Source organism: Vigna umbellata, chromosome 5 (assembly GCF_029865625.1).
Source record: "Vigna umbellata cultivar VRB3 chromosome 5, Vumbellata_1.0, whole genome shotgun sequence".
In the NCBI taxonomy this organism is placed as follows: Eukaryota; Viridiplantae; Streptophyta; class Magnoliopsida; order Fabales; family Fabaceae; genus Vigna; species Vigna umbellata.
The window spans coordinates 61,461,031-61,524,112 of record NC_142169.1 but is presented as its reverse complement, the minus strand read 5'-3'; the positions used below and the strand labels follow the sequence as shown (position 1 = coordinate 61,524,112).

The 63,082-nt window shown below is 30.1% G+C and overlaps 8 protein-coding genes across 18 annotated transcripts; 2 read left to right on the top strand and 6 right to left on the bottom strand.

Moving 5' to 3' along the window:
• Positions 1-5,711: 5,711 nt before the first annotated feature.
• LOC124845289 (putative WRKY transcription factor 46) lies at positions 5,712-7,992 on the top strand. Its single transcript, XM_047322360.2, has 3 exons — positions 5,712-6,263; positions 6,367-6,495; positions 7,010-7,992. The coding sequence occupies exons 1-3, from the start codon at positions 5,947-5,949 to the stop codon at positions 7,677-7,679; spliced, it is 1,116 nt and encodes a 371-aa protein (XP_047178316.1). The 5' UTR covers positions 5,712-5,946; the 3' UTR covers positions 7,680-7,992.
• A 414-nt stretch (positions 7,993-8,406) lies between these two features.
• LOC124845290 (NADPH HC-toxin reductase 1-like) lies at positions 8,407-10,762 on the bottom strand. Of its 2 annotated transcripts, none has more exons than XM_047322361.2 (5): positions 10,562-10,762; positions 10,311-10,480; positions 9,954-10,175; positions 8,953-9,338; positions 8,407-8,697 (listed from the first exon to the last, which is right to left on the bottom strand). In XM_047322361.2, exons 1-5 carry the CDS (start codon positions 10,674-10,676, stop codon positions 8,562-8,564), a joined length of 1,029 nt encoding a protein of 342 aa, XP_047178317.2. In that variant the 5' UTR covers positions 10,677-10,762; the 3' UTR covers positions 8,407-8,561. The 2 variants fall into 2 exon arrangements, with proteins under 2 accessions (XP_047178317.2, XP_047178319.2); XM_047322363.2 differs by having other exon boundaries at positions 9,954-10,172; positions 10,562-10,760.
• Positions 10,763-13,079: 2,317 nt separating this feature from the next.
• Positions 13,080-19,645, bottom strand: LOC124845293 (uncharacterized). Of its 7 annotated transcripts, none has more exons than XR_015786951.1 (7): positions 18,905-19,645; positions 18,515-18,728; positions 17,934-18,111; positions 17,756-17,796; positions 13,852-13,920; positions 13,593-13,664; positions 13,080-13,381 (listed from the first exon to the last, which is right to left on the bottom strand). XR_015786951.1 is itself a non-coding variant. In XM_088116596.1 (5 exons), the coding sequence occupies exons 1-4, from the start codon at positions 19,069-19,071 to the stop codon at positions 13,617-13,619; spliced, it is 336 nt and encodes a 111-aa protein (XP_087972722.1). In that variant the 5' UTR covers positions 19,072-19,642; the 3' UTR covers positions 13,080-13,381; positions 13,593-13,616. The 7 variants fall into 7 exon arrangements, 2 of the variants coding, with proteins under 2 accessions (XP_087972722.1, XP_087972721.1); XR_015786949.1 differs by having other exon boundaries at positions 13,852-13,931; positions 18,905-19,644; XR_015786950.1 differs by lacking the exon at positions 17,934-18,111 and having other exon boundaries at positions 18,905-19,640.
• LOC124845292 (putative UPF0481 protein At3g02645) lies at positions 15,117-17,155 on the top strand. The gene is made up of 2 exons (XM_047322366.2): positions 15,117-15,170; positions 15,724-17,155. The coding sequence occupies exons 1-2, from the start codon at positions 15,117-15,119 to the stop codon at positions 16,237-16,239; spliced, it is 570 nt and encodes a 189-aa protein (XP_047178322.1). The 3' UTR covers positions 16,240-17,155.
• Positions 19,646-21,830: 2,185 nt separating the features above from the next.
• LOC124845291 (NADPH HC-toxin reductase 1-like) lies at positions 21,831-24,308 on the bottom strand. 2 transcript variants are annotated; one of them, XM_047322364.2, is made up of 5 exons: positions 24,032-24,308; positions 23,779-23,948; positions 23,420-23,641; positions 22,521-22,906; positions 21,831-22,262 (listed from the first exon to the last, which is right to left on the bottom strand). In XM_047322364.2, the coding sequence occupies exons 1-5, from the start codon at positions 24,144-24,146 to the stop codon at positions 22,127-22,129; spliced, it is 1,029 nt and encodes a 342-aa protein (XP_047178320.2). In that variant the 5' UTR covers positions 24,147-24,308; the 3' UTR covers positions 21,831-22,126. The 2 variants fall into 2 exon arrangements, with proteins under 2 accessions (XP_047178320.2, XP_047178321.2); XM_047322365.2 differs by having other exon boundaries at positions 23,420-23,638; positions 24,032-24,307.
• Positions 24,309-30,171: 5,863 nt separating this feature from the next.
• Positions 30,172-32,298, bottom strand: LOC148198778 (NADPH HC-toxin reductase 1-like). 2 transcript variants are annotated; one of them, XM_088115052.1, is made up of 5 exons: positions 31,918-32,298; positions 31,665-31,834; positions 31,317-31,533; positions 30,731-31,116; positions 30,172-30,471 (listed from the first exon to the last, which is right to left on the bottom strand). In XM_088115052.1, exons 2-5 carry the CDS (start codon positions 31,793-31,795, stop codon positions 30,336-30,338), a joined length of 870 nt encoding a protein of 289 aa, XP_087971178.1. In that variant the 5' UTR covers positions 31,796-31,834; positions 31,918-32,298; the 3' UTR covers positions 30,172-30,335. The 2 variants fall into 2 exon arrangements, with proteins under 2 accessions (XP_087971178.1, XP_087971177.1); XM_088115051.1 differs by having other exon boundaries at positions 31,317-31,538; positions 31,918-32,296.
• Positions 32,299-37,783: 5,485 nt separating this feature from the next.
• Positions 37,784-39,888, bottom strand: LOC124839549 (NADPH HC-toxin reductase 1-like). Its single transcript, XM_047315396.2, has 5 exons — positions 39,691-39,888; positions 39,444-39,613; positions 39,108-39,317; positions 38,413-38,792; positions 37,784-38,152 (listed from the first exon to the last, which is right to left on the bottom strand). The coding sequence occupies exons 1-5, from the start codon at positions 39,803-39,805 to the stop codon at positions 38,017-38,019; spliced, it is 1,011 nt and encodes a 336-aa protein (XP_047171352.2). The 5' UTR covers positions 39,806-39,888; the 3' UTR covers positions 37,784-38,016.
• A 4,001-nt stretch (positions 39,889-43,889) lies between these two features.
• On the bottom strand, positions 43,890-46,835 carry LOC124839548 (NADPH HC-toxin reductase 1-like). 2 transcript variants are annotated; one of them, XM_088114772.1, is made up of 6 exons: positions 46,601-46,835; positions 46,220-46,386; positions 45,932-46,135; positions 45,375-45,455; positions 45,076-45,293; positions 43,890-44,191 (listed from the first exon to the last, which is right to left on the bottom strand). In XM_088114772.1, exons 1-6 carry the CDS (start codon positions 46,701-46,703, stop codon positions 44,056-44,058), a joined length of 909 nt encoding a protein of 302 aa, XP_087970898.1. In that variant the 5' UTR covers positions 46,704-46,835; the 3' UTR covers positions 43,890-44,055. The 2 variants fall into 2 exon arrangements, with proteins under 2 accessions (XP_087970898.1, XP_047171351.2); XM_047315395.2 differs by having other exon boundaries at positions 45,076-45,455; positions 46,601-46,830.
• Between the last annotated feature and the right edge of the window lie 16,247 nt (positions 46,836-63,082).

The following is a 63,082-nucleotide window of genomic DNA, read 5'->3' as shown; positions in this document are numbered from 1 at the left end:
TTCAATGGATTATGCCATTGAATATAGTGAATTTCCCGATGTACTAGAAGGGCACTTGATGCTAACTGTTATTGCAAGATCAACAATGGAACTTGAGTTTGTCACTCTTGAGATGACTGATAGTAAGGCTGAGTGGTTGAAAAACTTCTTAGCAAACATTCCACTAGGAATGAAACCAACCCATCGATGTCAATACACTGTGATTGCCAATCGGCAATAGTTATAGCTAAAAGCAAAATTACAATGGAAAGAATAGACATATTCAATTGATACACAATTTGGTGAAGCAGTTGCTAAAGAGTGAAACTAATCTAGCAGATCCTCTGACAAAAATCTTGGGAAGAAATATGATATTAGAAACATCGAGGGGAATGAGACTTAAGCCACTGACAAACAAACAAGTGATGGTAACCCAACCTTTGTGATTGAAGATCCCATGAATAAGGTTCATATGGGTAAAAACAAGTCACTTGTTAGTTCTGATAGCACTAAATTGATTTTAATCAATTATGTTCATTCCTATGGTGTGTGTGAAAGTGCTAGAGACTGCATTATTGAGAGGCTAAACTTTGTTATTAAAATTCTACGTGGTGAAAGAATTTTAGCTTAAACAAAGTTTTTAATGATTTTCATATCCCTTATGGGTGGTGTGTGATTTGCAGCATACACTTGATGAAATCACCTATATGAGTGTCGAGTGGGGCCGCTTGCATGAGATCTTGGCATGATCTCTAGAACACTTATGAATACCGGGCACGCGCATGGCCTAGTAAGCGCAACACAGCGATAACAACAAGGATTGTGGGGGGTTTATTGTGATTGATAAACCTCTAACACACGTCAAGTGTGTTTGGTTCATATAACTTGCTATACCAACTACACTGTGTGATAAGTTTCTAAATCTAAGACTGGTTCATATAGCTTGCTATACCGATGCATTACATCCTTTGAGACCCAAAATAAAAGTTTCTTATGTTTTTTCTTTTGACGGTCAAAACGCCAATAACGTTCAAATTCATTTTCTTAAATGTTCCAATGGAAAATATTTAATGGTTTTTATTGTCTTTTATTGCTTTTATTCTTCCATAGCTCTATAAATAGAGAGCTCTTTCTCCATTCCAAAACATCCTAAGTCAGTCTTCTTTCCTTCTCCTTTCTTCTTTTCCTCTTCTAAAATTATTCTGGGTTTATTTTATACCTTTTTTAGAGATCTTGCTAGTTTTGAGATTCTTATAGATGTTCTGGGAAGTTCTTGTTGAGAGACTTGCGCAATACACCGCGGATAAGTCCTCAGTGAATCTACACGCCTCAATAAATATTGTCCGTGATTATGTCAGCTTTTATACAACAAATGATTCACACCAATAACAAAATATTTCTAAAGATAAAAAAAAAAACAACTCATATACATATAAATATAAAAAAAAAAAAACAAAACTTATCCAACCCCAAAAAGGAGTATTAGACTTCATAAAATTAACAATGTCTCGATGAATATGAAAAAAAAACGTAAATATAAATAACTTTAAACTTTTGTAAGTAAAATTTAAAATAAAATTTTATTTTAAATAATGTAATTACTTTTATAAAATTATAAATTTTAATTTTCTAAAAATTGTTTATCTGAATAATATGGATTATCCTAAAACATTTTTTCAAATATATTATTTTCTAGATTTTTTATCACAACATCATTTTATATTTCTATTAGTAGCTCATAATTTACAATTTGCATATTTTAACATCATCAAATAATATTTAGACATGTGATGCGTTTATCACGGACTCTTGTGAGAATACTATATATATATATATATATATATATATATATATATATATATATATATATATAAACTTGTAGTTTTCATGACATGTTAAATCTAAATTAAAAAATAAATTTGTATAGATGTTTTTGTTATCGATATTAATAAGATTAATTGAAATATTCAAGTTTAACTTATTTTATCACATACTGAATTTTTGTGATGTTAGATACTTTTTTCTTTTGAAATATTTTTTGGATAGTCTTCTAAGGTAAAGAAAGTTATTATGTTTTTCTTTATAGAATCTTAAGATATTCAATCTTTATTATCTTTATGTAAAGGTGACATACTCACTTGATTTTAGGTTTTATGTAGAGATTATAGTTGATTGAAAATATGTTTTGATTGAATGTTGTTAAATTTTGTTTGATGAATAATTATTTAAAATGTTATGAATTAGATATATTAATTTATAGACTAGATTATTATGTAACTTAATTATAAAGTTTTTTTATTGAGTTTTGAATTATTTCTTATGATATTATGTAAAATTGATAGGAGCATAAATAATAATATTTTGAGTTAAACAACCAAGGTTAAATTAATGAGTAAAAGATGATTCAAATTGATTATTTGAATTCTTTAGTAGTAGTGTTATTGAAATGTTTTTGAAAATTAGTTTTGATTTTGTTATTAAGATTGAATTATGTGATATTTTTCTGAAGTGAACGATTTTCGCTCAAACAAAAATATAATATAGAAAATAGAATTAAAAATAACCTTGTTTTTTATTTTATTTTTACTAAAGTGAAGATTTCTTTATTCAAACAAAAATAACACTACAATTCAATCAAGTTTCTATCCAATTTTCATTTAAGAAAACATATTTTTGCTAATACACAAATATTTCCACTCAAACTAAAAAATAAATTTCTTTCTTCTTTTAATGTTTGCAAATTAAATATTAATTGTTATATATGATTTATTTATAATTTTATTTAAATGAGTTATATTATATTATAATACTTATTGAGATTTATGAAGAAATTGAGGTTTTACATTTTTTAAAATATGAAACAAATTAAATTATATATTTTTAATTAACTTGACCTACAAAAGTAGATCATGTTGGACCATACTTCCATCGTAAAAGTTCTAACACTATATTTAATAAACCAAGTATAACTAACACTTAACTTACATTCTCATTCTATTAATTTTTCATATATTACTTTTTCTTGTCTTTCTCAAATTATTTCTTTTAAGTGTTTGAGTTATATGTATTGTAAATATAAATACTTTTATGCCATCAATCAGAAATTTTTACACACACACACACACACACACATATATATATATATATATATATATATATATATATATATATATATAATCTTTTCATGTATGCATATTTGTTTTCTAATTTTACTCTTTAACTATTATTTTGTCATTTTCACCAAACTTAATTAACCTTTAGCTATTAGAAATTTACGGCATCATAACTCCATATATGATAGATATTTGAAATAAATTCAAGTATGCAACATTTAAAAAATATTTTTTATCTAATTTTTTCTTAAAAAAATAAGACAATTTCAGTATATTTAATACTGAAAACAAATTATTCAAATTCAACAACATTATTTTTGGCGTCTTACGATACGTCATGTTTGTGTTTTCTAAACAACCACCCGGGTAAATTTAGCTGCATTTTAACGAAAAAATAATATTAACAAAAAGGTTATTTTATTATTAATTAATTAATACGTAGAAACTTATTCAAGTGTATGAGATCAAGTGTTTATTTTAACTTATTCAATTAACTATTTTTTTTATTATTCGTGTGTTACTTTTAAATTACTAAAAATATTCCAATACTTAAAGTTAGTTAATTATTAAAGGGTCGAATAATTAATACAATAATAAATATTTTGCAAAAATTATAATAATTTTTGTATTTATAGGCTTCTTCGTGAATTGATAATTAAGTTGACTTAATCACAATAATCTTTAACTTCGTATTCAAGTTTAAAGATTAAATCCATATACAATCATATTATAGGATAAGTTATATACATATTAATATTTTAATAAATAAGTGTAATTTAATTGAAAATATATAAACTAAAGTTGTAAAACTTAAAGTAAATAATTATCTTAAGTACACACCAATTAATTATGCAAGAAAAAAAGAGAGTCAAATTTGGTTATTAAAATAATTGAAAGTTGTTTAATTTTGATATAAATGAATTAGAGAAATCCATACGTGTCTTTTATTAAAGGTTTAAATTCTCCTGTTAATTTTCATTTTGTTTTAAAATTTTAATTAAGTATTTAGATTTTGATTGATCTCAATTAAATCTCATTTTTTTAAATGTGACGCAACTTGAGTATTATAGCAACAAGGTTAATTTATGTAATGTTGGGATAAGTGTGAGATGAAATATTTTAATTTAGTCTGTATTTGTTATTTTATCTTAATTTAGTTTTAATTTATTTTAAAATATTATAATTTCATTTATATTTAAAGATTAAATTTAACTTTTATATAAATATTATGATATTTTTAACAATATTGAATTTATTTAATTTTATATTTTATATTAACTTATTTTAGATTTACTTTTAAATATTTATATATCAATCATCTCTATACAAATGTTAGACATTTTTCAAAAATAAAATTTTTATAGATTCAAATGTAAATTTTAAAATAGTTTTATAAAAATTTAAAATAAATATATGTAAAATTTTAAAACAAAATATAAATAAAATTTAATTTAAAATATAAATTTTACATGACATTTTATTATCATCACTCATGACACTTTCTCACTGTTGTATATAATAGGACCGTAATTTAATAGATGACAATTTAAAAAAAAATAACAAAATAAAAAAATCACTAACTCATACATGATACATGAATTAATGCGATACGTTATTACTAACGAAACAACTAAATCATATCATAATTTAAAAAATAATGACCTAATTAAATATTTCAAAGAAATATGAAAAGAAACAAAATGTTTAAACTTTTATCAAACGATAAACAAACTCATCCTAAATTGAAGAGACGAAAACAGCTGAAATTTCCTTGAAAGAAAACACAGAATGACGGTCAGCTACCCAAGGAAGGGCAATTAATGGGAAGGAATGAGACTCACGTTAGAGCATTAACATCATACGCAGTGTGATGCACATTACATCACGATAACAACATCCATCCCTTTCTGTCGTTTCGTCCTGTTCAACATCCACAACACTGGTCCCTTCCTTTCACCCTCACCATCACCTTCGGTAGCTCCTACCAAAAGATTAAACTACTTTTTACTCATTTTTTTGTTTGCAATTTAAGATTGACTCCGAGTTTTAACACTAAAAATGACAAAGACGAGCATGGATAAACTTATTGTCTTTAACATTTTGGACATCAATTTAATTTTATGTCTCTATTGAATTCATGTCTTATTAATAATGTCTGTCTCCTAACTGTCTTCCTCCAAAGACGTATCTATTCTTAACATGTTATAACATCCTGTGTAATTGTTTCTGAGTTCTCGGTTTTTCTATGTTTTTTATCCCCTGATGGAAAGTGTAAGAACTTTATGAGGAGTAAAGTAAGATGTGTTCAAAATAAGAGAAAAGTGCTTGGAAGGTAAGAGATTGAACTGGAAATGACGAGGTGGAATAGAAGAATCTTCGGACTTGTTTCCATAGGGAGGAAAGAACGCGTGAGGATCTCTTGACCCACACAAGGGGTTTGAAAGAGTCAGCACATGAAATAAAAAAGATCACTCTCAAAGACTCCAACAAATCTATGCACACACTAAACTCTCCACTATCATGGACCCACGTTGTGGAAAACTCGTTCGGTTTAGCCAGTCAAAAGTATCTCCTTCCGTTCAAATTTTTCACTCTTATATATCCCTCTTCGTCTCACCTTCCAAACCAAGTCTTGTGTATATTTCACACTCACTTTAAGTCTTACTTTGCTGCCTTATATCTCCTCACTTTAGCATCCCCTTCATTTGGCACAACATCACTACTTCATTCTGCCTTGGATATTCTCCTTAATATGATCAAATCCCTCAACTGAGGAATTCAAGGCCTTAGTGCAACCAAGTAGGAGAGTAATTCCCTATCTGTTGTTTTGTTCTTGTTAGTTGATTTACACCAAATGGAACAGAGCCCCAAAAGAAAACACTCTAGCCTCATCCATGAACTTATCCAAGGTAAGGAGCTAGCAAAGCAGCTCGGTAACCTTCTGGTTTCTTCTTCTCCATCGTCCCATGAAGCCAATGAATTGTTGGTTGATAAAATTCTCTCCTCCTATGAGAAAGCACTCACCATGCTGAACTGGGGGTCCATTGTAGGAGAGGCCAAAACCACCGGTGCCACCATGATGGATTCCCATTGTTCTTTTACGAATGGAGGGAGTCCCAAAAGTGAGGTTGTGGACCGTGAATTAGATCACAAAGCTGTCCTCAAGAAAAGGTAATATCACGAGCTACCAAGTTCTTGTTTCTGTGAATTCTGTCAATTGTTGAGACTGGTTTTCTGATTTCAATATGGAACCCTTTGAATTTTTGGCGTGCAGAAAGACCATGCCTAGATGGACGGAGCAAGTGAAGATTTGCTCAAGAACAGGACTCGAGGGGTCTTTGGATGATGGATATAGCTGGAGGAAATACGGGCAGAAGGATATTCTTGGAGCCAAGTTTCCAAGGTCAGTTAGAAGCTCTCTTCTCATTTAACTTTCATTGTTATAAATTAAACAAGTTTGATTAAATGTATGCATGTATTCAATTTTTTCCTGGTTACAGAAAAATCAGTGGTTAATTATTCCAATCTGTAGACTAATTCAAATGAACTTAAATTCGTCCCTTGTGTAAAAGGTGTTGAGTTGTATTAATGGGGTTAATTATGGAGTTGTGTGGCACTCTTATCAAATGGGACAACTTGTTGTAGAGTGCCATGCTGGTTTTGGGTTTGGCTGCTCATGTACCCCATTCATTATTAAATGCTATGACATGCAAATTGCAAGCGAATTTATAATGATAGACAAGAACAGAACATTAAGGCCTTTTTTCTCATTATTTTTTGACAGACTGTACTATAAACTTGAATGCAAATAAAAAGGATCATAAAAGAATACACGTTACTTTGCCAATCTGTAAAGAAAAAGAAGAAACTATTTTATAGTTTTGCCAAAAACTGACAACTTGTGGTTTGCATTGCAGAGGATATTACAGATGCACACATAGAAATGTTCAAGGGTGTCTGGCAACTAAACAAGTTCAAAGGTCAGATGAAGACCCGACAACAATTGAGGTGACCTACAGAGGAAGACATACGTGCACGCAAGCTAAGTATTTGAACAAGGCATTCCCATCAAACATAAAGAAGGGTTTGGGGGAAAATCAGTTCCACAATGATGAAACCAATCAACCAATTAAAGAGAAAATACAAGAAACCCCAGTGGGGATTTTCGCCTTTGAAACTGAGCATAGAGTCAAAACCGAGGAATTGGAAATCAAGGAAGATATCTTTCCATGGTTTTCATTTCCTTCTCAATCAAATGGATCAGAAAACGAGGACGTGTTACTCGAGTCTACTTTTGAAAACCATTTCACCGAAAGCTTTTCTCCTGCATTCATATCACCAGCCACTTCAGAATCAAACCCTTTCTGTTTGTCAGCGTGCTACTTGAACAGCACTGAACTGTTATGTCAACAGATTCAAACCTCAGAGTCTGATATCACTGAGACATTTTCGGCCCCAACTTCAGTAACCAACTCCCCAATCCTGGATTTGGACATTTTGCTTCATAAAGGGGATTTTGACACGGATTTCCCTTTCAACAACCCTGACTTTTTCTCTTCATTCGAACTTCCCTGCACTTCCACTTAGATAGTTAAAGAGTGGGTACCAACTAAGAACAGCGTAGCCAATGCCATAGTCTGTTCTGGATTAACTTGTGAGTCTTAGATCCTGGCTATGGAAGGGTATCATGGGTCATGTTGATAAACGAAGACAATGAAACCTCCTTGTCATGCAAGTTTAGTAGAGTTTTCCTGTATGTAATTTAAGTTTTTACCTAGGGTTAGTGCGTAAATAATTTGTAGCTGTTGTGTACTTGTGCATTTTGTTACTTGTAATTGGTTCCGGTGTTTCTTTGGGCTCTCAAGAATTGAGTTTCTGAAATGAATGAGTTCTCATATTAGCTGCTGTCTATAATTATGGTCAATGTTCAATTTCATCACCAAACAAGAGAAAAAGATTGTGATCAATTTGGCCCAAGGATTCCGATGCCTGGCAGTAAGGGAATTCAATCAATCATTACTGTCTGGTGAAGATTGGAGGGCGTACGTTTTTGTTTGTAAATTTGACGTAAAATATAGATTTAAAATATAGATTTAAAATTCAAACAATCTGATCTTCATATGACAGTTTCAATTCATGACTAACTTCTCCGCATCTAAGGCTCATAATATAGACAGTACACAACTTTCTTGTTGGGAAGAACCCTTCTTAGTTATTTCTTTCTGAAAATCGCAGAGAACCAGTTTTAATAGCTAGTAGTTTTGTTAACCAAGACAACTTCTTATACTATTCCATATGAAATTTAGACAATACATTACATCCAAATCCCTTTCAACTTCGTAACTCTCATAATCCAATAATACGCTTTTTTAGTTGATCTGAAACTCAGATTAATTTTTAATAAAAAAGAAAAATGAAACAGTAATAAGAGACGCAGATGTCTGGTATTTTCTGTATTACAAGCAGATACTAGAGTTCACCCATCCTTCTTGCACATTTGATACAATCATCCAATATCATCTTCGCATCATATTTGAAAACAAATCCTTTGTCACACAGCTTTGTTGAGGTCCACTTGATATGCTTCCTCTGCCCATTTTCATCTCTGAAATGTAATTCTCAGATGAAAACTCTAAACAACTAAAAGGAAGAAAACTTGTGTTTTCCAAGACTATACAATCAAGTACAAATTTGATCTTAATCATCCTTAAAGTTATTCCATGGAAAATGTCCTTTTTTAGCATCTCTGTTCATAAAAGATTCTACAATTTAGGCCTTTGAGTTAGTTCCTTCATAAACAAACACAAAAAGACCGAGAAATAGTAAATCTAGCAATAATAAAGAACAGCCAACCACTTACTCTTGTTTCACATTGAATTCTGGATAATAACGAGCGTAATGGTTAGCCATCTCTTGTAAAGAAATGTAAGAACTGGCACACAAGAATCTTCCACTGATGGAGGTGCTTTCCATGCAGAAAATATGAGCTTCACAGACATCATCAATGTGTGCAAGAGGAATTTTACCCAGTAATCCCTCTAGGAACTTGAGTGCTGTGTAGGCGATTTCATTTTGCACGATCTGTGCAATACAAACTACCCTGCTACCGAGTGTGGAAGATACGAGGGTGTCACCTCCCACTAGTCCGCAAGGGAGAGTTACTACCTCCAATTTTCTTCCACCATTTTCATCATTCCCATAGCTCAACAGATGTTTCTCAGACAGCGTTTTTGAATAAGCATAGTCCTTTAAATATAAGACCAATACAATAAAGTCAACATTTGTATATTTGCAACTCTGTTCATGTTTGATTCTTGTAAAGTGAACGGTAGTAATAAATAATCTCAATCATGTAAGAAAATCAACTGATAAAATTCCCAAGATTGATCTGTAGTACGAGACTTTATATCAATAATGATTTTCCTCGTTTATGACTAAAATTATTAATCACTCACCTTACTTTACAGTTAGCTGAATCCTCTAAATGATTATGTTGTGAATTTGGGGTGGCTTCTATCCTAACACCTGAGGTAAATTTATCTTTCATGCAAACTATTGCCTACTGTTACTAACTCCTTATATCTTTTTTTATGGAAAGACATCCTTCTACTTTTTTCAATTCATTTGTATCATGTATTTTTTTAAAGGAAATACAGTATCAATGAAATATAAATCCAGTTCCCAGTTAAGAAATTGAAACCACTCTATCTCATAACCTTAGGCAATGAGTTTATATAATATCATCCGCTTAATTTCCTTATATCCCAACTGAGAAAAAAAAGTGCAAATGAGAGCATGTAGTAGTAGGAATCCAAATTCTTTCTTTGAAACAAATTGAAGAATAAAATATTAGGAACTAACCTTGTAATAAGGATCAGGGAATACATAGTCCAAGGAATCATTGAGAGGAGTCCAGCAAGTTTCATCCATTACATCTTTGAAATCACTCCCATCTTCTTTCAGCGGAGAGGCTGATACAACAGAAGCAGTGTAGATCAAACGCTTCACCGTCCCTGATCTCACACATGACAGGGCAATGCTTTTCGCACCTGCAACTGCTGCTTCCGTAATATCCCTGTACTGCTATATATGTATATATGCATGCATCTTATCATCACATCACTCATGTATAGTATTAAAAGATTAAAATTATACTTTCAAGAATTTCATCCCATGCCTTAAACAGATTGAGTTATGAATAGAGTTAAAGAAACGAACCTGAGATGAACCTGGTTCGTGGATGAAGGGAGTAGCAACATGAAACACACACTCACATCCTTGAATTGCAGGATCAAATTGAATTGGGTCGTAAATATCAGCTTCAAACAGAACCAGTTTGCCTTCTGCATGAGGAAGGCTCTTTAACAGCCCTACCTTTGACTCGTTCTCTGATGATTATGTTCCAAAATATGAATAAAAACTCAGATTTGACAGAAAGAGAAAGAGAAAGAGACAGAGAGAATACTGACTGAAATCTCTGAGAGTTGCATGAACAGTATAACCCTTGGCCAGTAGCTTCTTGATGAGCCATGAACCAATGTAACCAGTGCCTCCTGTCACACATACCTTGCTCCCTTCGCCCATTTTTATTATCTTTACACAGATGCGTATACACCACAAACAATATTACAAATTTCAAATGAAGTTGAAGTAGTTTCTAAAGTGGATGTTTTTTCCTCATTTTCCTGGCTCACAAATACTGCCAAAGCACGTTTTAAAATTCTAATTGGTAAATTAGTATATGTGAAAAATAATCCGAATGTGAATACCTTGTCTTAAAATTCGTAAAGTTGCATAAATCTCATCACTCTATTTAACTTATTATATGATAAAGTGATCTAAACTAAATTTTCTCAGTGTGTTTGTCTCGGATCACTTTCATTTTTTAAGTATGAGTAAAACCGTGGTACACGCAACCTTTTAAACTATTTTTAGATTCAAGGAGTCCTAGAATTTAATAATTATAAAAGAAATTAATGCGCAAAAGAAAGACACATATATGCATTAATAATTAGCATGGTCGAAGGAACTCATTACAAGTACTTTTCCAAGCCTTCCGTAATTTTGTAGCTTAGTATACCCTTTAATTCGTTCAATACTTTTAATTTACTTTTGAGAGAATTCTAACACTTTAGCAATATATTTTTATTTTTAACGTGTATGTCAAACTTCTAATATCTCCATAAATTTTAGATTTCAACAGCTTTCTTCAAAAACATAAATAAAATTGTTGGAATAAACTTAAATTTTAGATGTTTATTAATAATTTTATGGGTTAAATATGTTTTTAGTCCCTAAACTATTGGCCGTTTTTGGTTTTCGTCCCTCTTTCAAAGTAAGGTACAATTTGGTCCTCATTCTTTTCGAAACGTTCGTTTTAGTCCTCAGAACTTTGGTTTTAGTCCTCATTTTGTTGCTAAATGAGGACCAAATTTTTAAACGGTGTTAGTTTTCGAGGACTAAAACGAACGTTTTCGAAAAGAATGAGGACCAAATTGTACCTTACTTTGAAAGAGGGACGAAAACCAAAAACGACCAATAGTTTAGGGACTAAAGACATATTTAACCCTAATTTTATTTGAATTTTATTTTATTAGTTTTGGGTTTAGTAATACTTAGTTTGACTTTTATAGAGATAAAATAGGAATAAGTAGTTTTGATTTTTCATTTAGGTACAATATTATTTTATTTTATTGATATAAGATAGGGATAGATTAAATAGATTTTATTTTAAGTCTGCTGATATTTTATTGTAATTATTTGTATTTGGTCCAATGTTCTATTTGTACCTATTTAAATGGAGGCAAAGTTCAATGAAAATAACTACAGTGAATTGAAGAATATTATTATACTGTGAGTCACATTCTTTTTCTACAAAGTGGTATAAGAGCCTCAGGTTGTCAATGGTATAAGTGTGCCACAACCACTACAAAAATCAAGAATTTTACTAGGGTTTTTTTTTGCATTATCGAGGGTTTTAACTCCTGATAAATACCTTTTCCCCAATTAGGAAAACTCTGGGAAAAGCACGGTTGACAAATAATTTCCAACAATTTTGTGAGTAACCGCTACTATTTGCGGGTGTTCTTAAAAACCGCCGCTACTTGCAGGGTTCTTATAAACCGCCTCTACTTGTAGGGGTTTTTATGAGAATCACCAGTACTTGCTGAAGTTCAACAAAATCACCAGTGCTTGCTCGGGTTCAACAGAACCATTAGTAGTTACAAGGATTCTACCAAAACCACCGATAATGACTGGATTCACATAGTTGGAGTTTCTAGAATTGCTAATAATGTAAAAAAATTTATTTTATTATTCAAATGATTTGGTGATCATAAAAAGTGTTTTAATAGTAAACCAAAATAAAATAAAATGAAACCAAAACTAAATATAAACCAAAATATTATTATATAAAAGAATATCATTTAAAGCATTCATACCTTCTCCATTTTTAACTATCGTTTACCTATATTAACAAATCTTATAGTAACACCAAATACAAGATACTTTGTCACTAGACCCCTACCCAGTCTACAAGCAAGCACTAATGCAAAAAATGTTTTTTATACCTGTTAAAAAAGATTTTTTATATCTATTTTGAGTTGGTATAAAAGTGAAAGATATAGGAAATTTTTGATTTTTTACACCGATTCTAGAATAAACTTTTTACACCGGTTATGTCTATAACAGATATAAAAGTTGTAATTCACATCTGCAATTCTAGAGCAGGTATAAAAAAGTAACAGATAAAACCAATTTTTCATACCCAAGGGTTCCATATCAGGTATAAAAGAATCTCACTTGTATACCTACCGTTATTGTAACATGTATAAAAAAATAAGACTTTTTTATACATATTGTGCTTTAAGAAGTATAAAAGAGACATTTTGTTTTTGAATATTTGATTTGTATCTGCCACTATCCATATTTAGACCTGCATAGAATTCAATTCCATAATACAATCTAAATTATCAATAACAAAAAAAATAATCAATATTATTTCTATTATTAACACATCAAAATAGTTCCTCAATGTAATATTTACCTAACAATGTCCCTAAACATAACATAATTACACATAAAATAGTTTCTCAATTCAAAATGTAATATTGAAACATCTAACCATCTAGAAACGGTTATACATAGAAATTGAAAATTACATTGTTTATAATCCAACTTAAAAAATTAACAATTACATTGTCTATAATTCAATAACGTGTCTTTCTAACAATTAATCACTTGTTGAATTTGATAGGCAATTTATCACCTAGACTTCGAGCATCTTCTACCTGCAACAATAAATAAAGATTACACTCTGGCGTCAATCCCAAAATGTGTGCAAATTTTAAGAAAAAGAAAAAGTAAGACTGAACCAGCGGGTCCAAATGAATGAGAGAGAACAATTATATCTGACCAAATTATAACACCTAGGAAATGTTTAAGTTGAACTTGGAACATGTCACCAAACAATAATTTAAAAAATCTAAGTGATATTTCTACCTGGTATGAATAAAATGGTTATTGCTAATCCAAATACAAATGCAAATTTGACTTGAGAAACCAGCATCGCCCCTGCATCCATTACAATCAGTGCAAGAAAAATCACAGTTACATACGACCAAAGATTCAATAAAAACATGTTAGAAAACACTGACTTTTGTGAAAAAACATGTCAAAGCTTTATTAGCTTAAAGTCTGTAAACTATGCAATATATTGTAACATGAGACAAGGATTGATGGCAAAATTAAGAGCCCTTACTGTGTAGGGAATCTGGATGCAGAGAGTCTGGTAGCTTACATCCTGGAGCTCCTTTTCCCATGTGGAGGCCTTTGAGTGTGCTTTCAAGACACAGAACAAATTCAAGATTGCATTTTACATATGGTTATATTGACAAAATAGAGTTGCTAAGATTAAATTAGATACAAAATGAAAATACATCTACTGCGAGGTTTAAAAGGTTGCTTAATAGTTTTTATTTTACTTCAACTTAATTTTCAAAAACATATATAACACGCAATTAAACGACATCAAATCTGATAAGTGACAACCATGGGTCTCCTAGTGATTATTCCCATGTTCAATATGACGAAAAGAAACAACCCCTGCATGCTTTGAAGTCTAATGATGAAAATATGTATGTTAGCAACATTATCATTTTCTCTCCCTTCCGCAAGGCCAAGGGGCTTACTTCCTCCATCATTTTCTTGGGCATTAACAACTAAAGAATTGATTCGCTATTCACAGCTATTGCGAACTCCCTTCCGTCCTTCAACATTCTTTCACTGTGTTCTTCATAACAGGTTGGTCCTTTACCTTTGTTTTATTTTTCCTCTGAAATTTTGTATACCACTTTCTGATTTTGTATATACATTTGTGCAAATTTTTAATGATTTTGTATATACAACTTGTAAAAGTGCTCTGTCTATGCTAGTTGATGGGTAGAGTGGAAAACAGTGTTATTTAATACTGTTTCTGTCTTCTGTCTATGCTCTGATTTGAATTTAAAGGTAGGTAAACGGTGGAATATATGTTTTTGTCTTCTGTTTTATGCGTTTCAAATATGCTAAATTTCTTTACTTGTCTCAAGACTAATTAGAAGTCTGTTTATTAGAATGAATGGTGGATTAAACTTTGCATGTCACTAGTTTTTCTCAGCCATTCTTTAGTTGATAATTTTTTAAACGCAAAGTTCTAACCCTTGGCTTCAATTTCATTGACTCTTCATATCTTTATCTAGGAAAAACGTTAAGCAAAAGAAGTTTAACTCTGAACAGAAGAAGGCATACACTCCATTTATTTTGGGTTTTATTTTTTAGGTGTGTGAGTAAAAAAATGAAAAACAAGGTGAAAAAAATAAGTGAGAAAATATAACTGTATTTGAAAATGTCTTTGAAAGACAAACAGGTACTATTGTAGTTGTCTGGGTGTGTGCTATTTTGTTGTATAAATGTTGTGGGAAGTTGAAACAATATATCGGCCACACTGATTTGTGATGACAAATAAAGATTAGGATAGTATGAAAGATGTGGAGATCAGATACAGATGAAGATATGCTCTTTATTAATCTTAGAACATGGGTAATGAAACTAGTGGCATACTTTTTCTTTTATAAAATAGGTAGCAGATTCATTTTGAAAGAGGATCCTTTCCACTTGCTTAAATGTGCAAAAGACGTATCTTAATTTATCTTGTTTTTAAAAAATTCATCCTTTTTTAAAGTCGAAATTTATTGAATATGATAAATCCTGCTTTAGGTGCTTGTAAATTGTGATATTAATAAAATATGTTTACATTAAATTAGGTTTGTTTTTATCTGTATCTTTATTACAATTTACCCTATTTAATATCTGCTTGTAAAAATCAACATGGATCCACTAGAAAAGCAAGAATAACTTTTATGTGGTTAGGATAATCATTAGCTTATTGAAATATTTCACACTGGTTAAGTTTGCTTTATAAGGGGTTAATGACACCATGTGGTTAATTTTGTGAAGCAAGTAGTTAATAATATCCTTAATTTATAAGGAGTTTATGAGCAAGTTTCATTTTACATTTGATTCTGATTTTTATGCATTCTTGTTTGTATAGTTTTCCTCTTTGGTATTTTTTCCCTTTTCATGAGTGTATTAGACTAAACCTCTCTGTCTAAGCAAGTTTGAGAAGAAACGATTCTTCAACTGGTTTCTTTGCTTGGGTTGTTTGCCATGCTACAAGTTGTTCAAAGCTCGGTTTCAGATCCCCCAGTTGAAAGTAGACCACACAACAGAGTGTGTTCTGAGGAACCTAATAGCATTTGAGCAGTGTCACTATCCTGAAGAACCTTACATCTTCAACTATGTTTCTCTGATTGACTCTTTTATTCACTCCAAAGATGATGCAGAGTTGCTGGTTGAGAAAGAAATTATTGTCCATGAACTGGCAAATCTGGTTAATGATCTTTGCAAACATGTGACAAATTCAACATGCTACCACCAGATCATGGAAGATGTTAATGAACACTACAACAATGATTGGAAATGGGCAATGGGGACATTGAGGTGGGTTTACTTCAGAGACCCTTGGAGAAGCAGTTCTACTATAGTGGGGGTTGCGGTCCTAATATTCACTGCCTTCAACTTCTACCGTGTTACTGATCTACTCTTTTAGTAAATTTTTCTGTATTACATCATCGTCCGTGATTGCACACTAACGGTTACATTTCCCATTTTCTCGCAAATAAGTGGCCTGTTTATTATCAAACATATGAATTGATAACAAATAGCAGTTTCACATCCTTAACTCTAGGAGAGGAGTTAAAATTTTGTAAGGAAAGCCATGGGCTGGCCCTAACCCAAAGGGCTTTGGGGGGTTTTTAGCCCTGTGGGCTTTTTTAGTGAAGGGTTTCCTTTGGCCCTGTGGGCTTTTTTGGCCCCAACCCACATGGGTTAGGGCCAAATCTTATTAAAGGGGCTCACTTAACAGCTCTACAATTTCATCACCACTTCAATTGTCCCAAATATCATTATAGTGATCTGGTCTCTCTCTTCCCATGGTCCAATTGTATCTTTCCACTAATATCTGTTATGCAGATGATCACCTTCAACATTGGTGCCACTTAATGAATGCAATGGACAAGGATAAATAGAGTTATTACCATCAATGTAGTAAGCACACACAACAGTAAATGTTCCCCACATGTTCATAATTGGTCAAATATATTTTCCTCACTTTTTTATATAAATTATTTATATACTCTGATTTTTTATTAGATATTTTGGTATATTTTCTATTTGAACATTGATGTTGATATTTTGAAATTTTTTAATATATTTTAAAACATCAAAATTAATGTTTATCAGTATTTTAAAATTATTCAGATTAAAAAATCGAAATTTTTAGCACATATTATAAACACATGAAATACTTAATAGTTTCTCTCAAAAAGCACTGTAACACATCACCCACCTTCCTCTGTTTACCATTAAACAAGGCATCATGTAACATATAATGTATGATTCAATTTTCTTATCATCTTATCTGATTCTTTTGCAGGGATATATATATATATATATATATATATATATATATATATATATATATATATATATATATAAACTAACGATAGATCCTGAAAATGTGATTTGATCCAATTTAAATATTTTTTTCTGTAAACACTTGTTGAAAATGTAACTAAGAAGTTTCGACCCTATTTAACCTAGAACTAAAGAAACAAACAAAATGAGTAAGAAATCATAGGTTTAGAATTAAGTCAGCTACAGAAACATCAGCTACTGCTAATAAAATTGAAAAGAGAAATTGTTGATATCATATGGACTGAACTAAATAGTGAAGTATCCTAATAAGACTATTGAAATATTGAGTTTTTAATATTAATCCTCTTTAAAGACTGAATGCAAAGGCAAGGCATCACTCATATTGGATAACAAATAGGCCATGAAACTGCAGTGGGAATGAAATGCTCGAAGCAAAGGAAAGTTAATGGGTTGTCAAACATTCAGCTTTACAAACTTAAATTGCAATTAAATTAAGAAATTTAAAATAAACTTAAATTTAAGTAATTTGAGTTGCAACATAACCAATAATGTAATGTATACAAAAAACTTAAACATGTTAAGCAAGATGAAATTTAAAACAGAAATTACAGGAAAAGGAAAGAACATACCGATCCATACCACAGAGCATGATACACAGTTCCACAAGATCCTGCAAACCAATAATACAAAGGTAAATAAAAACTACTTTTCACTATATATTATTGGTTTTACAAGTGCATCAAATTAAGGTGATGGGCCTAATAAAGAAGCAAACAAATTTCAAAAGTAGAAAGTAATCACTCTTACTTTTATACTAGTAATCACCCAATTTTGACCCAATCTCTTTTTTCTTTTCCTCTTAGCCAAATTACACTCCACATGAACTCTCAAACCATACCAACAAAATGACTCAATCTCTTTTTTCTTTTCCTCTGCCAATACAAACTTAATATAAATTATGCCAATGACATAATCATAACACCACCTGCAGTTCCAATTTTAAATCATATACCTCACTTAATGTAACTTAAAAAAAATTTACATAACTAAGAAACAGAACCAAGAATTACCACCTGACAACTTACTGATATAAGCAACCTAAATATCGTAAATGAAAACATATAGTTTTAACTTTCTATTTTAATTAGATGATGAGGATATCCTTGTTCTCATTGATTTAGAAGTACATTTCATGCTGCAACTAGTTAACAGAATTCTTTCAACCATTCTAAATTACATTTTTTAATTATATTTTTCACTTTACACTCATACATCTCTACATATTAATTTCTAAAGTAAACTTTAGTAGTCTTTTTAACTACACTACACCTACAATTACAAATGAATCTTAATCCTCAAAAAGAAGAAAATTGAAGGAACTCAATTACCCAATTTATCAAGGAAACTCTACAACTCCTTAAACCTTAAGCAGAGAAGCTCCAGTGCACTCTAGACCAAGGGGCCACCAAGTTGCGAGGAGGTTGCTGCTGGAAGCAAATCACAACTGCAGACAAATTGTCTCCACTCTTTCTCATTGAAGCCTCATCAACCAAATCCTTACTATACAAGGTTCAGTCATTATGGTCCTGGAGCCTATTGTTACTAAAAATCATATTATTTTCGTGTTAACAAAAAGCACACGCAAAACCCAAATCCAAATTCGCAAAAAAGCAGAGATCGAAGGAAAAAAGGAGAAAAAGTTCCATAACACAAGTTAGAATATATAATCAGCAACAAGCACAAATTTCTGAAGCGCACAAAAATATTAAAAATTAAACCTGCTGAAAAAAATGGCGGGCTTCGTCCTCGTGCTACCTACATCTTGCAATACCACTTCATCTTGGCGAATACTCAAGCAACTACTGCTGCCACTTAAGCTATTAACATCACTAGAATCCTCAACATCACTAGCTGGATATACAACGTACCAATTTCCAAAACACATTCATCCTCTTAATCCCTCATAATCACGACCAGAGTATCATCTGAACGACTGTCGTCGCTGACGATAAAGAATAGGGGAACAAGCAAATTGACACCCTCAATGACATCATGGAGCGGCGCGCAACACCTGCGGCGAGTGGCAGTGGTGCGAACAATGGTGGCGCTACGAGAAACAAAACCCTAATTGATCTCGTGTTGGAGTATCTCCAATCTTCGCTCGTGTGCGGTGGCGGAACCCTATCCATAGACGTTTCCAACTTTATCTAGTGCCCAAACACAGCGAGATCTAACACTTCTAGGATGGGGTGCGACCCATGAGCACGACAAGGGTTTTGACGAGAGACGACTTGGCGATTTGGATGGGGTCACGACGTTGTAGATGGCGAGGGTTTTGTACTGTGCCCTTAATGCAGAGGAGGTCGTCGTGGAGGCAACGTAGCTAGAGAAGAAATGCGCAAAGAGATTGAGAAGTAAAGGAGAAGAAATGCCCAAAGAGAACGAGAAGGAGGGTTGCAGAATGTCAAATATTCTATACCCGTAAGGAGAACAACCGGCGTGGAAAAAGTTCTCTAAAATTATATTTTTGTTAGTAATATATTTTTATACCAGTTTTAAATCTAATAGGCATAAAAATGACATGTAAAAGTTTTTATCATTTGCTATTTTATTACTTTTTATACTTGTATGAGACGAGTTGGTATAAAAAAGATTAATGTCACTTTACCAATTTTTTATACCTATTATATTTTGACAGTATAAAATTTAGCTATAAAAAACCTATTTTGTATCAGTGAAGAGTTACAACACCACCAATAACTAGCATCTTGGAAATGTTCACGACTTGTGGTTCCTCATGTTCAATCTTTTGAACAGTTCCCACCTTCTTTTCCTTACTCCGAGCTTGTTCCTCACCTTCTTTTCTTTCCTCCAAGCTTTGCAATTTCCCATGAAATGCCCATTTCTTCATGATGGAAGAGTAAAACTGCACAGGCAGTGCAGTTAACTGACTGGTACCTCTCTTTGATTCCATTGTTAAAAAAATACCATATCACAAATAATTAGCACCCATTAGCCCACTGAGCGAGAACAATTAAATACACTTAAATCAGGAGAAACTTCTAATGCACTTTTCGTATCCATTGCATTTTCATGGTACCAGTAATTGGACACTCTTCAATAGTTAAGGACTTTGCAAGCAAGTCATCCCATCTAGGTCTAAATTCCATAGCATGTTGGGTATCTAAGGGTAAGTCCAAGTTTCACATTGGATAGAAATGAGAAAGTAGAGCAGTATATAAAGATGAAAGACCCTTTAACCCATTGTCTTAAGGTTTTGGGTAAAGAGTGGTGTCTATCCTTTATATAGTTGGCTCATATGTTATTGGTGTTTGTGTAAGTCACACGAAACCTCCTCCTTGATCCCCTATACCGAAAGTCTTCCTACAAAGAGTATTCAGGTAAGTAAGTTTTGTTAAGATATGACCCTTGGAAATGACTAATGCTTTCTCGTGGTTGTTGTTAGTTAAGAATGCTTTCACTGTAAGGAGAATGTACCTATGTGGAAAAAAATCACTCTATTGTTACTTCTATACTGGGGAGGAACAAGCGAACAAAACAAATATAAAAAAAAACATCAAATAAAGTAGGTAATTCAAATATGAGTAGAAGGTTCTACCAAGGAAATAACATACATTTGGTTCTCTTTGCCATGCTTTATAACTCATAGTAGAGGTAGAACGATCCATCATCTGATTCCAAGCGAGACCTCCATCGTTCTAGAAATTGATTTTCACCAAGTCGACTGCATAATAATAGTTATAAATTAAAGAAATGTTGGTTTTTGCAGTGAAACAAAACATAATTAATGCAATTGAGATTGAGAATAATAAAAATATAATAAAGGAATCACACTTATATGTGTTTGTGTAGTGAGTCTAGCAAATGTTGCAACTAAATTTCCAGTAAAATAGTTGGATGTAAGAAGCCTATATAAACAACATTGAAAATCAAATATACAATGCACTTTCAAAGCTATTTTATACAAAACAAAAGAAACTTAGTGAATTTGGAAATGATTTCTCAAAATTATTATCTAAGCACATTGAAGAAGAAAAGGCATTTGAACAAAATTTTACCAATGAACACAAGTACTGTTTAATTTTGTTGTGGTAAACATTAATGAAAACAATTGAAAAAACTGATAACTCCAAAAAAAATATGTAAATAAATTATTACACTTATCTCGTACATACCATGACAGCAAATATACACACATAATGTTATATCTTTGCGAGTTTTATTACACGGATAATAAAAACGTAATACTGATTTTCAAGAATAATAAAAAATAAAGCAAAAGTTGTCCATTTATAAACTTCAACATCACTGCTCAAGGATTATTTGAAACATCGTTTGCTCAAACGATTCAGGTGATAATTAAAAAAAAACACAAACACACAAACAAAATATAATAAAAATGTATAAAAATAATATTTATTCTAGACTTCACTATACAGATCGTGTCAAACTTTTTGGACACATGTACTCTGTGTGGAACAGTTTGACCACACAAGGTTACTCCAAAAATTCCAATGCACAGGAAGTGAATTCAATCGATCATTAATGTTTGGCGAAGATCGGAGGGCTTATGTTTTTGATTGTAAATTTGACGTAAAATATACATTTAAAATTCAAATAATCTGAACTTCATATGATAGTTTGCATTCATGACTAACTTCACAGCACTCATAATATAGACAGTACAGAACTTTCTTGTTAGAAAGAACCCTAGTTGTTTCTTTCCGAAAATCCCAGAGAACAAGTTTTTATAGCTAGTAGTTTTGTTAAGACAATTTCTTATACTATTCCATATGAAACTCACTCCATTACATCCAAATCCCTTTCAATTTGGTAACTCTCAGTCGAATAATTCACTTTTCTGGTTGATTTGAAACTCAGATTATTTTTTAATAAAAAAGAAAAAACAAACAGTACTAACAGAAACAGATGTCTCTGCTATTTGCTGTATTACAAACAGATACAACACAAGATGGAGACTAGAGTTCACCCATCCTTCTTGCACATTTGATACAATCATCCAATATCATCTTCGCGTCATATCTGTATACAAATCCTTTATCACACAGCTTTGTTGATGTCCACTTCATATCCTTCCTCTGCCCATCTTCATCTCTGAAATGTAATTTTCAGATGAAAACTGTAAACAATTAATAGGAAGAAAACTTAACTTGTGTATATCCAATCATGTACAAATTTGATCTTAATCGTGTTTAAAGTTATATTCCATAGAAAATGTCCTTGTTTAACATCTTTTTGCAGAAAAGATACTACTATTTAGACCTTTGAGTTAGTTCTTTCAGAAACAAAAAAAAAAAAAAAAGACTAAGAAATAGTAAATCTAGCAATAACCAAGAACAGGCAATCACTCACTCTTGTTTGACGGTGAATTCTGGATAATAAAGAGCGTAATGGTTAGCCATCTCTTGTAATGAAATGTAAGAACTTGCACACAAGAATCTTCCACTGATGGAGGTGCTTTCCATGCAGAAAATATGAGCTTCACATACATCATCAATGTGTGCAAGAGGAATTTTACCCAGCAATCCCTCTAGGAACTTGAGTGTTTTGTAGGCTATTTCATTTTGCACGATCTGTGAAATGCAAATTACCCTGCTATTGATTGTGGAAGATACGAGGGTGTCACCTCCCACTAGTCCGCAAGGGAGAGTCACTACCTCCAATTTTCTTCCACCATTTTCATCATTCCCATAGCTCAACAGATGTTTCTCAGACAGTGTTTTTGAATAAACATAGTCCTTTAAATATAAGATCAATACAATAAAGTCAACATTTGTATATTTGCACCTCTGTTCATGTTTGATTCTTGTAAAGTGAATAGTAGTAAGAAACAATCTCAATCATGTAAGAAAATCAACTGATAAAATTCCCAAGATTGATCTGTAGTACGAGACTTGTTATCAATAATGATTTTCCTTGTTAATGACCAAAATTATTACTCACTCACCTTACACACTTTACAGTTAGCTGAATCCCTCTAAATGACTATGTTGTGAATATAAAGGACCATTAACGAGATATAATATCAATCAAATATAAATTCAATTTCTTATAAGAAATTGACATTTTAAAAAAATGAATTTATATGTTGTCATCCGTTTAATTTCCTTATATCCCAACTATAACACTTATTGTTTCTTTACTTTTCTCTTATAATCCAGGGAGAAGAAAAGTGTAATGAGAGCATGGAGTAGTAGGAAACCAAATTCTTTCTTTGAAACAAATTGAAGAATAAAATGTTGGGAACTAACCTTGTAAAAAGGATCAGGGAATACGAATTCCAAGGAATCATTGAGAGGAGTCCAGCAAGTTTCATCCATTACATCTTTGAAATCACTCCCATCTTCTTTCAGCGGAGAGGCTGATACAACAGAAGCAGTGTAGATCAGACGCTTCACCGTCCCTGATCTCACACATGACAGGGCAATGCTTTTCGCACCTGCAACTGCTGCTTCCGTAGTATCCTTGTACTGCTATATATGTATATATGCATGCGTCTTATCATCACATCACTCATGTATAGTATTAAAAGATTAAAATTATGCTTTCAAAAATTTCATCCCATGCCTTAAACAGATTGAGTTATGCATCCAGAGTTAAAGAAACGAACCTGAGATGAACCTGGTTCGTGGGTGAGGGGAGTAGCAACATGAAACACACACTCACATCCTTGAATTGCGGGATCAAATTGAATTGGGTCGTAAATATCAGCTTCAAACAGAACCAGTTTTCCTTCTGCATGAGGAAGGCTCTTTAGCAGCCCTACCTTTGACTCGTTCTCTGATGATTATGTTCCAAAATATGAATAAAAACTCAGATATGATAGAAAGAGAAAGAGAAAGAGACAGAGAGAGAATACTGACTCAAATCTCTGAGAGTTGCATGAACAGTATAACCCTTGCCCAGTAGCTTCTTGATGAGCCATGAACCAATGAAACCAGTGCCTCCTGTAACACATACCTTGCTCCCTTCTCTCATTTTTCCTACTCTTTTCACTGATATTCACACCACAAACACTTACAACTCTAGTGAAATAGCTTTTGAAGAAATATTGCCAAAACACTCTTTAAACATGTACACTGTTAGATTTCAGATTGGTATTCTTATATGTGAAAAATAATCCAAGTGTGAATTAAAAATGATAAAGTTATACACTACATAACATACGAAAGATCCATAAACTTGCTTATTTAATAGCATCTACTCTATTTAACTTATTATTGAATATAGTGGAAAACTATATTTGGATTAATCTCCCTTGTGTAAAATACACACATAGGGTTCTCTATTTATAATAGAAGAAATATGAGCTAAGCCCAAAATACAAATGAGAAATAATAACAAACTAACTAAATGATAAAAGATATAATATATCTAACACTCCCCCTCAAGCTCGAGCATACAAACTGTACCAACTAAGCTTGGAATAGATGAACTCAGTGTTGAACTAGATGATTTGTCTTCAAGAGTGCGAGGCAAACATAGATGGACTAACAACAGCTTGTGAAACTTCAACTTCAAAAGTGGATGAAGGAAAGCAGTGGTGGACAATGACAAACTGCAAGGACTGATTCCCAATCAATGATGGATGAGTGACGGGATCAACAGTGGTAGCTGAAAGCTAATAGCTACAAAACTGCAGGAACTACACTAAATCATCATCAATGATGGTTGGATGACGGGATCAACAGCTGAAATCTACAAAACTGCAGGGACTACACCCATATATATGTGACTTGCAGTGTCTTGGAAACGTACTCTCCCTTAGTGTGAAGGGCGGAAATGTGGAATATCACAGTTGCTGGACCACTAAAACAAAACAAAATATTAAGCTACAATGCTGAAACAAAGGCATTAAAGATCCAAAGATATGTTAGAGGTTCAAAATTCTTTGTTGGACAACTCCGAAGTGGTGATACTTAGCAGTGTATCACAAGAAGACCAGACTAAACTCTAGCCCAAGAACAACTGATGTAGTTGCGTCTGTCTGAGGCGGTAGCGACTGCAGCGACGGTTGACTGCTATAAAACTGTAGGGACTAAATTGCCATCATTGACTGATGAGGCATGTAGTGGCTGGAAGCGACAAAACTACAAGGACTGTCATCACTAACTGACGAGGTGATGGGGGCCTACAGTGGTTGGAAGCATACGGCGCTTGGACAGCGGCAAACGGCGTGGGACAGCGGCAAACGACGCGGACATCAAAGTGACTTAGGGTTCCAAAAACGTGAGGGAGAAAACCCTAGGTATGAGCCCAAGCCAACAAAACGGAGAAACAGGAACCAAAACGTACTCAAGAAGCTCCGGCGAGATGATTTGCAGTGACGCGGTGAAACTTCGACACCGGGAAGGCGGCGCGTGCAGAACACGTGGCCGAGACTGGCCGAGAAGAAGCGGCGCGTGACAGCTGGTGCGGAGGCTTCGGAGGACGGGACCACTACTAGGGTTGGGTTGCGTTTCTCAAGGTGCACCTAACCCTTGACTTCGCCGGAGCAAACGACGTTCGGCGACGGTGACGATGGCGGACTGGCCGGAAAGAAGCGCTGCGTGGCGGCGCGTGACTGAGAAGTGGCTCTCGAAACCGGCGTGGTCGAAGAGACGGTCCAGATCCGTAGGTCACCTGTCGAAACTGTGACGGTGGCCGGGGCGACGGCAACGGTGGCCGGCTGCGGACAGAGGTTGGGGGCGGACAGTGGCTGGCGATGGTCGACGGCAGAGGCGACTGGCTGTACTGGTGCTGACTGTGGCACAGATTTAAAAAAAAGAGAATGGACTGTCGGCTGAAATTTTAGAGGCTGTCGGCCGTCGGCAGACAACAGAGACCCGGAAGAAATACATAAGGTTCTTTATTTATAATAGAAGAAATATGAGTTAAGCACAGAATACAAATAAAAAATAATAACAAACTAACTAAAAGATAAAAAATATAATATATCTAACACTTATAACATGAAAAAGCGATCTAAACTAAATCTTCTTAGCGTGTGTCTATGATGACTTTCATTAAGTATAAGTAAAACCGGTCTACATGCAATGTTAAACAATTTTATTCAATCACAGTTCACCATTTTAAACTATTTTTAGATTCTAGAAGTCTTGGATTTCGTATTTATAAAAGAAATTAATGCACAGAAGAAAAGACACATATACGCTTAAATAATTGGCATGATGGGACCCATTACAAATACTTTTCCATGCCCTCCGCGATTCAGTAGCCGGCTTCATTGACAATGTCTTAAATATTCTATAATAATTTAACAACATTTTTTTTATAACATTTTAACATCATTTATGTAGTATCATGTGATTGGTCCTTATTGATATTTATGATTATTATTATTGATTATAGAGTAATTTTGGATCGATCATATAATGACACGTAGATGATATTAAAATATTATAAAAAAATATTGTTAAAGTATATTATCCTTTAGCATACTCTTTATTTCGTTCAATATTTTAATTTAATTTTTGAGAGAATATTAACATTTTAGCAATATATTTTTAAAGTGTATGCCAAACTTCTAATATCTCCATTAATTTTTCAGATTTCAATTGCATTCTTCAAAAACCTAAATAATAATTGTATACTATATTTCTCATTTGTCCCTTTCTTAGCCTTTATGTTACAAAAGCAGCTTCCGTGATTGTGTACCAAAAAGCTACAAATAATTAAAGATTTAAAAGTGGTATTTCACTATTTTGCTACTTCATTTAAAACAAAATCCTAGAGATCACGTGACATGTGCTAGTATACTTTCTAAATAAACAAGTAATACCCAAGTAAATACAATTGAAGATGTCATATTTTTTTTGCAATTAAAAATAAAATACTCTCTTGAATTTGGCTTGCTTGAATGAGCTCTATGAACTTAATTTTGCACGATTATATTTTTAAGATTGATTTTTTGTATAAAAAAAATACAGTACTGATGTTAATTAAAAAATATATTGTTTTTGTATGTATTATAATAAAAGTCACTGCCAAAAAGATATATAATATATTAGTATAATGATAAGAATTTTTTTACTAGTAGTAGTGGGTAATAATCTTACAAGGACAAACATTATTTAAGTTTCATTTTTATTACGTGTGTACAAAATAGTAAAAAGTATATATATATGAGGTTGAAATGAGGCATGTTATGTTGATGTCAATTTCTTTTAGCAAAAAACTTAGATATGTTAAATTTATATTTATTAATTAAGAATTTGTTAATCAACATTTCGATTTTTAGGATCAAAAGTACAAATAATGAAAAATGTACTTTAATAAAAAGTTGTGTTTAGAATACACAATTAATTCGGCATAGTTTCAACACGACAGTAAAAAACAAAAGAAAAAAACAAAGTACATCTCCGAAGGGAGATATCAAAACTCTTAAGATTTTAAAATATAAACCAAATAGGTTGACTTGTGTATTAATTTTTATAATGTGCTAAGATAATTTTAAAAATACAAAAGATCCAAAAAAGTATCCAACAAAATATGAATTTTTTAAATAACCAGCTCTCATTTCAATAGCATAACATATTACTATATCATGGTATATAGTTAAAAGGATGACATCCATCATTTTATCTTATTTTACTGTATAACCTCTTTTAATGATAAAATATTAATTTAGCTAATAAAAATAAATATATTTTTTTAAAATAAAATCATGTTGTCCATAATTGTTAAAAGATAATAAGAAAACGATAATTTCAATATTAAAATTATATATTATCATATCAAGTCAGATGTAGACATTTAAGACAAACTCACTCTCACCTTGAAAGGTAGGAATAATTTGGATTAGAATTTTGTAAAATATAGAAAAATATCAAAAATATTAAAAGATAAAAGGATTATTTGTTAGAAGTCTCACGTAGTATATAAACCTCACCTTATAATTTAATTTTTATGTTAGAATTTGAGTTTTAGAAAATCGAATTCTAACTTTTATTTTCTAAAAACTTTTATATAAAGAATATTGAAATTCGGCTGCTAGGAAACCGAATTTTAAATTTACTTTTATAATATTTTTGAGAAAATATATATTGTAATTAGTTTTTGGTAAACCAAAATATAACTTTTGTTAAGTAAATTTTACGAAAAGGTAAGTTTGAATTTTGTTATCGTGAAATTGAAATTTGATTTTTGATACTAGTGATTATTTACTAAAGGAAGCTGATTTTGGTAATCTATTTCAAGGTAATTTATTATTTAATTTTTATTTTATTGAAATGAAGAAGGAGAAGGAATTTTTTATTTTATTTTGTAAGAGAAATATAAGTTTTATTTATTGAATTACACTTGAAATAAAAGTTCAATGAATTTAACCATTGAATGTGGATCCTCTAATGTTAAGACTATGTGACCTAGTATTTGAGAGAGCAGTTTCGTGGGTGTGATGGTTACTTGATGTCCATTTCAAATATGGTACTAACATGGCTATAATAATCTTCAAAAATAACAAAATAAAATTAATACAAATTTAAAATGAATATTTAAAATAAATATAATATAACAAAATAATCTTCAAAAACAACAAAATAAACAATAAACATCATAAAATAATACAAAGTTAAAAATAAATAAATAATTCAAATCTATTTAACGAGTTTCGAAAACTATTAAGACTTTTAACTATTCTTATCACCATTGAGGCCAACAATTTTGAAAAACTGTTTCAAAACTTGTTAAAGACCTTAATGGTTTTCGAAAGGTCTCAATAATTTACCCTTTATCTATATCAATCCAAATGAATATGTATAACTATAAAAATGTAATGAAAATTATAATAATAGCTTAACTTCTCTTCCTTTTAAAGAGAAGTTATTGATTATTTTTTGTTGAAATTATTTTTTGTTGAAATTATTTATCTATTTGTGCTCCTCTAGGGTCACAATGATTTTGAAATTGATGATGAAATTAAATGATGGGAGTTGTTTTATTTTAATCCTAATACTTGTCAAATTGGATTGTTTCAAGAAGACATTGATTATTAAAAAATCTAATTAGTAATTTATCATCTTCTATACTGATTTTAAATAAAACAAATAATTAAAATATTGGTAATAAAATTATTGAAAAATAATTAATAAATATTTTCTAGAATTTAAAATGTTTTAAAACATATTTCAAATAATTTTTGGTGGTTTTGAATCTTCAATAGAAATTAAAAACTAATAAAATAATGATATATTTTGTGACCATAAAAAAAAAACCACTAGCTAGGAAAAATGAAGAGACGTCATCCAGGACTTTCTTAGCCATTGGAAACTCTTCCTGCTACTTCCACCACATCATCTAATTTCCTAACAAGACAATTGCGGAACAAAAAGGTCACCACCATCTTAGAAATAGTTAAAAACAAAACTGAAACTGAAATAAAATATTAATGAAATTCACAAGAGAAGTGCCTTCAAAGAAACACTGAAGAATAAAAGCTTCAATTTCCTTTCAAATCAGCTATTCAATGTCAAACAGGACCACACCCTCTACGGTGTCTTTGAATAAGTAAAATGCATTGTACAGAATCTCAAATTAACGGTGAGCATGGAACATGAATGTAGGAGGTGTTTTCGATATACACACGGATCTCCACTCTTCACAGAAAAAAATAATGTCCACTTTAAACCAAATCCGTAAAGATTTGATTTTGATACTACTTCAAAAAACTTCTTATAAAAAAAATATTCATGTGTATATACAAACTCATATTTAACTCTTCTTTTACTGGACGTGAGATTTTTTTGTACTCTTAGGAGGAGGAGACAACCTCATAGTATACGAAATATGTGGAAACCATTCATGAGACTCGTGCAGTAGGAGACGTAGTCGTCGTTTTCTTGGTGGGCCTCTGCACCAAGGAGGCGGGAGTAACACAAAGTTATAATAAGTATGGAAGTTTTTATGTATAGTTATACTATTTTAAATTATTTAAGTTACGTGTATTATGCATTTTGTCCTTTGTTTATTATTTTCACTAAAAACAGGAATTCTGTAGACAAACTATCACAACCCTTGTTCTCTTAGTAATGTAGCGCAATTTCTTACAGTGAATTCCCTTTTTCAGTTATTTTAGAACTGAGACTTTTAATCAACAAGACAAACAATAGTATTAAATATAAGATAGGGAAAGAAAAAATGCATCTTGCAAGCAGATGCAGATGGAGACTAGAGTTCACCCATCCTTCTTGCACATTTGATACAATCATCCAATATCATCTTCGCATCATATTTGTATACAAATCCTTTATCACACAGTTTTGTTGCTGTCCACTTTATATCCTTCCTCTGCCCATCTTCATCTCTGAAACGTAATTCTCAGATGAAAACCGTAAACAACAATGGGAAGAAAACTTAACTTGTGTATATCCAAGACTATACAATCAAGTTCAAATTTGATTTTAATCGTCCTTAAAGTTATTCCATGGAAAATATTTTTGTTTAGCATCACTGTTCATAAAATATTCTACAATTTAGGACTTTGATTTGTTCTTTCATAGACAAACACAAAAAGACCAAGAAATAGTAAATCTAGCAACAAACAAGAACAGCCAACCACTTACTCTTGTTTCACATTGAATTCGGGATGATAACGAGCGTAATGGTTAGCCATCTCTTGTAATGAAATGTAAGAACTTGCACACAAGAATCTTCCACTGATGGAGGTGCTTTCCATGCAGAAAATATGAGCTTCACATACATCATCAATGTGTGCAAGAGGAATTTTACCCAGTAATCCCTCTAGGAACTTGAGTGCTGTGTAGGCTATTTTATTTTGCACGATCTGTGCAATACAAACTACCCTGCTACCGAGTGTGGAAGATACGAGGGTGTCACCTCCCACTAGTCCGCAAGGGAGAGTTACTACCTCCAATTTTCTTCCACCATTTTCATCATTCCCATAGCTCAACAGATGTTTCTCAGACAGCGTTTTTGAATAAGTGTAGTCCTTTAAATATAAGACCGATACAATAAAGTCAACATTTGTATATTTGCAACTCTGTTCATGTTTGATTCTTGTACAATGAACAGTAATAATAAACAATCTTTTTTATTATAATCCAGGGAGCAAAAACAGTGCAAATGGAGTCATGGGAATCCAAATTTTTTCTTTCAAACAAATTGAAGAATAAGATGTTGGGAACTAACCTTGTACAGAGGAACATCAAGGAATACGTAGTCCAAGGAATCATTGAGAGGAGTCCAGCAAGTTTCATCCATTACATCTTTGAAATCACTCCCATCTTCTTTCAGCGGAGAGGCTGATACAACAGAAGCAGTGTAGATCAAACGCTTCACCGTCCCTGATCTCACACATGACAGGGCAATGCTTTTCGCACCTGCAACTGCTGCTTCCGTAATATCCCTGTACTGTTATATGCATCTTATCATCACATCACTCATGTATAGTATTAAAAGATTAAAATTATACTTTCAAGAATTTCATCCCATGCCTTAAACAGATTGAGTTATGCATCCAGAGTTAAAGAAACGAACCTGAGATGAACCTGGTTCGTGGGTGAGGGGAGTAGCAACATGAAACACATAGTGACATCCTTGAATTGCAGGATCAAATTGAGTTGGGTTGTAAATATCAGCTTCAAACAGAACCAGTTTGCCTTCTGCATGAGGAAGGCTCTTTAGCAGCTCTACCTTTGACTCGTTCTCTGATGATTATGTTCCAAAATATGAATAAAAACTCAGATGTGACAGAAAGAGAAAGAGAAAGAGACAGAGAGAGAATACTGACTCAAATCTCTGAGAGTTGCATGAACAGTATAACCCTTGGCCAGTAGCTTCTTGATGAGCCATGAACCTATGTAACCACTGCCTCCTGTAACACATACCTTGCTCCCTTCTCTCATTTTTCCTACTCTTTTCACTGATACTCACACCACAAACACTTACAACTCTAGTGAAATAGCTTTTGAAGAAATATTGCCAAAACACTCTTTAAACATGTACACTGTTAGATTTCAGATTGGTATTTTTATATGTGAAAAATAATCCAAGTGTGAATTAAAAATGATAAAGTTATACACTACATAACATATGAAAGATCCATAAACTTGCTGATTTAATAGCGTCCACTCTATTTAACTTATAATATGGAAAAGCGATCTAAACTAAATCTTCTTAGTGTGTGTCTCTGATGACTTTCATTAAGTATAAGTAAAACCGGTCTACATGTAATGTTAAACAATTTTATTCAATCACAGTTCACCATTTTAAACTATTTTTAGATTCTAGAAGTCTTGGATTTCGTAATTATAAAAGAAATTAATGCACAGAAGAAAGACACAGATACGCTTAAATAATTGGCATGGTGGGAACCATTACAAATACTTTTCCATGCCTTCCGCGATTCAGCAGCTGGCTTCATCGACAATGTCTTAAATTATCGTATAATAATTTAACAATATTTTTTTTACAACATTTTAACATCATCTACATGTGACATTACGTGATTAGTGCATGTTAGTGTTTATGATTATTATTATTGATTATGAAGTAATTTTAGACCGATCACATGATGACACATAAATAATGTTAAAATATTATCAAAAAATATTATTAAAGTATCATTATCCTTTAGCATACTTTTTATTTTATTCAATATTTTTAATTTACTTTTGAGAGAATATTAACACTTTAGCAATATATTTTTAAAGTGTATACCAAACTTCTAATATCTCCATTGTTTTACAGATTTCAATTGCATTCTTCAAAAACCTAAATAAAAATTGTATACTATATTTCTCATTTGTCCCTTTCTTAGCCTTTAATGTTACAAAAGCAGCTTCCGTGATTGTGTACCAAAACTGCTACAAATAATTAAAGATTTAAAAGTGGTATTTCACTATTTTGGTACTTCATTTAAAACAAAATCCTAGAGATCACGTGACATGTGCTAGTATACTTTCTAAATAAACAAGTAATACCCAAGTAAATACAATTGAAGATGTCATATTTGTTTTGCAATTAAAAATAAAATACTCTCTTGAATTTGGCTTGATTGAATGAGCTCTATGAACTTTATTTTGCATGATTATATTTTTAAGATTGATTTTTTGTATAAAAAAAATACAGTACTGATGTTAATAAAAAAATATATTGTTTTTGTATGTATTATAATAAAAGTCACTGCCAAAAAGATATATAATATGTTAGTATAACGATAAGAATTTTTTTACTAGTAGTAGTGGGTAATAATCTTACAAGGACAAACATTATTTAAGTTTCATTTTTAATACGTGTGTACAAAATAGTAAAAAGTATATATATATATATATATATATATATATATATATATATATATATATATATATATATATATATATATATGAGGTTGAAATGAGGCATGTTATGTTGATGTCAATTTCTTTTAGCAAAAAACTTAGATATGGTAAATTTATATTTATTAATTAAGAATTTATTAATCAACATTTCGATTTTTAGGATCAAAAGTACAGATAATGAAAAATGTTACTTTAATAAAAAGTTGTGTTTAGAATACACAATTAATTCGGCATAGTTTCAACACGACAGTAAAAAACAAAAGAAAAAAACAAAGTACATCTCCGAAGGGAGATATCAAAACTCTTAAGATTTTAAAATATAAACCAAATAGGTTGACTTGTGTATTAATTTTTATAATGTGCTAAGATAATTTTAAAAATACAAAAGATCCAAAAAAGTATGCAACAAAATATGAATTTTTTAAATAACCAGCTCTCATTTCAATAGCATAACATATTACTATATCATGGTATATAGTTAAAAGGATGACATCCATCATTTTATCTTATTTTACTGTCAGAACCCGTAAAAAAAAATCAAAAGTCAAAAACGAGTAAAATCTACACACGTATTTGTTTAGTGGAATTCACGTGTCAAGAGGGGAGCTCGACACTCAGATGACGAACGCCAGGTGTCAAGCTGAGAGGAGTCAGAAATCAGTTAGTGGAAAACAGGTGTCGACTGAGAAGGGGACGTTCGTTTTTGAGTGGGAAGCAAAACTTGGATTTTCAAAAAAACACTCTACTCTCTGCATGCACCCTCTTTTCAGATTTCTGAAGAATCCCAATCTCTCCTCCTTCTCTCTACATCCTCTTCATCTTCTTTCTGAGAAAACACCCACTTTCTCTCCTCCAATCACTATTCCGGGACCGTAGAAGCACTTCCGGCGTCAAGAGCTTCCAAATAAACCGTTCGGTTTGTGAAGCTGGGCTGGTAAGTCCTTCCCCTCGCTCTGTCACTCGTTTCCCTAAACATACAAACCCAGTTCTGGGTTCGTGCGTGGATCACCATTCTTAAAATGAGTGGTTCTGATAGTGTCGGGTTATCACTTGTTGTAGTTTGAATTGTCAAGCGTTGACGGTGGGAGAACCTGTGGTGGGGAAATTGTATTTCGGCATCTGGGAACGTTCGGTCACGCTCAGAGGTAAGGGAAGCTTATTTAATTTAATTTGTATGCTGTTGAAATGTTTGAACGTTCGTTTAGTTGATTGAATGATTTTGATGCATGATGACTGATGTGATTGGATTGAATGAACGTTCGTTGAGTTACTAAAATTAAAGTGAAGTATGACTATTGTGATATTTGACTATATGATATATGATGGTTGCCCTGTCTGATGGATGAAAAATATGAAACTTATATGATATGGATTGTATGAAGTATGAAAGTTGATTATAATATAAATGTATAAACTTATGAAACTATATGTTAAGAAATGAGTTTGAAAATAAACAAGTCTGGTATGAAATTTCTCATATAAAAGTGTACGTTCGTTACTGAATAGTCATTGACCGTTCGGTTTTCTTGGTGAACCTAGTTGAAACGGGATTCTTTCATTTGGAGAAAATCCCAGTTGAGGATAAATAAAAATTTTTTATTTTATTTTGTAAGACAAATATAAGTTTTATTTATTGAATTACACTCGAAATAAAAATTCAATGAATTTAATGATGGAATGTGAACCCTCTAATGTCAAGATTGTGAGGACAATGATTTCTTGTGTGACCTAGTATTTGAGAGAGCAATTTCGTGAGTGTGATCATTACTTCATGTCCATTTCAAATATCATATAATAATCTTCAAAAATAACAAAATAAAATTAATACAAATTTAAAATTAATATTTAAAATAAATTTAATATAACAAAATAATCTTAAAAACAACAAAATAAACAATAAACATCATAAAATAATACAAAATTAAAAATAAATAAAAAATTCAAATATATTCAACGAGTTTCGAAAACTATTAAGACTTTTATCGATTCTTGATCACCATTGAGGCCAACAATTTTGAAAAACTGTTTCAAAACTTGTTAAAGACCTTAATGGTTTTCGAAAGGTCTCATATGTATAACTATAAAAATGTAATGAAAATTATAATAATATCTTCCTTTTAAAGAGTGTTTGTGGTGCAAAGAATCTTGTGGTATCTGTTGTGATGGAGTGTCACGAAAAGAAAAAGAATAAAAAAGTAACTAAAAAGAGGAAATAAGAACAAAGGAAAGAGACAACGGCTAGATTAAAAAAGAAGTGAAAAAGTAAAGAGGATTTTAAAGTTGAAGTGAAAATAAATTATCCTAAATTAAAAGCCTAAACTCATTCCCAAAATCCGTTTTTCTGACAAACGAATTTCAAGCTTTGTTTTTTATTAAAACACCTCAAATAATATTAAAATTCGATCTCTGAAAAACTAAATTCTAAACGTATTATATGTGTAACACAGTATGACATCTGTAAAATCAAAAGCACAATATCTATCATTAATGAAAAACTAAAGATGATAAGCTAGAACACGTAATGATTATATTTACAGTATAATTTAAATTATTTTTTGTTGAAATTATTTATCTATTTGTGCTTCTCTATGGTCACAATGATTTTGAAATTGATGATGAAATTAAATGATGGGAGTTGTTTTATTTTAATCCTAATACTTGTCAAATTGGATTGTTTCAAGAAGACATTGATTATTAAAAAATCTAATTAGTAATTTATCATCTTCTAAACTGATTTTAAATAAAACGAATAATTAAAATATTGATAATAAAATTATTGAAAAATAATTAATAAATATTTTCTAGAATTTAAAATGTTTTAAAACATATTTCAAATAATTTTTGGTGGTTTTGAATCTTCAATAGAAATTAAAAACTAATAAAATAATGATATATTTTGTGACCATAAAAAAAAAAACCACTAGCTAGGAAAAATGAAGAGACGTCATCCAGGACTTTCTTAGCCATTGGAAACTCTTCCTGCTACTTCCACCACATCATCTAATTTCCTAACAAGACAATTGCGGAACAAAAAGGTCACCACCATCTTAGAAATAGTTAAAAACAAAACTGAAATTGAAATAAAAGATTAATGAAATTCACAAGAGAAGTGCCTTCAAAGAAACACTGAAGAATAAAAGCTTCAATTTCCTTTCAAATCAGCTATTCAATGTCAAACAGGACCACACCCTCTACGGTGTCTTTGAGTAAGTAAAATGCATTGTACAGAATCTCAAATTAATGGTGAGCATGGAACATGAACGTAGAAGGTGTTTTCGATATACACGTATCTCAACGTGAAAAGATAATGTCCATTTTAGATTAAATTTTTAAACATTTAGTTTTGATATCACTTTAAAATTTTTCAAATATTTATTTATGTGTATATAAATTTATATTTAATTTTTTTTTATTCGACGTAAGATTTTTTTTTTTTTATTCATAAGAGGAGACAACCTCGTACTATACGAAATATGTGGAAACCATTCGTGAGACTCGTGCAGTAGGAGACGTAGTCGTCGTTTTCTTGGTGGGCCTCTGCACCAAGGAGGCGAGGGTAACACCAAGTTATAATAAGTATGGAAGTTTTTATGTATAGTTATACTATTTTAAATTATTTAAGTTACGTGTATTATGCATTTTGTCCTTTGTTTATTATTTTCACCAAAAATAAAGATTAAATTGAAAGCTAATTTTTCTACTTGAATTGGATTTATATTTTATACAAAACCGATTGGATGGATTAATAAAACATTAATGATTTTTCTTCCAAAATCAGTCCAATTCACATATATTCCTATTTTTTTCCAGGCTGGCTGGTGAATCGTAGATCCTAGTCATGGTTCAGATGCTTTTGTCTCCTCATGCATATGGATTGAGATTCTGAAATGAACCACTTGTAATATCTGTTATCAATATGAAAAATGTTTTTTTAATTACTTCTTTTATTAAATTTTTACAATAATTTATGATAATTTGTGATTATTCTATCAGACCAATAAAATAATAACACATAATAATATATTGTAAAAAAATATTAAAAAATTATTAAAATATCATTATCTATCAATGTATACTCAATGAATCATCTCACAAAACAAGAGAAAAAGACTTATCAATTTAGCCCAACACTCTTTCCTCCAAAACAAAAGGAAATCCCTATCGCTGCCTGTGCAGAGGTCAACTACATTTTTGTTTGAGATTTGATGCCATTTGGAAAGCGCAAAAATAAAACTTATAGTTAGATATTCTATATTTATACCATATTTATAAGTTTTCTCCATTAATACTAATTGAATTTACCAAATGAACATGATATACAACTAGGAAATGTTTAAATACATAAGAAAAAAAATATTCTGTAAACAGGAATTCTGTAGACAAACTATCACAACCCTTGTTCTCTTAGTAATGTAGCGCAATTTCTTACAGTGAATTCCCTTTTTCAGTTATTTTAGAACTGAGACTTTTAATCAACAAGACAAACAATAGTATTAAATATAAGATAGGGAAAGAAAAAATGCATCTTGCAAAGCAGATGCAGATGGAGACTAGAGTTCACCCATCCTTCTTGCACATTTGATACAATCATCCAATATCATCTTTGCATCATATTTGTATACAAATCCTTTGTCACACAGCTTTGTTGATGTCCACTTTATATCCTTTCTCCGCCCATCTTCATTTCTGAAATGTAATTTTCAGATGAAAACTGTAAACAATCTAATAGGAAGAAAACTTGTGCGTTCCAAGACCATACAATCAAGTACAAATTTGATCCTAATCATTCTTAAAGTTACTCCATGGAAAATGTCCTTGTTTAACATCTTTTTGCAGAAAAGATACTACTATTTAGGCCTTTGAGTTAGTTCTTTCAGAAACAAAAAAAAAAAAAAAGCAAGAGAAATGATAAATCTAGCAATAACCAAGAACAGGCAATCACTCACTCTTGTTTGACTGTGAATTCTGGATAATAAAGAGCGTAATGGTTAGCCATATCCTGTAATGAAGTGTATGAACTTGCACACAAGAATCTTCCACTGATGGAGGGGTTTTCCATGCAGAAGATATGAGCATCACAGACATCATCAATGTGCACAAGAGGGATTTTACCTAGCAATCCATCTAGAAATTTGAGTGATTGGTAAGCCCTTTCATCTTGCACTATCTGTGCGATGCAAACTGTTCTGGTACTGGGTGAAGATAGAAGGGTGTCACCTCCCACGAGTCCACAAGCAAGTGTTACCACCTCCAATCCTCCACCATTTTCATCATTCCCATAGCTCAACAGATGTTTTTCAGACGATGTCTTTGAAAAAATATAATCCTTTCAAATAACACCAACACAATAATATCAATAATTGTTTTCCTCGTTAATGGTCCAACTAAAAAATTAAAAATTATATTTTAGTCGCCATAACATATTTTATATATAATTTATTTCTGTAATCTTGTAAGTAGGTCAAAACATGTGAGAAGAATTTATGCTACTTTTATCTATCCATTGCAGCCATATATCTTATTATCTTGTTTCAATGGGTTGGTATCTACGGTGATCCAGACAAGTGAAACATGTGCAAACATAGAAATAAACCAGTCCTGATATAAGAAAAAGGATAAGAATGAAAAGTTGGGAACAAACCTTGTAAATAGGATCATCAAGGTATAAGGACTCGTTGAGAGGAGTCCAACAAGTTTCATCCATTACATCTTTGAAACCACCATTTTCTTTCAGCGGAGAGGCTGATACAACAGAAGCAGTGTAGATCAGACGCTTCACCGTCCCTGATCTCACACATGACAGGGCAATGCTTTTCGCACCTGCAACTGCTGCTTCCGTAATATCCCTGTACTGTTATATGCATCTTATCATCACATCACTCATGTATAGTATTAAAAGATTAAAATTATACTTTCAAGAATTTCATCCCATGCCTTAAACAGATTGAGTTATGCATCCAGAGTTAAAGAAACGAACCTGAGATGAACCTGGTTCGTGGATGAAGGGAGTAGCAACATGAAACACATAGTGACATCCTTGAATTGCAGGATCAAATTGAGTTGGGTTGTAAATATCAGCTTCAAACAGAACCAGTTTGCCTTCTGCATGAGGAAGGCTCTTTAGCAGCCCTACCTTTGACTCGTTCTCTGTTGATTATGTTCCAAAATATGAATAAAAACTCAGACGTGACAGAAAGAGAAAGAGACAGAGAGAAAATACTAACTCAAGTCTCTGAGAGTTGCATGAACAGTATAACCCTTGGCCAGTAGCTTCTTGATGAGCCATGAACCTATGTAACCACTGCCTCCTGTAACACATACCTTGCTCCCTTCTCCCATTTTTCCTACTCTTTTCAATGAGACTCACGCCACAAACACTTACAACTCTAGTGAAATAGGTTTTGAAGAAATATTGCCAAAACACTCTTTAAATACACCGTTAGATTTCAGATTGTCATCCAACCGCATATCCTATCACCCACTCAATTTATTTTAGAGTTATGGTATCCATATTATTTTATATACTACCACTCTGCAATTATTTTCATTATTTTTTTTATTAAATGTCATAATTTAATATTTTTATTAAAATTATCAAGCAACTGTTTATAAAAAAGGTGATTCTGAAATTTTTTTTCTTTTATTTTATTACATTATAACAAAGTGATCATTAAAACTATATTTTTATTAATTTTAAATGTTGATTTTAGAACCTGGTTTTTCTCTTATAAAAAACTTTTCAAATGTGAGTATGGTCCATCCACTCATAATATCTGGTGTCAATATAATACTTTAGTATGACTTTTCAGATAATTATATGATGTCTATCTCTTTTATGTTTTTAGCACATAGTATTTTGTTTTCTTTTGTTGATATAGTTTTCGGAACTATTTTTTATTTAAGAAACTCTGAGATCATAATTCAACTTCGGATATTGGTGCCAATAATTTTGAACTAAAACGTGACGAAACAAACTTCGGAAAGTGATTAACATGGATGTCTCTATATATTATGCACTTCATTACTATTATTTAGTATAAATTTTGTCCTTCTTTAAATCATATCTGATAATTTATTATATTTTTATTTCTTTTATCTTCTAATAATTTAAATTATTAAATATGTTATATTTAGGATATATATTTATATTACTCAATTTATTTGTTGATACAAGACGCTTGCAATTTAAGTTAGAGCGTTTCACCTTGGACCTCCAAATTTCCAAATTTTTATCCTGCACCTCTTGTTAAAAATATCCTTACCGAAGCTCAAAAACTGGCTAAGAAAAAACCTTAAACGGTTGGCGGTTAAGTTTTTTTTTTAATTTACTGTTTTATTTTTATTTAGTAATAATAATAATAATAATAATAAACAATTAATTAACTTAATATTTTTCATATAATTATTATTATTTATATTTTCATATAATTTAATAAATAATTATTATTATTATTATAAATAAAAACAAAAATTTTATTTAAGGTGTGCCACATTTCTGATATCTCCATAAATTTTACAGATTTCAAGTTCATTCTTCAATAATATTAATTAAAATTATATAATCTCAGAAAACCCTTTGCGCGGACCAAATGTAGTTGCGTTACGTACGGAAAAACCCTTTGATTATGTTTGGACATGAGTGTCACAAAACAGAAAAATAATACGTAGAAGATTAAAACATTCATTGATAAATTTTCATTTAAATTTGGCAACAGAAGTCAATTTGATATTTTTAAATAAAATGGTGAAATAGAAAAACTATTATTATCTCCTTTTCTAATACGCGATAGATTTTTAAAAGTACTTGCATTTATTTTAAAGATTATATTTTTTTAATAGACTGAAGTTCTTTTACACTAAAATGCAACAAATTAATTTTTAAAAAGATGTGATATTACATTTTTATGTTCGTGATATAATATTTTTTATGCCAAAAATATAAATTCAAATTAGAGTAGTTATGGATTATTTAATTTGCTTATTTTTTTTATTGCAAATAATAAATAACACATTGTAGAGGTTTTTTATGATGAATTGTCCAGTGAAATTTTTTGTTAGAAATATATCCTATGTTTACACAAGACATTCTATAATGATCTTTTTTTATAACTTAAGAATCTAACTGGAATTTTCTATTAGAATTATATCCTATGTTTATAGAAGACATTCTATTTTATAACCTAAGAATCTAACAATAAATATATGGAAAAAGTTTTTTTATGGACATAGTTTTTCCTAGAGTGACAACGACAGTAATCTACCCACGCGTCAGCTACTTAGAGCACTCAAAACTGGCCAAGAGATAAAATTAAAATAAATAAAATTATATAACACCTCAAACTAAATGACATTTCATAACAGAAAAAAAAAAGTAATATAATAAGTGAAAATATATAATAATTAAAGAAAAAAATATTAGATATACTAATTTAATATTTAAAAATAAAAAATATCCATATATCAATACTTATAAAATTTTTAAATTAAGTATTTCTAGCTCAGAAAATTGTCTCCTAGCAAGAGATACTAAAGAAATTGGATAACATTTATCAATCTCCATCTCGTTAATTGTCATGATGAGTGTAACATAAAAAAATAATATTAATTTTACTATAAATCTAAATCTAAAAGAAGAATTAAATATATATATATATATATATATATATATATATATATATATATATATATATATATATATATGTTTACTAATTATGTAACTTCTTGTAACAAATTTTAGTTGAAAAATACTTTTATATATCATAACTTTTAAATTTTAAGGTTAAGAATATTTAATAAAAATTAAAATTATTAAAATACTTTAAAGTATGTTTTTTTTTATAAATATAAATTTTTTTAACAACTAAAATTTGGTTATTTTGAAGAAATTTCATAAGTTAGTAAAACTATATATATATATAATAACCGGATTTAGAAATTTATTAAATTTTGAAATATAATTTAAAAATTAATCAAATTTTAAAATTTAGTTTAAAAGCTCATTAAATTTCGAAATTTAATTTAGAATATTATCTTGAAATCTAATTTAGAAAATTCAGTAAAATTTAAATTGAATTAAAAAAACTTTTTGAATTTTGTAATATAAAATAGGCTGGGAAGTGATTGACTCTTGAATATTGAAAAAAAAATGACTTAATTGCTGCGTAACAAAACTAATAATAAGTTTAGTATTTGTTAAGTAAGTAACGTGACCAATAATTCTTTAGAGAGAAGTTTCAAACAATATTTTTGTTGATTAAAGATAAGACCATATTGAGTTGAATAATTCCAAGACCTACATATATTTGAGAATATGGAGATCTTTGATGTGAAACTGAATATGGAAATGTGCTTTGAAAACAAAAAAATTGCCATGCCATTGTACATCATTAAACAACTATGATAAGAATATAAGACTTTTTAATAAAGAGTGATTTGTAGAACTTTGAACGAAAGTTATTTTTTTATTCCATTGGCTTCTTTAAGTTCATACAAAATATTTGTGCAAACATTCATAAAAAACATTTTGAGGGAGATTGATTAAATGAATTTGAGAAGATTTGAAGGTGAATCTTTTGTTATTTAATTGAGTTGATTTTGAAGGTAAGTGAGAGTGAATTTGAAAGTAAAGTTTGTAAGAATTAGTATAGAATTTGATTGATGTGACAGATTAAAAAAATTTACTTCTAAATACACTCTCACTTACCTCCAAAATTCACTCAAATAAACAACAAAAAATTTATCTTCAAATTCATTCAATTACTCTCCTCCAAGTCCATTCAAGTATTCAAGTGAACAAAGTGTAAAGTTTTTTTTATCATGTAAGTTGAAATGAAGAAAACATTTAGTACAATTGGTATATCCCATAAAAATGCATTTAGATGCATGGGTGATCAAGCTTGCTTCTCCCCCAAAAGACAAGTTGTTGTTAAAGCCAAGCAACCAAGTAGCTACTAGGGTTAAAACTAAAACAATGTGATAAAACAAAAACAAATATTTATCGTACCATGTGAGGAGAAAACCAAAAAAAAAATGAGATAAAATCAATCAAGAAAGAGAAGCGACTAAAAAACTAAAGAAAAAAGATTTAATAAACATTAAATCTTTTATTCAAATCTCTCCAACAAAATAATATACAAAGTGTAACTTATATTTACAAAGAATACATACTCTTGTTGATATCAAAACTCTAGCCAGCAAACTCAGGTTAGAAACAGACCAAGAGAATTAACTTCCCAAATAACAGCCAAATTCAAACTCACATATTTAGGAAACATGTATGAGTATGTTGTTTGTCAATTAAATCAACAAACAAATTGACAAAATGAAAAGAATCTAAATGAATTAGTTGTTACCGAAACCATGGTTAAACATTAGTTTCATTTTATGAAGAAAATAAAATTATTTGTTGTAGAACTGCAGCATGTGCAAATGGTTTCAAATATTTAGCATCCTGTGCTCAAAAATTTTTTAGAAGACAAGGTAGACAGATACTTTTTAATATATATTTTCTAGCACGTCTTTTTAATAAATGTAAGACCCACAAATATTTGATAATTTTTAATAACATAGTTATATATAATCAGTAGAGACTAGAGATCGCCCATCCTTTTTGCACATTTGATGCAATCAGCTAATATCATCTTCAGGTCATGTTTATAAACAAAACCTTTGTCTGTCAGCTTTGTAGATGCCCATTTTATATTCCTTTTCGGTCCTTCCAAATACCTAAAACCAAATTTCAAATATATACTCGTCAAATCAAGATGTACGTATTTAATTTGCAGTTGAACAGTTAAGTTTTCATTTATTTTTTTCAAATTTAAAGAAAAACAGTGGTTGCATTTGTATGCTGTATACCTCGGTTGAGTGTCTGGTTTAGTACCTCTCAAGAATTTCTTAAGTCTAGCACTATTGTAGAACATGTGCACAATGATGGTTGGAATGTTTAGACCTATTGGAATAACAAAGGGCAGAACCATGATGAGGCATTAATCCGGTTGGACAATTTATGGTAGAACAGCAATCATGATGTGAGGCTGATGGGAAAACAGAGACTTCGTTAGTCATCTCAGTTTGATGGCAGTAACCATGCTGATAACGAGGTGTTGTGCAGTAGCTATGAGGATCATGGACCGCGATGTTACTCTGAAGAGAAGCAATGTGGCAAGCGTCTGCTATAGAGCAGCAGCTTAACACCTCAGTGCGGATCTTTAGGTCGCAAAAGGAGTTTCTTACCGGTGAGGAATAACACTGAATGGTACAAGTGAAGAAGGCAGTAGGAATCAGAATTATGTATTATTCGGTTTGCTAGAAGGTGTGGCAGGATACTGGTGATGCAGGTAGATAGCTGATAATGGCGAGGAAACTTGGGGAAGGTAAATTGACAGCTAATTGTGATATCAAATAACTTGGGGAAGGTAAACTTGAGGAAGGTAAATTGACAGCTAAATTATCAGCATTCTGTTTTCTATCTTAAGCTTAGTGTAATATCAAATAACTTACTGTTTACTGTTAGTAATGAACTCAATCTATGTGTGGTTTGGTTGGTCAGATTGCATAAATATATAGTAGCTAACTTCAGCACAAATATATAGTAAGTAATAGCTTACTTCTTCAAATGAAACTGGGGATGGGTCTGAAGATAATAATTTGCTAAATCTGCAGTTGATGAGAAAGAGCTTGCAACCAAGAATCTGCCATTAATTGAAGGAGTCTCCGCGCAGAAGATGTGGGCCTCACAGACATCATGAATGTGGACAACTGGGATTTTTCCAATCAAATCTTCTAAGAACTTCAAAGACTGGTATGTGGCTTCATTGTCTTGGAGCTGAGATAAAAGCATTGAAACGCTCAATGGTGTGTAACTGAGAAGAGTGTCCCCACCCACTAGACCACAAGCCAAACTCACCACCTCCAATCTCCTTCCATTTTCATTGCTTCCACAACTCAATAACTCTCTCTCAGCCTCTGTCTTCGAATTAACGTACCCCTGAAACGGAACCACACTCTCTAAATTTTGTGCCCTCTCTAAATTATAATCACTTTCTAAATTTTTTTTCTGAGCTTGTTTCATAAACATTGGACATTAAACTTGTTTGAATAGAAAAACTGTTACGACACAATGTATTTTTTGCAATATGTCTTTTTATTTGGTGAGACTTCTTAAAATAACAAAATTTTGTAGTCTTCGCGTTTCATTTCCTTATGATTTATTTTTAATAAACTTTTATTAAGTAAAAATATACTTTCTTAATAGTTCTGTACTAACAAATCTTATATACAGATCAAATAAAAGTTCTGTACTAACAAATTGAACAGGAGAATGGAGAATAGAGGATCATATGTCATAAGCAGTAAAAGAATATTGCAGAGGCTAAAGAAAAGGGGATCGACCAACATTTGAAGCAACCCGAAAGAGTTTTTCATGCAATCAGATGTAGAATTTTAAGAGTTCATGGATCTTACCTTATGAAGATCTAACGAAAGATTGAGAGGCGTCCAGCACGTTTCGTCAATGAAATCCTTGAAACCCGCAGCTCCATCGTCTTTAAGAGGAGAAGCCGCAACCACGGAAGCTGTGTAAATCACCCGTCTAACCGTTCCCGATTTAATGGAATGGCGAACTATGGTTCTTACCCCTTCTATTGCAGCCTCGGTGGTGTTCTTAAACTGCTCAAACTTAAAAGGAAAGTAAAAACAAAGTTCATAGGAAATGATATGATGAATGCATTGAAGATGTTTGTTTGATGAGACCTGAGAATCCACTTGATGTTGGTAGGGAGTGGCCACGTGAAAGACAATTTCGCAACCTTGAATTGCAGTCTCGTACTCCTGTGGCCTGTATATGTCTGCTTCAAACAACACCAACCTTTCTTCTGCATTAGGCAACCCTTTCAGAAGCCTTATCTTCGATTCATCCTCTGCAATTAATTTACTCATTGTTTGCTTATTTGGTGTATGAGAGTTCACAGCTAGGTTCCTGCCGATTTACTCGACAGCGTTTCTTCAAATTTACATCAGCAAAATTTTTAAAAACTCATATTTTTGAAGTGTTGGTAGCAGCATTAATTAAATCCGAGATGAAAAGAGAAGAAGAAGAAGAATAAGAGAAAAGATAAGAGAGTGAGAGAGTACTAAGGTTGCGGAGGGTGGAGTGAACGGTGTAGCCCTTCTCCAGAAGCATATTCACCATTGAAGACCCTATGTAACTACCACCGCCAGTCACGCATACCTTCATTCTCTTTCTCCTACTCTCCAGATTATGCAAAACCCACCTTCTCCTGTTCCTGCAAATAGACAACCTTTTCACCACGTGCTGTCTATGTCTATAAAAATAGGCAACCACCCTTCACCGCATAATTTTTTCATACTATCTATCTATGTCTTTAACAAAATTAACTATTATTAAATCCTTCTCACCATTCTTCTTTATAATCTTTGACCAATATATTTCTTTCATTATTTAATCATTTCTCCTCACCTACTATTACATTTACCAAAACACCCTTATTATTTATTTAGAAATACAGCAATGTCACTCAGAAAATATCTCTATTATATATTTTTATTTTCAAAAATGTCATTCAAGTTATTTATAAAAATGTCACTTTTATTATATTAATATTAATAGTAATAATATTATTATTTATAACTGACATTGTTATTACTATTAATAATAATTTTATTATTATTACTACTGCATTATTATTATTATTAACATTATTATTATTATTTTATTATTATTGTTTTATTATTATTGTTGTTAGTATTATTACTAGTATATTAGTATTATTGTTGGTGTTAGTATCAGAATTAGTTTTAGTATTATTACTTGATTTAATATTAGTACAGTATTGATATTAGTAGAATGAGTATTAGAAGTTTTATCATTGTTATTATTATTATTATTTTGGTATTATTTTTTGTTTGTTAGTATAATTATTATTAGAAAGACATAATAATTTTGTGTTATATAATTGGTATAATCAAATATTAGAAGTTTGTGTTACCCACAATCAAAAGATAAGCTAAAAACATTTAATTTAATATGTCTAATTCGGAATTTTAGTTATAGTTATTAATTAATTATTATATCAATTTTATAATTTAATACAAACAAATTAACAACCAAATGTTATTTTTAACTTTAATATTTATCATTAAGAAAACAACAATATGTATGATTCTACAGGCTAATATATCTCAATACATCTTTGTGTGATGTGTTTCTATTTACAAATTTTAACATAATTTTATGTTGTATTTATTTTGAATAGACGATATTTTATAATATACTTACATTTTATTCAAACAATGACATGTACATATATATTTTAATTTAATATAATATATAACTAAAAAAATTTATGGTAAACTTCAATCACATAACTGTATTATTATTTTACAACAAATCATTAATCAATTATTATATCAATTTCATAATTTAATACAAACAAATTCATATTAAGTAATATGTTTATATTTTACTTTAACAACGACTTATAAATACACATTTCATTTTAATATAATATATCACTAAAAATTTAATTATAAATTTTGTAACATCCCAAAAATACAGTGTAAAATTATATAGAGAATAATCACATATTAACAATACTACAGATCAGTTCAACGCTCGGCTATATACAATGACGGCCGAACGGCCTTACATAACAGCAGGGAATTAAAAACTAACGCTAATTACCACTGTTCTAACTGCCACTAGACCGAACGTTATACAAAAGGAACTCATACTGAACGGTCTTACAAAATATAAAGCTAATAACAGACCAAACGTCCCTAAGGTTCGGCCTTCACTTCCTCCGCGTCTTCCAATACTTCTTCCAGCAACTCTTCTCCTTCTGCTCACATCCACACGGATGATCATTGCAACAAGACAACGACAGGACGTACCACACAGGCAAAAATGATAAACAGGGTAAGCTTATGTAATGTAATTTATTCAATCACAACATACAACATTCATAGCAAAACCAACAACGACCACATCATAATTCATACATTCATGCATGCAAATAACGACCACATGACTCTGACTGTCTGGACTGTATGAATCTTGTGTAGCTACGACGTTCGTGCACCCGGGTGATGTGGGATACCCTCAACAGCTGCCACCCGAGGTTGATCCGTTCTGTCCAAGTTAACCTTATGGACTAGGACCTCCTGTCATTCCCACACGTGACTTACTCCTCTCTACATGAGAACGAGTAATCATGGAATATTAGGATGAACGCCTGCTAAGCTTTGCCCACATTCATACTTTACCAATCAATAACCACTTTCTGAGATATTCCTCCCTGGAATACTCGTTCATAATTAAACTATTTCATACACATCACATTTCAAATTCTCTCATACTTTATCATCCACATATTCAAATGAAATAAGATCATACGTTCTTATCATAACCCAAGTACGACTGGTATAACGCTTCTTAGAAACTAACAAGACTGAGCGCTACTCATCTACTTCAATAAACAGACTCCTAAGAGTTCAAACCGGACGCCACGAAGCCTAGGCCGAGTACTAAGACTCTAGGCCGAACACCTTTTAAAGACCAACACTGATTTACACTAAATATTAATACTGATGAGAAACTATGGAGCAACGGACGCTATTGAGTTTGAATGAAGACTCTCATTCTAACGATAATGATATATATTACAGAAAACAAGACCCAGCGCTTGGTTTAAGACCGAGTCCTGTAGAACCGAACGCTATAAAACGAGTAATGACCCAAGACAAAGTGCTTATCAGGAACGAGCGTTACTGAGACAGAACACTTGGTCCAAGTTCGATCACTGATAATTTACATAGAAAGAATGAATATATCTATATATATATATATATATATATATATACAATTACTCCACACATAGTCTTACTGAAAAAGAACGATAACGTCCACGACCTTAAGTAGTATATAATACATGAACTAAATTGTTTATGAAACCTAAAGAAGGATTACACTTAGGCCGAACACTCATTATACATATCTATTATTATAACCCGATCTTCACTCACGCAATTTCTTGTAGAAGAAGAACTTAATATAGACGGACGCTCAAAGGGGAACGGAATGGTTAATACGAACTCTCGGTCAAAGTTTAACAAATCCTATATAGTATTACAGGAAAACTCTTATATTTTATCCCCAAGACATGAGACTCAGGTAAGACCATGTACTCCCAAGAAGAACCGAGCGTTCGTTAACAACTCTCAACCATACTACCACCTTTACTCAGACTACCACAGTTTGAATATCAAATCCTATCTTAACTCAATTCACAACATGCGTCATTCATCCATCCACACATCCAAACAAGCAACACACACATATCTCATATTCATCAAATAATCAAACAACGTATCATGCAAACATGCCAACGTTCAAACAAGAATTTAATCAAATTATATAAGCTTCCTTTACCTTGACACGTAACCAAATGCTCAACTATGCAGAATTAGAGCTCCCTACAACCAAAGACTTAATGTCCGATGGCCACGTTTTAGGAATACTGAACCACATAAAAAACCAGAAACGCTCAGAATAATACTACCCACTCAGGCTACCAGAACTAGAGAGTTGCATGTCAGTCTAAACGAACGTGCTTAAAGAGAAAGAACTCACCAGCTCAGAATCACAAACCGATCGATTTAAATGGAAGCTCTTGACGCCGGAAGTGTTCCAGCCGTGCCTGAAAGGTGATTGGAATAAGAAATGGTGAGGTTTTCTTAGAGAGAAGGAGGAGATTTTAGAGAGAAGGAGGAGAAAAGAGTTTTAGTAGTTTGGAGAAGAAGAAAGGCATGTAGAGAAGTGACACGTTATTTGAATTTTGACCATAAATACTGTCATCACCCAAAACGAACGACCACTCTCCTGTAGTCACCTGTTTTCCACTAACTGAGACGCTCACTCCCTTCTTGACACATGAATCCCACTACTTGAGATTTTGAGTGCGTTTTAATGGAGTCTGACAAATTTTAAGCATATAATTATCATACCGAATATTACACACAACCTACACTAACTACTAGATCTCAAAAATATATAATTTCTAAGAACAAATAATTTTTTTATTTTAACATTATAAAAATATTACATAAATTTATGTATACACGTCAATTTAATTATTATTATAAATTTTAGTATTCAAAAATTTATTTATAATTATAATATTTAAACATAATTATGTAAAAAAAAATTAAATATAATAATAATCGTGTTAACTTTTAATACAAGTTTTTGAAAAAAAAAAAAAAACTACCCGTCACGGGTCTGGTCAAACTAGTTGTTGTTATATGTAATATGGAAAGGACATTAACATGTGTTGTACGTTGCTCTCTTTTCAAAATCAACTTACATTTTTTAGGTATATTCTTACATCCACTATCTTTTATTTAATACTATGCATTCCATAGTTAAAATAATTTAGTATACTTAATTACAACATAAACACATGCTAACTTTGTAAATGGAGCATCAAAAACAAGTTTCTTAAAATTGGTATGCCCACAAATAAAAAAAAAAGGTTCATGTTATGCATGCCTTATACATAACCCACCACCATCAAATAGGTAAATTCAATCTTAATTAATTTTATTTCAATGTATATAGTAATTAATGATGTAACTTTAGAAAACTATAATATCCAGTATTATGTTCAATAAAAAGTATTTTAGAAAAAAAAATCTGACTTATGTTTAGTAAATTAAATTTAAATTTAATCTATTTAATAATTCATTTTACAAATTTGTTTACATTGTTACTATTGTTTTTTTATTTAAAAATATTCATGGTTATTTCTCATTTTCTAACAATTGGACAACAAAATTGAATATGACTTTATCAGACTTTGTTTTAAACAATCTTTATTTTCTTCAAATTTCAAGTTTCTCCAATTTTAATATGATTGTATGTTTGAAATTTTGAATTGAATGACAAGTGCATTGAATAGTTTAATTTTTGTTAGTCTAAGCTTGTGATAGTATTTTATTATATTATATGAATTAGGTTTCGAAAGTAAGTTAGGATTTCCAAAACTTTACATAACTTTTTAATACTCATGGGATACATGGAGAAAATTTCGTTCTATTACGTAAATTAAGTAAGCCTCAAAAGTTCCAAATTGATTCAGAAAGTAGTATATGATAGATATGTTTAGTTGGAAATCTTTTAATTATTGAAAGCTTGAGAGTAAAATTAAAAGGGTTAAACATAGCATAATTGATTAAATGTTAATTTAGTGATTAAACATTTTATAATTATGTGTGTGTGTGTGTGTGTATATATATATATATATATATATATATATATATATATATATATATATATATATATATATATATATATATATATATAGTTATGCAATAAATATTTTTAAAAAATATTAATAATAGAAATTTATTTGTATTTTGTACAGTGGATAACCTCCCAATATAATATACATTAATTTTCATTATATATATATATATATATATATATATATATATATATATATATATATATATATATATATATATATATATATATATATATATATATATATATATATATATATATATATATATATATATATATATATATATATATATATATATGGTGCAATTCCATGGACGATATTTGACTTAAAAATGTGAGTTCAACTTGCCATAAACAGGAGTGAGAATATAAAATCCTTCAATTTTATGTTAATTTAGAAACTTTTTCATCGAAAAATTGTATATTTGACTAATATAAAGTAATAACAGGAATATTTTTAAATTATTATATATCATTTTTTGTTTTACAATAATGGTAAATTTTCATTACTATTATGAATATTTGTTACTCGGATAACTGGAAAATTCAATTTAATCTCCAAATAGATTAAGTTAAATTTTATGATTTAATTAAATATAATCCAATCAAATTTAATGTAATATTTGTGTTACACTTCAACTAGGATGCTAATAAGTTTCTTACTAAAATATCTAAATTTTAAAATCTTTTATTTTGTAAATACAACTATTTAAGATTAAGGGAAACTGAAAAATTCATTTATTTGTTTAATCAATTAAAGAGAATGATTGAAAAATTTATAATTAAATCAAAGTGTATATTATTTTATAACAATTTTTGTCAAAACAAATTAATTTACAAAGTTTCATATTATTCGTATAAACATTTTCAATAACAGGTTAATAGGAACATAAAATATCATTAACCAATACAACAATAATTATATAATAACACCTACACACCTTTCATAACTATGGTATCTCAAAATACCATTCAATTTCATTATTTGTATCACACAACTATTCATAAAATATATTGTCTAAAAGAACCGTTTAAACATATTATCATTGACTCAAAACATATCATCACAACAATTAATACAACACCAATGATCTCAACATCTTAAATTGGTTTGTAAATCTTACACCTAACTTACCAACAATTTTTCACCATTAGAGCAACTACCTTTATTGCTTCTCTCAAGCCTTATCCATTCATCATAACTCACCTATTCCCTAATTTGAGTATACATACATCTCTTTCATCACTCTCTTCAAGAGCTCCCCCGGTGAAATACACATGTGTTACTTTCCATCACTTTTCTCAAAAGTTTTTCAACAAAGTTTACCTCCAGTATAGTTCCACGAAGCTACCCTTCCCACTACTCTCCCAAAGAGACTTATGGCAAAGTCAACACTCAATCTCATCAATAGAGACTGACAAAGTGTCAACTTTCATTTAGTCACCACCATTTAAGCATTCGTTTACATGTTATCATAATTATATTAAATAACATCACTCTACAAATTCTAATACAAAATAAACATCACTTAAAACATTGTTTAGATGATGTCAAACGCACATAACCTAAGGTCAGTTATAAGAATACAATAACATGAAAATACTCGATGATGTAACCCTTTACCCTCTTCATATACTTCCTTTTAATGATTATCATTACCTTAAAAATATCTGCTAACAATTCCAAAGTTCTAATATCATAGGATTAACTATGAGTTTATTCCATTTGGTTCTTACTACACAACCATCTATTAATTCTCTCAATTGATTCAACTCTACTTAATCTATAACATAAGCTTAACTCATTTTCTTTCATCTAACCTCAAATTATTTATTTCACTACATTAAAGAAAAACTATGAGATAACCTTTCAAACTTAATCATATTTTCATTATAATTATTGAGACATTTCAATCCTACACGAGTTATTGTGATTTCATATATCACCGTATATTCATACCACATAATGTTAATTAATTCATACTAAAAATAATAATCAAAATTCTTAACAATCCATCATTAAAACAGTCCAATAACATTCACAATATAGTCATGTTAAAATGGATTCGTTCAACTTATTTACAATTTGATTCTATTAAAAAAAATCATAAATTTATACTTCATACACACTTTGATTTATTATATAACCACTAGACATTCAATTATTAATTTTAATGGTAAAATACATATCAAAAACTATTTTTCAAAATTTTAACTCGATCCAATAATTAATGAAATGAGAATCACAATTTTACTAAAATAGTTCGGAGTAGAAAAAACAAAATGACATCCGACTCCCCAACACCTAGCACCTAACATCTTGTACCTACAATACTCATGTTTGGCGTCTATTCTATAGAACCTAATTATTTTGTGGCAGTATCTCCATTGACATGGTGGTGCCTAGCTGTTCGAAACCACATCCAATAAAAATGCATCAACCAAATATATTCCAAAACATGTATCTTATAATTTAAACCTATTCCATCTTGATATCCAAAACTTAATATAATCCCTCAACTTAAATCATTTACTGAGAAATACAATTATTTTACTCATTCTAAAAATTATAATTTAAACTTAACTAATCATTTTCATATTAAATTATCTAGGATCATACACTGGTATATAAATCTTGAGTTAGGAATATAAAATTTGAAATCTAATTTAACTCGACCATAATTATTAAAAATAATAATTGAAATATAACTATTATTATTTTACTTCATCATTAATTAATTAAATGTTTATTTTTTAAATATTGACTAAAATAGTTAAATAATAATTATAGTAATAATAATCTATACTGTTATATAAAGAGAAGTTTTTTTTGTTGCACACATTTTATTTTGAATTTTACACTTGAAGTATTTTTTAAAATTAAAATAAATAATTTATCGGTTTTATCCTTTAAATTTCATTTTTTTCTAAATCTAACCTTTTTTTCAATTTAACTTTTTTTTTCTAAAATTTAACTATTTTTAAACTAAAATGACTGTTATAATAGAAAAATATTCAAAAAAAAATAAACATCACTTACAATAAAATTATAAAAATTATTTAAACTTATTTGTATGATTATAATAATTTTATTATTTTCTGTTATCATAAAAAAATATAACATGGACGGATTACATATGTTTTCACTAATAATAATAATAAAATAATATACAATAATAATAATAATAATAATAATAATAATATAACTTACTATTTTGAATCTAAGTCATAAATAGTGAAAATGGAAACTTTTAGGATGTGTTTGTTTATAGTCATCATACTGTTTCCACTGTGGTGGGAGAATGAATGGGTTGGTGCGAATTTTGATGAGAGAGGAATGTAAGCATTTGTGCATTATGCTAAGATACAGAAGTGTTTACTGTTGATGTTATAACAAAAGATGAAAATATCTTCGCTTTAATTTGAAAATAAAATTCATTTTAATGAGAAAGAGGATAGGAAGAGAAAAAAAAAAATCGATTCTCAAGATGATGAGAATCGATTATACATAATTAAAAAAGGACTGTAATAAATTTTGGATGCGTTTTTAAAAGATCATAAGTGATTATGATGGTTTTGTATTCAATTATCGATCTATTTGGGTTGAAGTTGAAATCGATTATATATGATTCTAATACAATAAAATGAATTATGCCACCATTAAATATTTTCATTCATCCCTCTAAATTCTTCAATTTAAACAACTTCGTAACTATTCTCTCAAATTTATTTAGTCACTCTTTTCACGTCTCATTCCAATCTCAACATTACCTTTGTTATTGGGCTGATTTTTTAAATTGCCAGGGAAATGGGTGAGTGCACGGATTCCGTGTTGGGCTTGGGCTTGGGTTTTGGAGATGGAGACGAAGAGAGACCCACTGTGCATAAGATGATAATACAAACATGAGTGTTTCATCCTACACCTCCAAGATCTCATCCTGCACCTCCAAAAATTCCAATTTTATCCTTCTGACATCTCATCATCATCCTGCACCTCCAACTTTTTCAAAACTTTATTTTTAACTTTAATAAATATTTTTTCATTTTCTTTTCTTTTTTATTAAAAACAATCTTCACTACCTTAATAATAATTTAATTTAATTTATTTTAAAATTTAAATATTATTTAAAATAATTTTGTATTTTAATAATTATTAAAATATAATTTATATTATAATAATAGTTATATTAAAAACATAAAAATAAAATAATAATAATAATAATAAAAATAGTAATAATAATAATAAATAATAATAAAAATAAGTTTGATTTAATATATTCAAATATATTAAATTATAATAAAATATTAAAATAAATTAAATAATTATTAAATTTTAAATAAAAATAAAAATTTTAAAAAGCTTATTTATATATTAAAATCTATAAAATATGTTAATACATTGCTTTTTATTTAAAATTTAATAAATATTAAACTTAAATAAAATTATAATATTATTTATTATATTTTTATATTTTAATAATTAATAAAATATAATTTATATTTTTAAAATAGTTCTATTAAGAAAATTAAAAAATAATAACTAAAATAAGAATAAAAATAAAAATAAAAACCACACTTAAAATCATATTTAATATATTTAAATATATTAAATTATATTAAAATATTAAATTTAATTTAATAATTATTAAAATTTTAAAAAAACAAAATTTTGAAAAATTTGTTAATCGGATATAGATATCCGATAAGCTATAAATCGGATATATGTTTTTAAAATTTTATTTTATATATAAATTTTAATAATTATTTAATTTAATTTAATATTTTAATATAATTTAGTATATTTAAATATTTTATTTAATATAATTTTATTTATTATTTGATAAATAACTGTTTTAAAATTTTGTTTATTATTTAAATTTTAATAATTATTTAATGTAATTTAATATTTTAATATAATTTAATATATTTAAATATATTAAATGTTTTATTTAATATAATTTACTTTTTTGTTATTATTTTTATTTTTAATTATTTTATTTTTATATTTTTAATATAATTATTATTATAACATAAATTATATTTTAATAATTATTAAAATATAAAATTATATTAAATAATATTTGAATTTTAAATTTAGTTATTATTAAGGTGATATAGAATCTTTTTAATAAGAAAAAGAAAAAAATAAGAATATATTTATTAAAATTAAAAATAAAATTTTCTATAAAGTTAAAGGTGTAGGATAATGATGAAATGTCAGAAGGTTAAAAGTGAAATTTTTGGAGGTGCAGGATGAGATCTTGGAGGTGTAGGATGAAACACTCTACAAACATTAATAATAAAATGTTTCTTGAATCTAATCATACAACGAGTTGAATACTGAAAATTAATAATTTATGACATTATCGAATTGCGAGCCTAAAATATTCTAAGAAGTGTACTCCAGTGCTAGAATGAAACAAATAAAATAAAATGATTAATTTTAAAATCTCCGCACATGATACAGTAGAAGTGACTGATATTATTATGCTCGAAATCGACTAATCCAAAATGGACAAGCGACAGACAGACACAAAAAGTAAACAAAAGACACAAACTACGATGAAACCGATAAGATATCGCACCATAGATTAGACAGAAGTTGCACAGTAAACGGATACAATTCGATTAAAGAAGAATCAATGATTATGATTTGGATTTTTGATTTCAGCTTAACGGAATTAAAAGAATAATTAGAGTTTTATATAGATACGAAATTTTGAATATCTTTTCTATTTATAAATAATTCACCAAAAGACTGAAAAAAATATAGTTGCATCAAATTAAGTGACAAAAAGCATATATCTTTGGAATTCATGGAACATAGCAACCATAATTTTTAGCTGAAAAAGATTGGAGCACATGCTGGTATTTGGCAAGACGTGTAACAGCCACATCCAGAGCTTCAATCATGATGCTATAAATGAATTAATTCCAGCCACACAAAAAATACCATAATTTATAACACTGGAAACTTGATTAAGGTTGTAAATTGCAGCTGCAGTAGTAACAATTACACAAACCTCAAAACTATGATGCCGTGAAAATTTGGTTTGAATGCACTTGCTTAAAAATTCAAAGTCATGATAATTGTTGGGAAATGAAGAACTCGTTCAGACATAGACTTTTTACAATTAACAAACATTTTCTCTCTTACATAGATATATATAACCTAAAAACAGACGCTATTAAAACATGAAAAACGAAATGTAAGTGAAAAATTTTCATCCTACTTCAAGTAATCAAGATATATATACATATACACACACGTAAGTGTCTGAAAAAATTCAGCCATTGAAGAGATTTAAATTTAAAAGGTAAGATAAAAAGTTGGAGTTGAAGCATTCGAGATTTGGAATGTGAGTGTGATTTATAAACTGAGAATGGCCAATGATCCAGTTTCCTCCAACCCCACGGAACTAAACTCCTACAACTACCCTATCAATGGAATTTAATTTCTTAATCCTTCCAAATTATCCATCCATTGTATCAACATAAATAATTGACTAATCAATGTCTTATTTAAAGTCTACAAACTTTAAACATATTAGTATTTTCAAACTTAATATTTTATTTTATTTTTTTTATAATTTTAAATCTTTTTAACTGAATTTCATGTTATAAATTTTATATTTTAATTGAATTTATAATGCTTGATATTGACGATTACAATTTGTTTTATATAATCATTAATTTTTACATGAAAAAGAAAACATAATTACGTTTTAAGTTTATTACTATGAACTTACATATATTTTATTAATTTATTTATTAAAAATATATTCTATTATTATTCAATTAAAACAATGATATCTTTTATATTTAATAAAATAAAATTCAATATTAAATTTTATAAAAATAATCGTATGAAAATAAGTCATTAATACCGACAATGATTATTTGCTAATATCTGTAAGTATTTTTATGTCGATGGATATGTATACTTTCAAATACTTTTATAATTTCTTTTAATTTTAAATAAAATTCGTTTAAAAATAAATCGTGAAATATAAACTTAGATAAAAAAAAATTAAATTACAGTTCAAATAAAATTACACAGATATTGACACAACTAAATTTGATATTTTAAAAGAATAAATTCCATCAAAATACAAATTAAAAAACAATATTTTTGTATAACTTCAATTTCATAATTATAAATAAAAAATATAAAGTCAAATCTTAATGAATTATTTTATAGTTAATATTTTTCATTGATGTTTCATATAATTTGATCGCTTAATTTTAAAGAAAATAAAATTAATTATAATCATTGACAAATATCCATAGATTAAATAACACGATTTACATAAGAACAAATAAATAATTAAATACCCATATTTATTATCTATAAACATCTATTAAAAATATATAATACATATTTAATTCATTGATATCTATCCATACGAAGTTTTCTCTATACCTAATGAAAGATAAACTTATTTTGTTAGCGAAATAAATTGTCCAAATTTATGATTTTTATGGCAAACAATTATTTTGATATGGAAGTGAGGTTGATAAGATTTGATGGACCGATCGAAGAGGACAAGATGCCTATGAGTAATAATTGGACTTACTTTAAATTTTGAAGATCAGGACTCAAAAAAAGCTTATTATAAATGTGTATTATGCCTTATTATTGCATTTAGTAGGTAAGGGAGGCACCCAAGAGTTTCACTCCAAGGCAGAGTAGGTGACCATTATAAATTCATTACTCACTATCACCTTTTCTAACTAATGTAATTTACTTTTCAACCCCTATCATTCTCACTTTTAACATTCATTGCAATTTCTGTGCTATCTTGTAATTAGAGAAAATAGAAAAAAAAACTTACTATATTTTAAAATTGGAATAATATCTGGTTCTTCCAAGCTCTTTGGTAATGAGTACTACGAAGGAACACGTACAGAAAAAGGTGTCACAGACGAATTATAATATTATAATACTTAGAGGGTCCAAGTACATCATTTATCCAATCAAATATTTCCAATCAAATATTTCCAACAGACCTTCGTGCAATTTGTCAACTTCCTTCATATTTATCAATTTGTCAATTTCCATTCATTCTAAAATACAGAGAGAGAAATCATGTATTATCAAACTTTTTAGCAAGACTAAAAATACCTGGTCAAAAGGACTTGGATAACAATGTTAAAAAAAATATTAACCGCTTGAAAAATAATCATTGTAAGGGATTAAATTAATCTACATAATACATAATGAAAAATTGTTAAGGGGAGCACACTCTTGGGAATCGATTCACGATTCTCAAATCTTAAACGGTAGTATTCATTACCAGTTGCATTATTTGACTCAGTAATAATAATAAATAGTAATTATATATTTTTTTATTATAATCTTACATTTTAATATATTAAAACTTTTTTTATCATATGTGTTTCGGTGGAGATTTTGTGAGACCGAGACACTAACCTTCGATTGGTGCGCTCCGCTTGTCTGCTTTCGGTTTGGACCAATCGGTCACCTTCAATATTGGCCACTCGGTCACCCTCTTTGTAAAAGAAGGGAGATACCTGCAAAAGGCAACTCATAGGACGTAAATAGGGCGTGGTAGAGTATGAGTTGAATGTCTGTACCTCAAGCATAAACTCTTATTTATAGAGTTTAAAGGAATCTGACCAATTAATTTACCTCTTATGGTCACTAATGTAAACTTTAATTGTCTAACGGTAGTCGTTACCACATTTATTTATGCATTAAATCTGTCAAAGAGCTGTCGAGACCGAATGACAAGAGATTTGCCGAGACCGAACGACAAGAGATTTGCCGAGACCGAACGACAAGAGGCTTATAGAGACCGATCGACTGAGGAGCTGATAGACCAATACCGATCGGTTGCCTGCAAGTTCATAGTAACAATATCAATCAAATCATTCACAAAAATTAACAATATTCACTTCTAAATCCATCTACTTTCACTTTCAAATTTCTTAAAACAAACAACACAAATTTTATTTTCAAATTCACTCAAACTCATCTAATAACTTTTCTTCAAATTTATCATCTCAAAGGAATACACCCTAAGACTATGTTAGTTTGAACAAATTGCATTGTGGAATGCAATTCGCATAGACGAATATGTAGGATTTCTCGCTTTTTCAATCAATTTATTTAAAAGATAATGAAAACGTAATTTTGTGAGATAACCCATATCTATAATCTCATTGAAGGTCAAAGGATTTGTAGGTATTTGATGCATATTTACATTAATATATATTTATTAACATAAAACCGAATTTCTATACATATATGTTTATGCATTGGCTTGTGAGGGAACCGTTAGGTAACATGGAACCAATTCCATAGTTTTTATATAAATAATAATAATTAATAGTAATAATAATACTAATTATCAATAATAATAACACTAATTATAAATAATAATAATATATTAATTTTAATTATAATGATGAAATAATAATATTATATTTTAATTTATTATTTTTTTTATCAATCATATCTTTCCCAAACTTTATTATTAAATTAACTCACTTTCACGTGTAAATTCCTTAAAGAAACACACAAATCCTTCCACTCAAATTTATCCTTATACTTTTCCAAAAATTTATCTATTTAAAAAATACACCTAAATGAATTCTTATTTGTTGAACCATTTACGCCATTTTAAATAATTAGGTAGAATCTAAAAGGCAATCATGCAATTTTTTCACTCAAACTCATATGTTTACGGAATCAAACAAATTATATCCAATACTGGAAGATATGTCAATACAATACTAATGTGGTTTCACTCAGTTCACTTTTGACAAATCAATTATCCTAAACTCTTGAATTGAATTTTATAACTCTACCAAGGTTTAAATAATTTTTTATGCTATTTTATCCATATCACCCTTTTGGATTAATTAGTCAATATGATCTTTTGACTAATAAAGAAGTTATACTCAGGACCGCGCACTCCTCGATTATACAAGTAATTCCAAAATAAAAATCATAACTTTCAAGACACTAATACAAAATTAGGTTTTAACGTCATCCCGTAGACGTCAGGTCACAAAATAACCAACATAAATTATTAATCGGTGATATTTTCATAAATAAGTGGGCATATAGACGTCTGTTAGGAGAGGCCCCGAAGTCTATAATATTATAGACGTCGAGCCCCTCCTAACAGACGTCTATATGTCTGGCAGGTGAAAAGTAATTTTTTTCCGCCTTAGAGACATCTGATCCCGCCACCCCGACATCTATATTCGATTATAGACGTCGGTGTCCCTCCTAACGGATGTGTATATGTCTGATAGGTGGATGAAAAATTATTTTTTTCCGTCGTACAAACGTCTAAATGGCCTGAAAGGGTAGGTGAAAAGTTGTTTTGGACATCATATTAGTGAGGGCCCCGACGTCTAGGCCAGAATAGATGTCGCTTCACCTGGGGAGCCGACATTTAGTTTGTTGTTAAATCAGACATCAAACCCGCAGTTACGAGCACTTCATCGTCTTCCTTCTCACCTTTTCTCTCCGCGACATTACTTTTCCAGGTGCGTTTTTGTCTCTTTTGAACTGTTTAAACGTACTTTTATTCTGATTATATTAGTCTTTGGTTGATTATCTTTTATTTGAACCGATTAAAATGAGTCTTTGTTGTGTTTTGGTGCAGTCTTTCTCGTGTCTTTGGGTAGCGTAGTACCGCATTCTCCCTTTGCTAGTTTCCTCGTAAGAAAAGCTTGCGTCCTTTGGATGTCTTATAGCGTGTCAACCCAAAACCGAACTTCAGTCCTTGCCTAGTTATATTGTCATTGTTCGTTTTCATTGACGATTTTAATGGAACTAGGCAAGGACCCAGATTCGGTTTTCGATTGAAAGAGATCCAAAAGACGCAACCTTTTCTATGACAAAACTAGTAAAGGAAGAAGGTGTTACTACGCTACCCAAAGACACAAGCTGCAGTAGACGTCGGTTAATGCAATGTCCGACGTCTATATAACCCTTTAAACGTCGGATCATGCAGTAACCGACGTCTATAAAGATGTCAGACCTGTTGAGTCTGACATTTGATTAACATGACCCACAAAGACGTCGGTTCTGGAACTGACGTTAAAAGGCCAAAATAACATATGTTAATGTCATTTGTGCACTAATGAGGACATCCAATTAGATTATCAATGAACTATAATTATTAATACGATCAAAATAATTTATTTTTCATTGATCAAATTATCTTTACTTATATGAGAGTTATTGTTCACCATGAAAAACCAACCCTTATGATAGAAAGCGAGTTGAAAATACATTATAAAGGCTTCCAATA

Bases quoted from the DNA above. Each gene is read 5' to 3' on its own strand.
- LOC124845289 (XM_047322360.2), top strand. From the start codon at position 5,947: ATGGAACAGAGCCCCAAAAGAAAACACTCTAGCCTCATCCATGAACTT. The intron at 6,264-6,366 runs GTAATATCACGA...TTTGGCGTGCAG, and splicing joins AAAGCTGTCCTCAAGAAAAG to AAAGACCATGCCTAGATGGA. The intron at 6,496-7,009 runs GTCAGTTAGAAG...TTTGCATTGCAG, and splicing joins CTTGGAGCCAAGTTTCCAAG to AGGATATTACAGATGCACAC.
- LOC124845290 (XM_047322361.2), bottom strand. From the start codon at position 10,676: ATGGGCGAAGGGAGCAAGGTATGTGTGACAGGAGGCACTGGTTACATT. The intron at 10,481-10,561 runs GTCAGTATTCTC...CATAATCATCAG, and splicing joins TGCAACTCTCAGAGATTTCA to AGAACGAGTCAAAGGTAGGG. The intron at 10,176-10,310 runs GTTCGTTTCTTT...ATACATATATAG, and splicing joins ACGAACCAGGTTCATCTCAG to CAGTACAGGGATATTACGGA.
- LOC124845292 (XM_047322366.2), top strand. From the start codon at position 15,117: ATGTGGAGATCAGATACAGATGAAGATATGCTCTTTATTAATCTTAGA. The intron at 15,171-15,723 runs GTAATGAAACTA...TGAGTGTATTAG, and splicing joins TTATTAATCTTAGAACATGG to ACTAAACCTCTCTGTCTAAG.
- LOC124845293 (XM_088116595.1), bottom strand. From the start codon at position 19,071: ATGTGTTTTGGAAATTGGTACGTTGTATATCCAGCTAGTGATGTTGAG. The intron at 13,921-17,755 runs GTATGTTCTTTC...GCACACTCAAAG, and splicing joins ATGCTCTGTGGTATGGATCG to GCCTCCACATGGGAAAAGGA. The intron at 13,382-13,592 runs GTAGAAATATCA...TTATTGTTGCAG, and splicing joins AACCATTTTATTCATACCAG to GTAGAAGATGCTCGAAGTCT.
- LOC124845291 (XM_047322364.2), bottom strand. From the start codon at position 24,146: ATGAGAGAAGGGAGCAAGGTATGTGTTACAGGAGGCACTGGTTTCATT. The intron at 23,949-24,031 runs GTCAGTATTCTC...CATAATCATCAG, and splicing joins TGCAACTCTCAGAGATTTGA to AGAACGAGTCAAAGGTAGGG. The intron at 22,907-23,419 runs GTTAGTTCCCAA...TTATATTTAAAG, and splicing joins TCCCTGATCCTTTTTACAAG to GACTATGTTTATTCAAAAAC.
- LOC148198778 (XM_088115051.1), bottom strand. From the start codon at position 32,032: ATGAGAGAAGGGAGCAAGGTATGTGTTACAGGAGGCAGTGGTTACATA. The intron at 31,117-31,316 runs GTTAGTTCCCAA...TTATATTTAAAG, and splicing joins TTGATGTTCCTCTGTACAAG to GACTACACTTATTCAAAAAC. The intron at 30,472-30,730 runs GTAAGTGGTTGG...ATTACGTTTCAG, and splicing joins GAATTCAATGTGAAACAAGA to AGATGAAGATGGGCAGAGGA.
- LOC124839549 (XM_047315396.2), bottom strand. From the start codon at position 39,805: ATGGGAGAAGGGAGCAAGGTATGTGTTACAGGAGGCAGTGGTTACATA. The intron at 39,614-39,690 runs GTTAGTATTTTC...CATAATCAACAG, and splicing joins TGCAACTCTCAGAGACTTGA to AGAACGAGTCAAAGGTAGGG. The intron at 38,153-38,412 runs GTGAGTGATTGC...ATTACATTTCAG, and splicing joins GAATTCACAGTCAAACAAGA to AAATGAAGATGGGCGGAGAA.
- LOC124839548 (XM_047315395.2), bottom strand. From the start codon at position 46,703: ATGAAGGTATGCGTGACTGGCGGTGGTAGTTACATAGGGTCTTCAATG. The intron at 46,387-46,600 runs GTACTCTCTCAC...AATTAATTGCAG, and splicing joins CTCCACCCTCCGCAACCTTA to AGGATGAATCGAAGATAAGG. The intron at 44,192-45,075 runs GTAAGCTATTAC...ATTTGGTTTTAG, and splicing joins CCCCAGTTTCATTTGAAGAA to GTATTTGGAAGGACCGAAAA.